At 56.8% G+C, this 66,327-nt stretch overlaps 6 protein-coding genes and 1 long non-coding RNA gene across 15 annotated transcripts; 3 read left to right on the top strand and 4 right to left on the bottom strand.

The window, feature by feature from the left end:
• Positions 1–1,118: 1,118 nt before the first annotated feature.
• Positions 1,119–13,529, top strand: SELENON (selenoprotein N). The gene is made up of 12 exons (XM_059868848.1): positions 1,119–1,261; positions 3,332–3,449; positions 4,436–4,566; positions 5,009–5,221; positions 5,923–6,047; positions 6,684–6,821; positions 7,617–7,698; positions 8,586–8,774; positions 9,742–9,847; positions 10,657–10,769; positions 11,402–11,503; positions 11,853–13,529. The coding sequence occupies exons 1-12, from the start codon at positions 1,148–1,150 to the stop codon at positions 12,021–12,023; spliced, it is 1,602 nt and encodes a 533-aa protein (XP_059724831.1). The 5' UTR covers positions 1,119–1,147; the 3' UTR covers positions 12,024–13,529.
• A 484-nt stretch (positions 13,530–14,013) lies between these two features.
• On the top strand, positions 14,014–19,326 carry MTFR1L (mitochondrial fission regulator 1 like). 2 transcript variants are annotated; one of them, XM_059868850.1, is made up of 7 exons: positions 14,014–14,120; positions 14,192–14,254; positions 15,591–15,695; positions 16,338–16,447; positions 16,917–17,128; positions 17,331–17,646; positions 18,414–19,326. In XM_059868850.1, exons 2-7 carry the CDS (start codon positions 14,240–14,242, stop codon positions 18,517–18,519), a joined length of 864 nt encoding a protein of 287 aa, XP_059724833.1. In that variant the 5' UTR covers positions 14,014–14,120; positions 14,192–14,239; the 3' UTR covers positions 18,520–19,326. The 2 variants fall into 2 exon arrangements, with proteins under 2 accessions (XP_059724833.1, XP_059724832.1); XM_059868849.1 differs by lacking the exons at positions 14,014–14,120; positions 14,192–14,254 and adding an exon at positions 14,676–15,182.
• A 347-nt stretch (positions 19,327–19,673) lies between these two features.
• On the bottom strand, positions 19,674–22,030 carry LOC132338892 (basic proline-rich protein-like). Its single transcript, XM_059868834.1, has 3 exons — positions 21,671–22,030; positions 20,935–21,058; positions 19,674–20,459 (listed from the first exon to the last, which is right to left on the bottom strand). The coding sequence occupies exons 1-3, from the start codon at positions 21,758–21,760 to the stop codon at positions 19,816–19,818; spliced, it is 858 nt and encodes a 285-aa protein (XP_059724817.1). The 5' UTR covers positions 21,761–22,030; the 3' UTR covers positions 19,674–19,815.
• A 618-nt stretch (positions 22,031–22,648) lies between these two features.
• Positions 22,649–25,788, bottom strand: PAQR7 (progestin and adipoQ receptor family member 7). Of its 7 annotated transcripts, none has more exons than XM_059868643.1 (3): positions 25,209–25,788; positions 25,047–25,114; positions 22,649–23,906 (listed from the first exon to the last, which is right to left on the bottom strand). In XM_059868643.1, exon 3 carries the CDS (start codon positions 23,865–23,867, stop codon positions 22,836–22,838), a length of 1,032 nt encoding a protein of 343 aa, XP_059724626.1. In that variant the 5' UTR covers positions 23,868–23,906; positions 25,047–25,114; positions 25,209–25,788; the 3' UTR covers positions 22,649–22,835. The 7 variants fall into 7 exon arrangements, with proteins under 7 accessions (XP_059724626.1, XP_059724625.1, XP_059724623.1 ...); XM_059868642.1 differs by having other exon boundaries at positions 25,181–25,788; XM_059868640.1 differs by having other exon boundaries at positions 25,174–25,788.
• A 1,801-nt stretch (positions 25,789–27,589) lies between these two features.
• On the bottom strand, positions 27,590–31,724 carry STMN1 (stathmin 1). Of its 2 annotated transcripts, none has more exons than XM_059868644.1 (5): positions 31,644–31,724; positions 30,124–30,194; positions 29,266–29,438; positions 28,378–28,569; positions 27,590–28,100 (listed from the first exon to the last, which is right to left on the bottom strand). In XM_059868644.1, the coding sequence occupies exons 2-5, from the start codon at positions 30,134–30,136 to the stop codon at positions 28,032–28,034; spliced, it is 447 nt and encodes a 148-aa protein (XP_059724627.1). In that variant the 5' UTR covers positions 30,137–30,194; positions 31,644–31,724; the 3' UTR covers positions 27,590–28,031. The 2 variants fall into 2 exon arrangements, with proteins under 2 accessions (XP_059724627.1, XP_059724628.1); XM_059868645.1 differs by lacking the exon at positions 31,644–31,724 and adding an exon at positions 31,459–31,477.
• Positions 31,725–43,133: 11,409 nt separating this feature from the next.
• PAFAH2 (platelet activating factor acetylhydrolase 2) lies at positions 43,134–53,108 on the bottom strand. Its single transcript, XM_059868784.1, has 10 exons — positions 53,025–53,108; positions 52,717–52,864; positions 52,290–52,385; positions 52,121–52,190; positions 45,690–45,804; positions 44,360–44,473; positions 43,986–44,077; positions 43,725–43,895; positions 43,466–43,614; positions 43,134–43,234 (listed from the first exon to the last, which is right to left on the bottom strand). Exons 1-10 carry the CDS (start codon positions 53,106–53,108, stop codon positions 43,140–43,142), a joined length of 1,134 nt encoding a protein of 377 aa, XP_059724767.1. The 3' UTR covers positions 43,134–43,139.
• On the top strand, positions 48,655–50,725 carry LOC132338862 (uncharacterized). The gene is made up of 3 exons (XR_009489552.1): positions 48,655–48,942; positions 49,118–49,261; positions 50,413–50,725. It is a non-coding gene; the product is annotated as an uncharacterized LOC132338862 (long non-coding RNA).
• Positions 53,109–66,327: the final 13,219 nt, after the last annotated feature.

Here is a 66,327-nt window from a genome sequence, read left to right on the forward strand (position 1 = left end):
CCTAAAACAAAAACGATTAGGCAGGCTTAGGGTACAGCAGAGCTTCAAAGGATTAAAGGCTGATGCTTCCTGCTACCCTCGGAGAGATCAAACACTCGGCGCTGGCCCTGCAGCAGAAATCTTCGATGGCTGTGGGGGGACTGGAGGAGGAGGATGTGGTGTAGGGAGGGGTTAAAATAATAAATTTGTGTGTCTAAATAATAAATTCGTGTGTCTTGGCCCAGCCACCGCTAAGGAACAATGTGACAGCAATGGGCGGCCGTGGAAGGACACTGAAAATAAATGGGAGGTTTAAAAGCTTGGGGTGGAAATGGCCCAAAATGTGACCCATGGTGGTAAAAATGACCCAAAATGTGGCATGGTGATAAAAATGACCCAAAATGTGGGGATGATGTTGGAGAAAGGAGGCTGAGCACCATCACCCCAGGGCTGCCAAGTCATTCCCATCCCCTAATTCCCATCCCTAGGGCTCAGACCTCAGCGGAATCAGTGCAAGGGAACCCAGCCATGCCTGCTCTGTTAATAAATACCCATTTGGGCCAGCTGGAACCGAGGAGAAGTGCAGGATACGGCTTTGGGGAGTGCAGAACAAGTTCAGGGTTTTGTTCTTTCTGGGAAAAGCTGAATTAAGGACAAAATGGGAATGCAGGGGATGGACACACACCCCTGTCTCCCATGGATAATAAAGTCCTTGGAGACAGAGGAGGAGGGGGCCCTCACAGAGCCCTCACAGCAGAGATGTTTCAGCCTAAAAAGCGCTTTTTCCTGAACAAGTGCCACTCATTTACCATTAAAACGTGGTTTTATCCTGACAAGTGCCGCTCAGTTAACACTAAAAAGAGCTTTTCCCTAACCGGGCGACAGGGCTTTAACACTAAAACACATTTTTTTCCTTTGCGGGTGTCGGTCGCTAACACTAACAGGATCTTTTCCCAGACGGACCGACGCCCATTTAACACTAAAACACACTTTTCTCTGACCGGGTGCCGTTGATTTAACACTACAAAGCCCCTTCCCGTGACGGAGCGGAGGTGATTTAACACCAAAAAGGTTTTTCTTCCCCGCGGGGCCCGCGGCCCCTCCTCGCCCGCCTGACGCCTCCCCCGGCCGGGCGGCCATGGCGGCTCCGCGGCGCGGGCCCGGCGCGATGGCGGGGCCGGGGCCCGGGCCGGCCCCTCCGCGCCTGGCGCTGGCCCTGGCGCTGCTGGCCGCGCTGGTGGCCGTCAAGTACTACCGGGACGCGGAGGCGGCGCGGCAGCAGGTACCGGGTACCGGGTACCGGGCAGCGGGCAGGGGCGGGGACGGGCCGGGCGGAGCGAGGGGGAATGGCGGGCGCGGCCGGGCCGGGCGGCGTGAGGGGAGGCGGCGGCACCGGGAGGGCAGCGGGGCTGAGGGGGACCTAACCCAGCTGAGGGGGCACCAGGCATCGATGGGGGCTGAGGGGGCACCAGGAGCCTGTGGGCACCGGGGCTGAGGGGGCACCAGACATCGATGGGGGCTGAGGGGCACCAGGAGCCTGTGGGCACCGGGGCTGAGGGGGCACCAGGCATCGATGGGGGCTGAGGGAGCACCAGGAGCCTGTGGGCACCGGGGCTGAGGGGGCTGCAGCGGGGCTGAGGGGGCACCAGGCATTGATGGGGGCTGAGAGGGCCATAGCCAGGCTGGAGTGACCACCTGGCATTGACAGGGGTTGAGGTGGCCATAGTCGGGCTGGGCTGACCACCAGGCATCCATTGCCAGGGTGATTAGGGTGGTCACAGCTGGACTAAGAGGAGCATAGGCATTGTGGCTAATGGGGCTGAGGTGGCCGTAGCCAGGCTGGAGTGACCGCCAGGCTTGGGATGGCCATTGGGGTTGAGGTGACCACCAGGCATCAGAGGCCGTGGGGGTTAAGGTGTCACTGGTGTTAGGGCACTGCCAGGCATCGGTGGCTGCTGTGGCTGAGGTGGCCACCAGGCATTGAGGGGGTTAAGGTGGACACAAGGCTGAGGTGACCAGCGGGCATCAGTGGGTGTTAAGGTGGACACCGGGTTGAGGGAGATGTGTCAGCACCTGCAGCCAGGTGCTCAGCAGAGCTGTTACCTGTTTCCAGAGCCCAGGATGCTCATCCCCATTCTTTCAGGGAATAAAAGCAGGTTAACTGGGGGCAGTCCACCGTGCATTGTCCCTGTGCACAAAAAACCATCTCCCTTCATTTTTTCATGTCCTTGGCCATGTCCTCATCCAGATCTTCGTTTTGAGTTCCAGTTTATTTCAGTCTCAGCCCTGGAAGTGCCCTGGAAGGCTCTTAAGTGCTTTTGTAGCTGCAGTTGATGGGAGCAAAGCCTTCCAGGCTGCATTAGTGCTGCTTCAGGCTGGCAGGCAACAGATGGAAAATAAACTGGCTCAGGAGCTCTGGGGATGGTGCTGCAGGCAATGGAGAGCAGGCACGGGTGAGCAGCAGAATGCAGAGTGTTTGTGCTCCCAGCTCCAGGCTTCTCCAGGGTGGCAGGGCAAGCTGCTGGATCCTGGGGCATGTGCCAAGGGCTGGCTGGCACTGAGGGCTTGGTCCTGCCTGCTCTGTGTCTCTCCCTCCTCTCACACCAACCTGGAGCTCTTGCTCTCCCTCCAAGTTGTCCCTTTCCCTTCAGACTGCGGAGTGGAAATGTCTGGAAGCTTCCAGAGCCCTTCTGGGGCTGCTCCAAGGGAAATATCACCTTGGTGAGCCCTGTGGGGGCTTGGCAGAGGGAGAAACTGAGGCACAGAGAAGCTGGGATCCTGTGGAAGATTCTAGAGAAGGCTGTGGGTTCTGTGACTCCCTGATGATGACTGAGGGAGCAGGGAGCTGAACTATTCCGTGAGCTCCAAGGATGGAGGTTTGGAGGGGCACTGACCAGAGCAGGGCAGTGATGCTGGAGTAGATCCCACCACGAGTGGAAGTTTCTGATTCCAAGGGCTCAGCTCACTCCCTCTGTGCTTTTGGAGTGTGGTACTCACATATTTGACTGCCTTTGTTTGAGTGCACATCAGTTTAACCCAGCAGCCACCGCCTCCAGGTGCTCCCAAGAGCTGCAGGTTTAGGAGTAACTAGCTGGAAAAAGTGGGGAATTTTCCTGGCCAAAGACACTGAACGTGAGCAAATGGTTCAGTTGGAATTACTCAGGCAGATGTAGGTTCAATATCCTCGTGCCAGCAGTTCTGGACACGTGTCACATAGCACCAAATCCTGCCAAGGGCCGTTAGTCTTTCCCCTGGATGTGCTGGGAAGAATGGAATTAACTCCAGAGGGGCCAGAGTGAATTCCTGCAGGAGGTTCCAATGAAATCTCTCTTGCCTCTTCTTCCCAAACCAGGAGCTGGCTCTGAAGTCCTTGGGGAGTGAGGGGCTGTTCCTCTTCTCCTCCCTGGACACCAACAAGGACCTGTACCTGAGCCCAGAGGAGTTCAAACCCATCGCTGAGAAGCTCACAGGTGGGTTCCTGTCTGCCTCCCTGCACAGAGCCAAACATAATGACCCCACAGCTTGAATTCACTGTTTTATTCACTGTATTGTTTTCTGGGTGCTGGTTTGGGTGTTATTTACATGAAGAGAGGCTGTGAAGCTTTCCATGTTGTTGGAAAGGCTTAAGCAGCAGACATCACTTTGACAAAGTGCAGTTTTTACAAGGTGGAGGATCCCGTTGCTGGACTAGCAAAGTACATAAGTTACTTTGTGTGGAGCTTAAAGGGGATTTGGGATGGGTGAATGCAGCAAATCCAGCACAGCCCAGGCCAGGCCAAAGGCATCAGTGAGGGCTCCATTCAGCTGGGGCAGCTCTCCTGGATGGCAGCTGTGGGAGATCATCTGGGGGCTGTGTCAGCACAGAGCAAGTGGCTCTGCTGGTGCCAGCCAGGGAGGAGTGGGGATGACAATGGACAGTGGGGACACAGACAGGGTTTGCTGTGCTCTCCTGGACTGGCTCCAGCATGTGCTGGGATTGCTCAGAAGGGCTGTGAGTCTGCCTGGCCTTTGCAGCCAGGGAAACAGGGAATCATGGAGTGGTTTGGGCTGGGAGGGACCTTGAAGCCCATCCAGTGCCACCCCTGCCATGGCAGGGACAGCTTCCACTGCCCCACGCTGCTCCAAGCTCCATCCAGCCTGGCCCTGGACACTTCCAGGGATCCAGGGGCAGCCACAGCTTCTGTGGGCACCCTGTGCCAGGGCCTGCCCACCCTCACAGGAAACAATTCCTTCTCAATGTCCAACCTAAACCCACCCCCTCCCACTTTAAAGCCATTGAGTTCATCCCCTTCCTCTTCCGTTTGTTGTGAGGATGGGTCTGAGTTCTGCTGTGTGGGGACAGCTGGGAGACTCCCAGTGCTCCTGGATTTGCCAGGATAAACGTGTGATCATTTCACAATTGCTTCAAAGGGGAGGGAGGGGAAGCAGCTGCTTGAATTCCTGTCCTTCTGTCCAGGGGTTGCTCCAGTCTCAGAATCTGAAGAGGAGGAGACGCCGGATCCAGACGGGGAGACTTTGTCCATCGTGGCCAAGTTCCAGCCCTTGCTCATGGAAACAATGACGAAGAGCAAGGATGGTTTCTTGGGAGTAGGTGTCCTGCAGGCCCCAGATTCTGGGATAAACACATCTGGGGGGCTGGGAACAGCACCAGGAATTCGCTGGGAGGGGACAGGGTCCTGCTGAATCCCGTGGGCTTTGCTGTGACAGGGACCTCACTGCCCCCCTCAGCTTTTCAGGGTTTCAGCACACTCAGCAGTGCCCTGCCCCAATAGAGCACCCTTCCTGGGGAGCTGGGAGCAGGAATAGAGCTGGCTCTGCTCAGCTGAGTGCAGCAGCACTGGGGTTACATGGCGTGTTCCCCTCTGCTCTGTTACTCACATTCTTGAAGGCTGACAGAAGTGTTTGGTGGGATAAGAAGAATTTGGGATGTGATATTACATTTTCCCCCCCTTTCCCAAAGCCTCCCTGCATCCATGACATCACACTGGGAGACTCCATTGTGGGCTCTGACAGCATCTTTTGTTCCCAGATTTCTCACGTGGCTCTGTCTGGGCTCAGGAACTGGACAGCCCCAGCAGCCCCTATGAGTGTCCTGCTTGCCAGGCAGTTCAAAGCCTTTCTCCCTCCCAAGGAAAATCTGGATCTTGGGGATCCCTGGTGGATAATTCCCAGTGAACTGAACATCTTCACTGGCTATCTCTCCAACAACAGGTTTTACCCTCCGCCTCCCAAGGGCAAAGAGGTGAGAGATGACACTCAGATTTTGTATGTGTATCCCTGGATTTTCTAGGGAAGCAGGAATTGTGCAGTGTATAACCAGGAGCACCTAAACTGGAGGCAAAACTGAGAGCAGGCAAAAGCTCTGTGTGTCTGTGACAGCAGATGAGGCTGACTCGAGTGACTTCATCTTGTTTGTTGATTGTGTGGGATTGGAGGATAGTTGTTCCCAGAGAGGGTTATTCAGAAAGGACTGGGATCATTCCTGGTGGAACAGTGGCCACGTGAGCCCTTAGGTGCCAGCTGGGACTCTGTGTGTGCTCAGCAGGTAAAGCCTGGCTGTGCATCCCCTCCCCTGCGTGCAGGCAGGTGCTGCTGGCATCAGTGCCTGCACTCCCACCCCTTCAAAGGCTGAAGCATTGGTGGAGGCAGCCTTGCACATCAGTTTGCTGTTGTGCCTGGGCTGATGGAAAGCTGCAGACCACGGGAATGGCACAGGAGCTGTGGAAGATGGATTTATTTGTGACAGCAGTGCCTTGCTTTGTCTCCTTGCTGTGTGATTGGGTCGGTCTCTGAGCTGGGTGTTAAATCACAGCCATTCTCTGGCCTTGCTGCTCAGGCGGGGGCTGCTTTGGAGCTGTGTGGAGGGACAGTTCTCAGTGCTGTCCTCAGTCCTCCTCCTGTGTGAGGAGCAGTTCTCATGCTGCTCTTGCCCTTTCCTGCCAGGTGATCATCCACAAGCTGCTGAGCATGTTCCACCCGCGGCCCTTCGTCAGGACGCGCTTCGCCCCGCAGGGAGCCGTGGCCTGCCTCCAGGCCAGCAGCAGCTTCTACTACACCGTAGCATTCCGGTGAGCCCCGGGGGCTGGGGACACCCCCGGGGGCTGGGGACACTCCCAGCCTGTCCCCTGGCCCAGGCAGGGTAGCAGCTGCTGGGAGCCCTGGCACAGGGCTCATGGCATGTGCAGAGTGTTCCCAAGGGACACCGGGTGGTGTGGCTGGGAGGGAGGTACAAGCTGAAGGTCACCAAGCCAGTGTCACTGTGTCCTCATGCAGGGCATCACCCTTGGACTACCCCTGGCTGAAAGGGGAGAATGTGGCTAGCAAGAATTTTGTTTGATTTAGGTTAATCAGACTGTCTTTCCAAGGGGGAGAATCCACAGAATTGTTTTGCTGGCAGTGTTACACACAGCTTTGATATGTCTGAGCAAGCTGGAGCAGGGGCTAAAGGGACCTTGTTCTGTCCTTGTGTTTCAAGGAATGATAAAGTATTTCATCCTTCCTGGCTGCCCAATTCCAGAAGGCATGGATGCTGGAGATGCTCCTGACCCAGGGCATCTGTTCCAGTCTTTCACCCTCTTCACTGTGTGACATGAAAAGCTTTTTAAGCTCTGCCTCTCCTGCCCAGTTTCAGGTGCCTGGAGACAGCTTTTCCCTGCTGTCACTGCAGTGCAGGATCCCAGCTGATGGCTCCTCTCTCCTTTCAGGATCCACGCTGAATTCCAGCTGAACGAGCCACCAAACTTCCCCTTCTGGTTTTCCCCGGGGCAGTTCACAGGTTACATTGTCCTGTCCAAGGACTCTTCCCACATCAGGGACTTCAGGCTCTTTGTTCCTAACAACAGGTACAGCTATTTCCCTCTCATTTCTGGGAAAATCTGAGAGATTTGAGCTCTGCAGTTGCCTGTAAATGCATTTCTGCATCACTGAGGATCCCTGAGCCATCCAGGGCTGATTCACACCCCAGTAACTGTCCCTTGGTGCTGGGAGGATGGGAGGGACAGGCAGGGTGTGGCAGGACTGGCAGTCCCGGTGCCTGGCTGCAGGCACTCAAGTTCAGCAAGGCCTGGTGCTCCTCCTCCAAACGATTTTTTGCTTGGAGTCTCAGAGGTTAAGGTTTTGTGTGCAGAGCTTTGCACCAGCTCATTCCTGCTCTCTGGCAAGGAGCTGGAAGTGTTTCAGGGGGAAGAAGCTTCAAATCTCTTTGCCCATGACAAGAGTGAAAATTCTATTACAACGTTACCCTGGCGACTCAACCCCAGTGGCTCTGTCAGCACATTTCTTACAGCCAGCAGCCACTTTGGGCTCTGCCAGCAGCCTTTTGCTTCCAAAAAAACACTTTTAAAAGTTCAGCAGGATCAGAATGTGCGAGCGAAGTGCTGGGAAGGAAGAGGGAGCAAAGACATCTCTCTTTCCTGTCATTTGACAGAGCTCAGAGGTGTTGAGTGTTTTTTCCAGAGTGCTGAGTGGGTGCCTGGGCCCTGCTCCAGCAGGATCTGGTGTTCCTGGGCTGCTGCAGGGAGCACAGAGATCTCCAGAGGCTCTGGGTCCAGTGCTGACCCTGCAGGAGGATGTTCCCATCAGTTTGGGGTTTCCCTTGCTCAGCTTTAGCCCGGGCTGACTGGTGGGTTCCCCTGCAGGTCCCTGAACGTGGACATGGAGTGGCTGTACGGGGCAAGCGAGAGCAGCAACATGGAAGTGGACATTGGATACCTGCCTCAGGTCTGTGCCCTCACCTGTGCAGCTTCTCCTCAGGGGTTTGTGCTGCCCCGGCCCTGAGCTGTGGAACCTCTGTGACCCCATTCCTTGGAGCTTTCCCTTGATCATTTCAGTACAACAGCACAATTTCCATTTATCTCTCTCTGTCCTCTGCAGCCCCCTTGGCAGCTCTTCTGATATTTTCCTTTTTCCCTCAGTGTGGGTTGAATCCTAAGCTTTTGGAGACTTTTTCCTTTTTTAAAACATTGCCTGACAGGTAGGAGGGAAGATGAGGAGCTGAACCCAGGCCCTGAGCCCAGAGCAGGGTATGAATAACTGTGGGTCTGGATTTAGAAAGTGCACGAGGTTGTTCCCCTTTTTTGTGGTAATCCCAGCTCTCGGGACAGGAAACATAAGGCAGAATTCTGAATGCCTGGATTCAACAGGCCCATGTTCTCCTAAACTAGAGTCATGATTATTTTTAATTGGCAGAAGTCAGGAAGGCAGATTTAGCAGAACATTTCAGCTGTACCAGAACCTGAACCACAGGGAAGCTCCTGGGCAGCTTTTCCTGCTGCTCCCTCTCGTGGCTTCCCAGGGCTGAGCTGGTGACAGAGCAAGAGCTTCCAATGAGCCCTGCTGATCCTAATGGCTGAAAGGATCTGGTGTCCCCCAGTCAGCAGACTGCACTGGGAAGGTGGGAACGTGGAGTCTGTGCATTTCCAGTCCAGAGAGTGCAGCCACACTGAGGGAAATGAAGTTCCTCTCCTGGTATTTCACTGGAAAAGTGCGGCTCCAGGCTGTAGGAGATCTTCCTGAGGAGCTGCACGGTGTTATTTTGGATCTGTGTCCTGCCCTGCAGAGGCAGGAGAGGGCTGAGAGCAGGTCCAAGCCAGCCTGTTCCCCTGCAGATGGAGCTGGAATCCACAGGGCCCTCGGTGCCCACCGTGATCCACGATGAGGATGGGAAGGTCCTGGCCAGCAGGGACCCCTCGGGGGAGCCCATCCAGTTTGTGTTTGAGGAGATCACCTGGCAGCAGGAGATCCCCTGGCAGGAGGCAGCCCACAGGCTGGAGGTGGCCATGTATCCATTTAAGAAGGTGAGGAAGGGGCTGGGCTCTCCTTGGCACATTGATTTGGGGCAGATTGTCCTCACTGAGCCATCCAGTGACCTGGAGGGCCAGCAGAGTCCAGAGGCCACAGGCTGAGCAGCATCCAGGGCACTGGGAGGGTGTCCCAGGGTGTTTGGGGACACACAGCAGCACAGGCAGGAGCAAATTCTCCATGTCAGGTGTCCCCAGGATGGTACTGTGGGTGTAGGCTCATCCTTCCTGCCTCTTATCAGTGGCTGCTGCTGTGATTTTGGAGCAGGCAGGTAATTGTGCTGCTTACAAATGGTTTTTCTCTGGCTTCACTTCCACAGCAGCCAAGTGCCTCTGGACCAAGCTTTCCTTATCAGCAGAGCACACACGATGTGCCTGTGCCTCTGCAGCCTGCAGCCAGACACAGATTTATAGCTCTGGGTGACCCAAACTATTTAACATGCCAGCAGGCTGTGGAGCAGATGGCTACTGCCTGTCACTGCTGCCTTGGCTGAAGGGACACGTTTTGGTGGCTGCCTCCTTGTGCCTGAGCTTACAAATGTCCCTTCAGGCTGCCAGGATGTTAATATCAGTTCTTTTCGTTGGAGTGATTGGAGCAGCTCTGTGCAGGCTCCCTCAGCCAGAGCTCGGGCTGTTTCAGGAGGTTTTGTAATAAATACCTCAAGGCCACATTTCCCAGCAGCTGAGGTGGGGTTGCAGACAGCCTGGCCACCCGGGTGCAGATGTTCTCTGCAGTGTGTGAGGTCAGGGCTCTGCAGGTGCCAGGGACAGAGGGACCACAGCCTCCCCAGGAGGTGTCCCCTCCCCTGGGGACACCACCACAGTTGTCACTCGTTTAAATCTGCAGGTCCTGCTGCAGACTGAGCTCTGTGTGTGTCCCCCCTGGGTCTGGCTCCTTCAGAGCTGCTCCTGTTGGAGCTGGGCTGTTGTGTGCCTGTCCCTCACGCTGTCCCTCTGCCCCCAGATCTCCTACCTGCCCTTCACAGAAGCCTTTGAGAGAGCACAAGCAGAGAAGAAGCTGGTGCACTCCATCCTGCTGTGGGGTGCCCTGGATGACCAGTCCTGCTGAGGTGAGGCTGGAGGGATGGGGCTCAGGGGGCTGGCCAGGGGCCAGCAGGAAACCTTGTGCCACTTGTTTGGGCTCTGGAGGTGCTGAACAGACAAAGGCTGGGAGTGGGAATCCCTGCTGGGAGCTGGGAGTGGGAATCCCTGCTGGGAGCTGGGAGTGGGAATCCCTGCTGGGAGCTGGGAGTGGGAATCCCTGCTGGCAGCTCAGCTGCCCAGGGGCAGCCCCAGCTCTGTCTGGGACAAGTTGTGAGTCAGGTGCCTTTGTCAAGGTGGAGACATGGCTCTGGTCTTTCCCCTTCCTCTCTCTCTGAGGAAGAGGCAGCATTGGCAGGCGCCAGGGACACTGCTCTGTGTGCCTTGTCCCTGGCACCTGCACAGGAGAGGCCAGAGCCAGGCCTGGCCTTGGGGCTCTCCTGCTGTGCAGCTTTTCACCCTCAGTGCCTCAGAGCTTCTGTGCCACGTTGGGCAGGAGGGATGGGTGGGAGGGGAAGGGTCTCTGGAGTCCTGTCTGCTCTGAAAAACCCTCAGCATTGGGCTGTGCTTGGCATGAGCAGCAAGTGGCACTCAGGGTGGCTGCCATGGCTCTCCTGGGCCTTCTGTGCCTGGCTTGGGCTCTGCTCTGCTGAGTGCTCTCTGCCAGCAGCACCTGTAGGGAACAAAAGCCATGGAAAGCTGCCAAAAATGGAGCAAAAAGACAGTGGGGAGGGCTGGGGGGACCAGAGTCAGCTGGCACTCAGCAGGTGGCATCGAGCGTGGTGACAGTGACCTGAGGAAACCACAGCAAAGCCTCCTGTGCCTCTTCCTGTGCCAGGTTCGGGGCGAACTCTCCGGGAGACCGTCCTGGAAAGTTCGCCCATCCTCGCCCTGCTCAACGAGAGCTTCATCAGCAGCTGGTCCCTGGTGAAGGAGCTGGAGGAGCTGCAGGTGAGGCTCACACTCTGCTGCAGTGCCAGGGGCAGGGGGAGCTCCCTCCTGTGCCAGGGGGGATCTTTGTTCCCAGCCCTCCCTATCCTCAGCTACTGCAGGGGCCAGGCAGACACCAGATGGAGGCAGGCTGAGAAGTGGCACTGTGACCCCCTTGGCTCTGTCCTGGTGCCAGGTTTAAAGCTAAAACAGATGATTCTCTGTGAGACAGCCCTGCTCAAGGTCTCTGGTGCCATCAACCAGCTGACTCCCCTGCAACCCGGGGGACAACCAAATAACCAAATAACTGTGTGAACCCTGGGGCTCCTGGCTGAGCCTTTCCCCAGCTCTGAGCCTGTGCTGTCAGCTGGGATCAGTCACAGAGCTGGAGACTGGGAAAGGCTGCCATCAGACTGTTGGTGTGCCTGTGATGAGGTGATTTTCTTGTCTGGGGAGAAAATCTGCAGCAGAAATGAGAGAGGGAGCCTGAAAGGGAATGGGAAAGCAGCCTGTGAGAAGGGTACCAGTGACCATTGCAGTGCAGAGCAGCTCTCTGCTCCCTCCCTCCTGCTCTCCTGTGTCCTGTGAGCTCTCCCATGCCATTCTGTCACTTCTGGGGTGTGCCAACGTGTGTTTTTGGTATCTCTCTGCAGAGCAACAGAGAGAATGAGTTCCACAGCAAACTGGCCAAGCTGCACCTGGAGAAATACAACTTCCCTGTGGAGATGATCATCTGCCTCCCCAACGGCACAGTGGTAAGGCTGGGCTCTTCCCATGGAGTCTGTTCTCTGCAGTCTCCCAGACCTGGGACTGCCCCTGAGCCTTTGTCCCTCCACCTAGAAAGCTGAAACAAATGTGTTTTAGTTCTTCATCTTCTTCTTAACCTCAGCAAAGGGTCAGCACCCCTGGGGGAAGATCACACATTCTTCTCTGACTGTGAAATTCAGACCCAAATTCTGGTTCCTGAATTAGCACTTGGAAATAATCAGATACTCTGTGGGAGCTGTTAGAGCCTTGTCTCCTCTGTGCTGGCTGCAGGCCAAGCAGGGGATGGGGAGTTGTTCTGACCCTTAGAAGTCTCCTCTCATCTGTTTTCTTTGCCAGATTCACCACATCAATGCCAACTATTTCCTGGACATTACTTCTATGAAGCCTGAAGATGTTGAAAGCAGCATCTTTAGTTTCTCAACCAATTTTGAAGACCCTTCAACTGCAACTTACCTCCAGTTCCTGAAGGAAGGGCTGCACAGAGCAAAACCATACCTGCAGCCCTAAACCCAGGCACCTGAATGCCCCCCTGAGATGGCCAAAGACTTCAGAGATCTATTTTGGTTACAGCAAATCCTCCTCATCCCCGTGGCAGGCGCTGGTGTTGAACTGCAGGCAGTCCCAGCTGGGGCTGTGCTCTGGATCTGGGTGTGAGCCTGAGTTCCAGTTCCCACAGCCTGCCCTCCTCACTTCAGGCACATTTCTACAGGAGTGCAAATACTTGAATCCATTCCCAGTGCCCCTGCCTGGGTGTGCACCCACCCTCATTCCTTTGCAGCTCCTGTTGAGCCTGGTGAAGCTGGTGCAAGCAGGGAGCAGCACTGCCATTGTGACCAAACACTCGTGCTGAGGACAGAGCCAGCAGCCCTGGGCAGCTCTGGACACTGACAGTGACAATCTGTGTGACAGGACTGTGGCAGCCCTGAGCTCCTGTGTCACCGGTGGCCTGGCTCAGGCAGGGTCTGTGCCCCGAGGGTGGCACGGGGACACCAGGAGTGGGCACCAGGGCATCAGAGGGGTCAGCTGAGGATCAGTCTGAGCCCCCAGGAGCTCCCCCAGGCTGTCCCACCCGTCCATCCCTCCCAGGGCTGCCTCCCCAACAGCTCTGGGAGCTTCTCCCTGTGTCCCCTTGGAGCTGGTGCTCTGTCCCTGTCTGCTTTGAGCTTCCAGGTTGTGCTGGGGGAGGAACCATCAAGTTCCCTCTGGGAGCTGCCCTGGGATCCTCACCTGGCTGAGGACTGGGCAGGTCTAAAAGCCAGTACAAAAAGGTATTTTCAGGAATTTTTTCCAAAGAGATTGTTCAGACATGAAGCCATTATCCCTTACCTGAAGCCACCCTGAGCCGCTGCTCCCACTCTGTGCCAATGCCTGGATACAGAATGAGCATCATTTTGTAATTTGGAGAAGGAAAGGTTAAGTGAAATGGGATTTAAGGCATGTTACTAACAGACATGTGAGGGGACAAAGCATCCTCAGTAGCTGCCTGCAGCCAGCCCTGGCTGGTGATGCTTTTTCTGCTCTCTGAAGCACAATTTTATTGGACCAAATCAAATTAAGGGAAAAAACTTTTTTTTTTTTTTTTTTTTTTTTTTCTGACCAGGTATTTTCAGTCCTGAGAGGAGCCTGGGGGTGGCAATTACCCTGTCCCCACCCTGCCCCAGCTGAACCAGTGGCACTTCACTAATTGCTCTAGTGAGATAGATTAATTAATGACCCCGGGACGTTTCTGTTGGCTTTGTAACTATGCATTAGCTCTGCACCTTCTCACAGCCCGGTGGGACGGGCTGGGTCTGGGCAGCATTGCAGAGTTCTGTCGGCCCTTGGGGCACTTCCATCCCTGCAGGGCTCAGCCTTTGGGATCCTCGTTCCCTCCGTGCGTTCTCTCGGGACCGGCTCCGCTGCCGCCCCTGCCGCGCCTGGTGACGCCCCGGCCCGAAAGCCGCGGCGGGCCCGGGCCGATGTCGGCCGGGAGGGGCGGCGGAGCGGCCGCGGTAAAACATCCGTGCATCGTCAGCTGGCTCCGCTCTCCTTCCTGCGCCGGGGCTGCGGGGGCGAGGGGCGAGCCGGGGCGCGCTGCCCTGCACCGGGGTGTCCCCAGTGTCCCTTGGCACCGGGGTGTCCCCTTGCACCGGGGTGTCCCCAATGTCCCTTGGCACCGGGGTGTCCCCTTGCAGCGGGGTGTCCCCTTGCAGCGGGGTGTCCCTTGGCACCGGGGTGTCCCCAGTATCCCTTCACACCGGGTTGTCCCCAATGTCCCTTTACACCGGGGTGTCCCCCTGCACCAGGATGTTCCCAGTGTCCCCTTTACACCAGGGTGTCCCTGCTGTCCCCGGGCTGTCCCTGTCCCCTCGCTGTCCCCGCTGTCCCCTGTCCGGGCTGTCCCCGGGCTGTCCCTGTCCCTGCTGTCCCCGGGCTGTCCCTGTCCCCGGGCTGTCCCTGCTGTCCCCGGGCTGTCCCTGCTGTCCCCGGGCTGTCCCTGTCCCGGCGCAGGCGCTGCGGCCCCGGAAGGCGCGGGGCGGGTCCCGGTTCTGGTTCCGGGCGATGGCGGCGGAGGGGCCGCGGCGGGCGCTGGCAGCGGGCCCGAGCTGCGCCGCCGGCCCGCAGGTACCGGGGCCGGGCTGGGCCGGGGGGCCGCGCCGGGCCGGGCCGTGCTGAGCCCCCGTTGTGTGTTGCAGTGAGCAGCGGAGCGGGTGCGATGAGCGGCCGGCGCTGAGCCAGCGGAGATGGACGCGGAGGCCGTGAGTGACACGGGCGGGACAGCGGGCACTGCCCCGACACCTCCTCCGAGCCCCGGGCACTGCCCTGGCACTGCCCCGACACCTCCTCCGAGCCCCGGGCACTGCCCCGACACTGCCCCTCCGAGCCCCGGGCACTGCCCCGACACCTCCTCCGAGCCCCGGGCACTGCCCCGACACCTCCTCCGAGCCCCGGGCACTGCCCTGGCACTGCCCCGGCACTGCCCCTCCGAGCCCCGGGCGCTGCACCAGAACCTTCCCCCGGCGCCGCTCCCCAGCAGCAGCTCTCGGGCACTGCCCCCGCCCCTGTCCCCAGGCAGAAAGAGATCTGTCCCCTCCCTGTCCCCAGGCAGAGATCTGTCCCCGGGCAGGGATCTGTCCCCTCCCTTCCCAGCCCCTGTCCCCGGGCAGGGATCTGTCCCCTCCCTTCCCAGCCCCTGTCCCCGGGCAGGGATCTGTCCCCTCCCTGCCACAGCCCAGAGGCTCGGTCTGAAGGGCTCATCAGGGATTTCAGGTGTGTCAGCATGGGGCAGTGCTCAGGCACAGCGCACAGAAGAGCTCCAGCAATAATTCGATTGTTGGGCGTGCTGTGGGCTCAGCTCTGTCACTGTGCTGTTCCCTGTGCAGGGCCTTGGCCGTTCCTGCCACGGGAGCTCTCGTGGGCAGAGCACTTCACCCTTTGGCTGCAGCTCAGAAGTGTCCTGGAGCTCTAAACCAGCTGCTCTGAGAACACTCTCCAGGGCTGCTCCTCGTGGCACTGGGCTGGGACAGGCACTGGATAGAACTGTCACTTGCTGCCACCCAAGCCATGCTCAGCCTTATCCCAGGTCAGCTGGGACCACTGGAGGTCACCTGGGCCAGCCCCTCCTGGAGCAGGTTCCTCAGCACCACGTGCAGTATCTCCAGGGAAGGAGACTCACAGCTGCCCTGGGTATTTAACAATGTTTGTGCTAAAGGTGGTGTGAAGGCAGGAGTGTCCCTTGAAAGACACTTTCTTTTGGTGTCATTTTCCTCCTGGGCCCTTGGTGTGTGGCTGTTTTCCTCCAATTTTGCCAATTTTCCTTTGTGGAAGTGCCTTTTGGCAGTGCCTGTTACTGAGTGCTTTCAGTTTTGAGTCCCACACCCAGGTCCAGAATGCCCCTGCACCTGCCAGGCTGTCACCTGTGCTCAGCTGAACACAGCTCTGGGAGATGGGGACCTCGCTTATCTCCAGGTTCTCAGTTACAAGTGAAGAGACAAGTCAGAGATCAGCCCCTGACAGCTGAGGAGAGTTTCCAGTTGAGGGAATTCCAGGGAGGGCCCGGGGTGAGGTGCTGACTGTGTGCTCTGGTCCCTGCAGACCATCCCCATCTGGCAGAACAAGCCCCATGGCTCAGCTCGCAGCGTGGTCAGGATGATCGGCTCCAACCTCCCCCTGAAGCCCTGTCCCAGGGCCACCTTCGAGGTGAGTGTCCCCTGCCTGGGGCAGCACAGGACACTGCCAGCAGGTGCTGCTTTGCCCCCCCACATCTGCAGAGTTGTAGCCACAAAACCTGCACTGCTACAGTGAAGTTTAAGTTGTTTCTTTTTTTTTTTTTTGTAATTTATTTTTTCTTTAATTCTGTTTTTGTAAAGTGATCGCTGGCAGCTTGGGGAAATCCCTGCTCAGGCAGTGTCTGAGCTGAGGGAGATGGAGAGGTGGAGCTGCTGCCCCAGGGTTTTGCTGTGTGACCTCCAAGGTGCCAGGTGCCCTCTGGGCCTGTGCCCAGGGTTTTGGAGTCCCTGACGTCACCCTTGGAGCTCAGGGCTGGCACTTGGAGTGGCAGAGGGTGGCACGTGGCCTTGGCAGCGCCTGGCCTGGATCAGGTGTCCCCTCCTGCCCCACTCACACAGCAAGAAGGAGCAGCAGCTGGCCCAGGGAAGCACAAGGGATTTATCTCCCAGCTCCAAAACCTCAACCAGTTGTGCAAACAAAGAGAAACTGCTGGAATTGCTGTTGTGTGTGTGCCTGACACAGCTGCCCACGGCCCAGGGGCTCTGGTAGCACAGCTGGGGCAGCTCCAGGAGAACAGACACCCTCTCCTCAGCAGCATTTCCCTCCTGCCAGGTTCTGCCAGGTGTCTCAGATCTGTATCTGGGCGATGTGCCCCCCGTGCCCACCCTGGCTGACATCGTGTGGATCGCAGCGGACGATGAGGAGACCTATGCCAGGGTCAGGTTGGTTTTCCTCTGCTGCTCTCGGGCACAGGGCTCAGGCCACACTCTGCTCACATGGCCACAACTTCAGTCCCCTCAGGGTCTCATGTGGTGCCTCTTGAAAGACATTTTTCCCCAGAGAGGGGAAAAAAAGAATGCAAAGTACCCAGAGAGGAATTCCATAAGAAGTGCCAGGAGCCTGTGCCGTGTCCTGTTCCACTCCCTGGTCTGTGCACAGGAACCTCTGCTCCAGGGGGTTCTGGCCAGGAAAGGGCTGAGCTCTCCCAGGACTGAAATGCCCTGGACACTTGCAGGGGTCCAGGGGCAGCAACAGTTTCCTGTGTTCCTTGTGCTGCAGAGAACACCTCTGCACCTCTGAGGGGCCACAGAGGCTTTGTTTGTTTCCTTGGAGGCTCTGCTGCCCTCAGGGGAGGCCAGGCTTTGTCACAGACAGGTCTGGCCTCGGTGGCTGACAGGTTTGTGTCCCCAGAAGTGACACTCGCCCGCTGAAGCACAAGTGGAAGCCGAGTCCCTTCACGGTGATCCAGAGAAACGCCTCGGTGCCCAACCTGAGGAAGCAGGAGGAGAAGCTGCTGGCCCTGAAGAAGCCTGGATTGCCAGCCCTGAGCAGGACCACGGAGCTGCAGGATGAGCTGAGCCACCTGCGGAGCCAGATCGCCAAGATCGTGGCTGCAGAGTCAGGTGGGGCCAGGTTCCTGCTGGGGCTGAGCCCTGGCTCCTGCAGGCCCCCTCTGGGCTGGTTCCCAGAGCTCCCTGGGTGGGGTGCTGGCTCTGGGGGCACCTCAGGAGCTGTGCTTGGATTTACATCCTGTTGTGCTGGTGAAAAGCTGTCCCACGTGGATTGCTGCGAGCTCATCCATCCCCCTCCTGTTTTCTGTTCCAGCCTCAGCCCAGCTGACCCCGGATCTGTTATCTCCAGGGAGCTCAAATGCCTCCTCTCCCGTCCACTGCTTTGGGCCCTCTTTCCAGTCCACCACGTCCTTCGTGATCAGCGACATCACGGAGGAGGAGGCGGAGCTGGAGAGCCCCGAGGCGCCCTCGGTGGCCGAGCTGCCCCCGCTCTGCTCCGCCCCCGAGGGCCGGCCCGAGCCCCGCGACCCCGACGAGGAGGACTCCGTGTCCCTCTCCAAGGCCAGCAGCTTTGCTGACATGATGGGAATTCTCAAAGACATTCATAGAATGAAGCAGAGCAAAGACTTGTGAGTGCTTCCTGAAATTCTGCTTTGGTTCTGTGTGGGATCCGTGCAGAGCCGGGGCTGGAGCTGCCCCCTGTCCTCCCCTCCTGGGGGAGATGAGAGCAGAGCTTGGCAACTCCTTCCTGGGGTTTTTGCCTTTCTGGGAGAGGAAATGATGGAGAATTTCCATGGGGGAAATACCTCCTTGGGGCAGAACTTGTAACACATTCCTGGGGTTTGTTGGGTTTTTTTCCTGGATAGGAAATAGTGCAGGGGAATTTAAACTGTTTAAATGTTTGGCCATTCCAGCTTGTTCACCTGACAGAAAAGCTGTGTTTGCCCAGGTGCAGGCCAGCCCTGTGTGTGTTGGCAGCTTTCAGGGCTGTCTTACCCAGCTCCCATCCTGGGAAGCTCAGCAGCTTTTCCAGCATGGAATATCCAGGGATTTAACACATGGAGCTTCTCAGCTTCTGTGGTTCTTCATCTGCCTGGACCTCTGCAGAGGTCCAGGCAGAGCTGTGAGGCAGGGATTTGGGTCCTGTCAGGGCTGAGTGCAGTGAGGATTCTGTCCTTTGTGCCCCTCAGGAGCCAGGCAGAGCTGTCAGGCAGGAGTTTGGGTCCTGTCAGGGCTGAGTGCAGTGAGTTTTGTGCTGGCTGCAGTGAGGATTCTGTCCTTTGTGCCCCTCAGGAGCCAGGCAGAGCTGTCAGTGAGGAGTTTGGGTCCTGTCAGGGCTGGCTGCAGTGAGTTTTGTGCTGGCTGCAGTGAGGATTCTGTCCTTTGTGCCCCTCAGGAGCCGCCCTTCCCTGAAGCAGGAGGACCCGGCCGTGCTCATTGCAGAGGTGCTCAGGAGGAAGTTTGCTCTCAAGGATGAAGACCTGGCCCTGAAGGAGAAGTGATGCTGCTGCCCTCAGCTCTGTCAGCAGTTTCTGCTCCCAAAAGCTCCTCCACAGTAGCTGCCTTCTCCCAAGGACGGAGCCTTTTGCCTCTTTTATTAATCATGGTTTGTGCACGGACACTTGGTCAGGAAATTGGATTTGATGTGTTTGCCATGTGTTGTTCTATTTAAGAAAATCCTTTTTAAGAAGATGGAAGCTCTTTCCCACCTGTGTTTTGGTGTTGGTGAGGATCTCCTGGAGTGCTGCTGGATTACCTGCACTTCCCTTAGGTCCCAGTTCAGCACTGAGCTGTAAGGACAGAACCAGTTCCCCTGCCCAGTCTGAACAGGACAAACCCCAGTTCTTTATCTGAGTGTGGCACAGAGCTGCTGAGAGCGAGCTCCTGGCTGCTGCCAGCTCTCCAGGGCTGTGGGATCATGCTGGGAAAAGGGATTTTATTTCCCCAAACCCCCCTGGCTCGGGTCTGAGGGATTTCCTGTGCCCTGGGTGTTCATTCTCTCACAGATCAGCCACAGTTGCATGACAGAATGGCCTTAATTTCCTGCCAGCAATTTACTGTCCCATTCCAGTCCCTGTGCCCCCAGCCTGTGTTTTATTTCACCTCCCCAGGGTCTGTTGATTGACCTGGCACCCATGCAAAGGGCCGAGCACCCCAGGCAGAGCAGGGCAGGAGCTTGGCCTTGGCTGTGGCTGCAGTTCCCCTCACTCAGAGCTCTCCCCAGCTCCACGCTCCCTGCAGTGCCCCCATGGCTGTATTTAAAATGTGATTTTTTTTTTTCCTTTCTATAAAATGGAGCCTTAATAAGACACTGGTGGTCTGTGGGGTTATTGTTGGGCTCAGGGTGGGGCTGCTGGGGGTGGAATCCCAAATATTCAGGTGCCAGAGGCTTTCTCCATCCTGGATGTCCTTGAATAATGAAATCATCATCCCCAGCCCAAAAACCAGAGAGGCTTCTGTGGCAGGGAGGGGGAAGATGTGAGAATGTCCAGTTTTAGGGAGAGCTCCTCCCCTGCTGGGGCAGCCCAGAGCCCCTGGGTGCTTGGTCACTGTCGTGTCCCCACAGGGCCCCTCTGCCCCAGGGTTTGGGGGTTTGTGGAGATGGAGCTGTCAGCAGTGCCTGCTCTGGGAACAGCACAGGGACACAGCCAAACCCTCAGAAACAAACTCCAACCTTTTATTTGGACTAAAGCAGCATCTCAGGGAACAGAGAGGGGCTGGGGGCTGCACCAAGGGGTTCCCCCCCCCTCTGTGAGCTCTGTGAGCAGCCCAGTGCTGCCAGAGCCAGGCTGGGTCACTCACCAGTGCTTAATGACCCTGTTCCCTTCCGAGTCCTGTGTGAACAGGGGCTCAGAGCCCAGCTCGGGGGGCTGCCTGGCCCTGGCCCTGGGGGGGCTGGGGGTGGCTCTGTGGGGGCTGGGGGTGGCTCTGGGGGGGCTGGGACTGGCCCTGTCCCCGTGGGCAGTGGCCCTGCTCCCCTGGCAGCCCTGGAGCTGCCTGCAGGGCCCCTCTGGGACCTGGCCCCACTCCCGCAGGGGCTGGGCTGGCCTCGGGCTCTGGGGAGGGCAGCAAACCCCCCTGGGAGCAGCCCCTGGCCCAGGGTTTGTGTCCCCAGCCCCAGCTCTGCTGCAGGGCTGTGCTCCCCTGCCCCCCGAGCCCGTTCCCCCAGGAGACAGCCAGGGTTTGTCCCTGCCCCAGCACCAGGAGGCCCCCCCAGCCCCAGGGGAGGCTTTGCTCTGCCTCTGAGGCTCCACGCTGAGCTCCAGGGGCTCCTGAGGTGTTTGCCCTGCCTGGGCTGCGCCCTGCAGCCCCTGCTCAGCCCCAGGGGGCTCCTGCAGCTGTGGCAAGGGCAGGATCTTCACGGGCCAGGCAGGCAGAGCAGCCCCCGAGTCCTCCCAGGGGCCGGGCCTGCGGTTCTCTTTGTTCTCTTTGTCTCCTCCATCTGCAAACGACAGGGAGTCGGTGAAAGCAGAGCCAGCTCCCGGGTGAGCCACCCCCACAGCATCCCTGCTGTCCCCTGTGTGTCCCCAGGGGCTGTCCCCAGCACTGCCACCACCCCAGGGATCCCTGCAGCTGCAGAGGCTGCCCTGGCACAGCCCCAGAGCTGCAGCTGCAGCCCAAAGGCACCAAAAAGCCCCAGAACTCCCCAGCTCTGCCCTGGCCTCACACAGGCATCAGGACCCACATTTCCCTCTGAAACCATTCCAGAGAAAATCCGTGGTTTACCTCTGAAACAATTTCATATAAAATCCAAGTTTTCCCTCTGAAACCATTCTATATAAAATCCAAGTTCCCAGGACCATCCAGCCCCTCCTCCCTGGGAGTTCCACCCCTTGCCCTCTGCCCCCCAAAATGCCTTTTCTGCCCAGCCAGGAGAGCAGAGCTGGGTTGGTGAGGCTGAGTCCCTGCCCAGGTACCTGGCCGGGGGCTGAAGAAGCTGAGGATGGAGCTCTGCCTGGGGATGGAGCTGCCAGGCTGTGGGAGCAGCACCGGGCTCTGCTTCCTCCCTGCAGCTCGGCTGGCTGCTCTGAGCGTGAGGGGCTGTGGGGAGAAACACGTGAAAAATATTAAAATAAAAATAAAACCAGCTCTGCCCCTCTCCCAGCGCTGTGGCACAGCTCCCGCCTTCATTATGCAGCATCATAACGCTGAATAAATCATTATCATTTGATAATAATTATTCATTATTAATAATTACCAAAGCATCAGTCATTTGGGCTGGAAATCCCAAATAACTGGGGGTGGAGATGTCCCAGGCCAAGCCCTGCCCAGGCAGGGTCACCTGGAGCAGGTGGCACAGGGACACGGCCAGGTGGGTTTGGGATGTCCCCACAGAGGGAGACTCCAGCCCTCCCTGGGCAGCTGTTCCAGGGCTCTGCCACCCTCACAGAGAGAAATTCTTCCTCAGGTTGAGGTAGAACTCGGTCTGTTTTATTTTACGGCCATGGCTCCTCGTCCTGTCCCTGAGCAGAGCCTGGCACCGTCCCCTGACAGCGCTTGGGGATATTTTATGGGTTCGGGGTCCCCTCTCAGCCTCCCCTGCCCGGGCGATGCTCAGGCCCCGAACGAGTCCCGGTGTTCAACGGCAGCGCCTCGGCCTGACCGGGGGTCCCGGGGCTGGCCCGACCCCCCCGGGTCCCCTCAGGGCCTCACCCGCGCCTGGCCCCGCTTCAGCTCCGCCGTGTCCAGCCACACCCCGCAGGCCTCGGCCGGGGCCGCGCCGCCCCCGCGCCGCCGCCTCATCCCGGGGCTGCCGGGGGCTCCCCGGGCCCGGGCCCGGTTCCGGTTTTCCCGGTTCCCGTTTCCCGGTTCCGGTTCCGGTTCCGGTTGTTCCCGGTTCCCGTTCCCGTTCCCCGGTTCCGGTTCCGGGATTTCCCGGTTCGCGTTTTCCCGCTCGCGCTGGCCCCGCCCCCAACGCGCACTCCGCACGCGCCGCACGCGCGCACGGACCAATGAGAGATGAGAGGAGGAGCCACATATGCCTCGCCCCAGGACGCACTGCGCATCCACAACTCACGGGGACGGGCCAATGGGAGATAAGGGGCAGTGCCATATGTGCTCCGCCCCTAAGAGGCACTGCGCACGCGCTCCCTGAAAGGATGGACCAATGGCAGAGAGGGGCGGTGCCATATATGCCCCTCCTCTAGTCCGCACTGCGCACGCGCCATCCGCAAGGACGGGCCAATGGGGCATGGGGGCGGAGCTGCATGTGGGATAAGACCACGCCCACACGGCCCCCCCTGCCCTATATAATGGGCGCTGGCGGTGGGGCCCACTCAGAGCAGCGGGAGCGGGGTCGGCGGGGTCTCCACTGCCACCTGTTCCCAGCCCTGACCCAGTGCTGGGGCCCCCCATCGCACCAACCCCTCCTCTCCGCTCGCTGCCAGGGCCAGGGCCGTGCCCTTGCTGCTCCCAGCGGGTAAAGGACAGCTCTGAACAACTCCCTCAGCCCTGCAGGAGGGGCCTGACGTGATATTAAATTAATTTGTCACCTTAGTGGCTTAAATAGCCTCCCCTTGGTCTGTTTCCATGGTTTAGAGTCCAACAGGGGCCAGATGGCCTCTCCTTATCGTGCTGGGAGAGCTGGCAGCCACCCAGAGCCTTCCCCAGCCCATCAGGTCACAATGACACTTTGTTCCAACTGTTTATTCTGAGCTGAACTTCATGAACCCTGTACCATTCTGTGAGCAAGCCGGAACTTAGGCTGGATTAAAAAAGCATTAAAAGCATCTCTCATTCCCTATAGAAAGCACTTGCTGAGTAACAGTTCCTGAAGCAGCATCTGGGGGCTTGGTGCTGGGTTTGGGCTGAGCTCACTTTACTCTTCCTTGAGGCCCAGCTTGTTCCTCACCCTGCGGGCCATGTAGGCGGCCGTGAGGACGGAGCAGGTGACGGTGAGCAGGAACAGGGCCGAGAAGTCATGAGCCAGGCCCTGCTGGAGGGAGGAGTAGATCTCCCTCCTGGACTCGTAGTCCAGCACCACGGCCTCGATCTGCGCCAGCGTGCAGAGCACCAGGAACACGTGGAAGATCTGGTGGCTCTGCCCCACGAAGTGGCACCTCCCGGGGAACCACTTCTCGGGGTAGGGATGGGAGAAGAAGAAGGCTCCCAGGAGGAAGAAGAGCACCTGGCACTTGTGGTAGAGCAGGGCGGGGTCGGGGCGCGCGGCCGTGCAGATGCGGTGCAGCACGGGGCTGATGTCCAGCAGGTAGGCCAGCCCCGAGGGCAGCTCCTGGCACAGGCGGCCGGGCAGCGAGCAGCGCGGGTGGAAGTGGAACTTGGCGTAGCAGGAACCGGCGCAGGACAGCCAGGCCAGCGCCGCCGCCAGCGGCAGGAAGAAGCCGCGCACGAGGCGGTGCCAGCCCGGCTCGATGGCGTAGTAGAAGTGGCTCAGGGCGCTGCCGTACTGGTACACGGCCACCCCCACGTAGTCCATGAAGAAGAAGCTGTAGTGCCAGAACTCGGACTTGGCCTGCAGCAGGTGGGCCAGGCTGCTGAAGGTCAGGTAGGTGATGGCGGCGGCCAGGATGATGAGCAGGGGCCGGGCGTGCGCGTCCTGCCCGAAGTCCACGCGCTGCCAGAGGTGCTGCAGGCGCAGCAGCAGCACCAGCGCGGCCGCCAGGTGCGACCACACGTTGACGGCCTCGTTGTGCTGCTGGAAGAGCGTGGAGAAGTAGTAGCGCCAGGTCTGGCGCACGGGCCGGTAGCCGACGTGGATGTAGGGCTTCCAGAACACCGGGGGCACCTCGGCGCTGCTCACCGTGCCCGGGGACAGCGGCCCCAGCAGCCCCGGCAGCTGCCTCACGCTGATGAAGAGCTGGCTCAGCTTCTCCAGCACCACCATGGCCATGGTCAGGCCAAACTCCGCGTCCTTGCTCTGCGAAATTACCTTTGGGAAGGAGAAAAAGTTTTGCTGAGGGGTTTAGGAGGGGTTTTAATGTAATTATCAACAAGTGGGGGGTGTTCAAATGCTCTGGTTGGGGTTTTCCCCATGGAGTCCCCAACAACAGTGACAAAAAGGAGGCTGGATGGAGATTTAGGAACCCCTGAGGTGCCTCTGCTGTGAGGGGAGCCCCGAGGACATGAGGCTGGGGTTTAATGACAATAATGAACACACCAGGACACATCAGTGCGTGGCTCACCCCCTTCCATGTATGGGAACAGCAAAACAAACCAAGCATCCCAAACAAACCTCCCCCTCTGTAAACTGTTTGCAGTCTCTGTCCTTACAAATACCAACAAGTAACAGAAGCTGCAGCTCCTGCGTCTGGAGTTTCACCTCCTTTTTTTAGCTCCTGATTTTCCAAGCAGCTTCCCACATCGTGGCCCGGTTGCACCACCAAAGTCCAGCAGCGCAATCTTTGTGAGCAGGAATTTCCATATTTACCTTTTTGGAAGCTGCTGTCCTTACCTAGGGAAAGGCAGCCCTGCCAGCTTGTTCGGCCTTCTCATAAAAACTTACTGAGATTCTTTACCTGCTCTTGCTCAGACAAGTCCTGAAGAAACCCTGGTTCACGTCCAGCTCCAGTGCTGATCTGTGCCTCAACCCCAGACAAGTGCCCTCATTTCAGGGACAGGAAAAGCTCTTCAAAGTTTGGGACCAGGAGGAGGTGGGGATGGGACTGTTTGTTTTAAAAAGCTCTGTAATTTCCTCATCAAAGTTAGGCTGTAACTTATTCCTGCCAGAATCCAAGGGGCACGGATGCAGAAAGAAAAACAAACCAGGCTCTTTGCTGCTCCATTTCCCTCCCAAGTGCCCTTTGCCCACCTGGCCGGGTTAGAGAGGCCCTGCTGGGGCAGCACCTCACCCCGGCCCGCCCAGCCCTCCCCGGCCCCTGGACCCTCCCGAAAAGCTGCCACCCTCTCGGGCTGCCAGGGGCACTTCACCCCGGGAACTTCCTCCTGCTCGGAACCGCCACAGCCCCGAGCGCTGCCACGGACAGAGGGCAAAAGCAGAACCTGCCAAGGTCGGCTCTTTTGACCTAAATTCCGCGGGCAGCTCGGAGCAAACACTGCCCGGAGAACTTGCCTGGGTGCCGGGGCTGCCGCTGCCTCCGGGCGCAGGGGAGGGGGCTCAGCTCTCAGCTCTCAGCTCTCCTCAGCTCTCAGCTCTCAGCTCACAGCTCACAGCTCACAGCTCACAGCTCACAGCTCACAGCTCACAGCTCTCAGCTCTCAGCTCTCAGCTCACAGCTCGACCCCGCCGCGGCTCCCAGAAGAGAAATTCCTGCGGGAAAGGCGGCCCGGGGAGATGCCGTGTCAGGAGCAGCCGGGGAAAGGGAGCGGTGTTTACTTCGGCTCCTCCAAAACTTGTCGGAGCAGGATTTCATTCGCCGAGCTCTTCCCAACTACGGAGCCTTGAGCAACGCTCCGTTATGAAGGGAGCGCATCCTGGAAATCCTTCATTGCCTCGTACTCCAAATAACAGCCTGCACCTCCGCAAAGCTGGCGGTAACGCTGCCTCGGCCGCCTGGCGTTTCCTCCGCAGCGTTTCCTCTGCCCAGCAGCATCCACCCCACCCGCTGGATTTTTCTGTGATGATAAAGACTCGCCCCCGGCTGTTTACATCGCTGTTTGCTCCCGCCACACAGCGGCACAGCCTCCCAAAGCCTCCGAAAGCACACGCAGCTTTCATTTTCCAACCACCACGGGGTTTCTCCAGCTCCGAGCAGCCCCCGATCCACCTGAGCCCCCGCAGGGCAGCAGCTCCAGCCCGGCCGAGCCTGGGCAGCCCGGGATGCTTCCCCCTCCCCTGGGATGGGGATGAGCCGGGCTTTGGTTCCCCTCCCATCGCGGAGCCCCCCGGGACCCCCGGCCCCGCCCCGGCCCCGCCGCCTCCTCCCGGCCGGGGGGCCCGGGGGTCGCGGCCCCGCAGCCCCCTGGAGCTGCTCCGAGCCGCTGCTCCTCCCTTCGCAGCCCCAACAGGCTCCGCATCCCTCCCTCGGCAGCCGGAAGAAGCTGGGATTATTATTATTATTATTATTATTATTATTATTATTATTATTTTAAGGAACCTGTTTCCAGCCCAGCTCTCCCCAGACGGACCCTGAGTTCTGTTTTCCTGCCCTGATCATTGCCCTCCCTTACCGTGCCCAGGTCACTGCCCTCCTCTCCCTCCCACCCCCCAGAATCCCCCCGGGGCACCCAGAGACCCCAGAGCCGGCCCTGCAGCCCCGGCTGAGCTCAGGCTCGGCAGACACGTGAAGCAGAAGGAAGAGGAGGGAACAGAAGGCCCGCGCCGAGCTCTGACAGCTCTGGCAAGCCTAAACCTCACATTTAGCATGGATTTGGGCTCCAGCACCATTTGGGGTTTGGCAGAGCTGCCATTCTCCTCCCCCACATTTGGAGAGAGGAGAAAAAACCCCACATGGCATTTGGGACACTCTTTCCTCAGCAGGTAACTGCATTAAAATAAAGATCTGAGGGGTTTGATTGCTGATTGTGCCTCATTTTGTACTCGGGAGCTGCTCCAGGGCTCCCTCCAGCCTCCATCATACCGTGCCAGGTGTTCAGCCTCTCTCCTGAGAGCACACACAAGCTTTGTCTCAAAGTTCAGCCCCGTTTTCCTGCCCTCCCCCTGCGGGGCAGACCCTGACCCCATTCTCAGGCACCTTCTGACCCCAGACCCTGACCCCATTTCTGGGCAGACCCTGACCCTATTGTCAGGCAGGCTCTGACCCCATTTCTGGGCAGACCCTGACCCCACACCCCACCAGGCCATGCCGAGGAGCTCCCGAGCCCAGCAGGGAGCAGCACAGCCTCTCCCTTACCTCCAAACCGGCTGGAAATCCCTCAGGGCCGGGAGCACTCCAGGGCTGTGTCCCACCGCTCCTCTCAGGGTAAGAACACCTCGGCAGAGCCCAGGGGGACACGGGAAAAGCTTCCCGAGCTGAGGCTCCTTCTCCACCACGCCCCACACCCCAGTCCCGTGGTCCACGACTCCCAGAGTCCCTTAAAAAAGACAATTCTCTACAGATTTTCCACTTTCAGGTGCTCTGGGTGTGGAGTTAAACTGAAAACAAACCTGGGAGCCAAGGCCAGATCAAGGATGGAGGAAGGAACGAGACCAGTGCCAGCAGTGTCACCTCCAAGGAGCTGTGGCACCCCAGGAGCTCTGCCAGGGTGTTTTTTGGGGAGGTTGGTGGTGCCTGTTCACAGCCCCAGGGCAGCCCAGCCACCTGTGGGTATCCTCAGGGGAAGGGTTTGGGGTACAACAGTGATTTTGTTCCAAATCCACCTAAAACTCATCTTTCTCCCTGAAGAAGGAACAAACGGAGCAGGCTGGGGGCAGGTGCTGCTCCACTCCAGCACAGAAATTATTCTTCTGCCCCTGAGCCCTTCCCCTCGGGGCAGCCCAGCAGGGTCCTGCTGTCCCCTGTGCCACCCGTGTCCCCCCCAGAGCCCTGGCCAACAAGGGCCGTTTGTTGGGATGGCCCAGCAGCACAAACCCTGGGACACAAACAGCCCCAGCAGAGGTGTCACACAAAGCCCTGATTGTCACAGCCCCAGGACAAAGCCAGGCTCTGGCCCTTTCCCTGCACCCAGCCCTGGCTCCTGAGCAAGGCAGGCAGATAACAGCACTGTGCAGCTTTATTGAGTCACTTGTTACAGCAGGATTTTAGCAGACTGGACAGTCAGAGAGATTTGTTTGAAGTGTAACAGATATTCAGCATGGAACAGTTACTAGAGATTCCTTGCACAAAGGTCTTACAGAGCTGATACAGTACTCGCCATCAACCCAGGAGCGAGTGCACTGGCGTAGAAAAGGATGCAACAAGAAGAAAAAGCTACACTGGAAAGACAACACTTTAGAAAAGTGACACATGGAAGGTCTCCCCTCTAGCCCCCAAAGCAAGTGTACAGTTTGGATCTAATCTTACAGTTCTACATCAGTTTCTAAGAAACGTAAAAAAAAAAATATATATATAACCGAACCAAAACCAAAGATAAAACCACTGGCCAGTACAGTCTTTGGATTTTTGGAGGAGGGGGAGAGTCAGTTTCCAGAACGGAGTCAGTCGGTCTCGGCCTCGCCGGGGTCTTTGCCTTCTTTGTTCTTTCGGACCTCTTCCACGTGCTTGTCCTGAAAAACAGCAGCAGGAGCTGTGAGCTCGGGGGCAGGGGGCTCCAGGGAAGGACCCCCACACCACCAAGGGGCACGGGGGGGTACAGAGGCTGCCCCAGCTCCACCCAGCCCTGGCACACAGCTGGAATTCCGCAGATTCCACAACCACACTGTGCCCCCACAGCCCTCCCCACCTGCTCAGGGCACCCTCCTCCTCTGGAGGCTTTTTGGGGGTTTTACCTACTTTTCCCAGCAGGGAGCAGGGACAGCTCCCTTGGCAGGGCTCCACACCCACCTTCTCCCGCAAGCGCTCCAGCTTGGCAGCCATTTGTGCCTCACGGTTCTCTTTGTTGGCTTCCATTTTGTGGGTCAGCTTCTCCTCTGCCATTTTGCTGAAGTTGTTGTTCTCCTCGATGGCTTTCTGCAGCACCTCCTTCTCGTGCTCCCGTTTCTCAGCCAGCTGCTTCAGCACCTCTGCCTCGTGGGACTGGCGGGACAGGGGCCAGGCTGTGAGGGAGCCCCAGGGGCCACCCCGGCCCCGCAGGACACTCGGGGTGCACACGCAGCTCCTGGGGCTGCCCACCCTCCCACAGGACCTGCACTTCACCCCCTCCTCCACCTGCAAAGCTCACTTCCTGGCATTACCTGCACATCTTGTTAAATGGGACTGTTCTGGGGAGGGAACGTGGATTTTTTGGTTTTTGATGTTAATATTGAAAGAACTTTCCTTGAAGATCCTCCCTTCTCAGAGTGGGGAATTGCTGAGATTCAGGTCAGGCTCACTTCAATCAAAGCCTCGCTACCCTCGAGGGCTCCAGGCTGCACCCCCAGCCACATCTTTCATCACTCAGACAATTTATTCCCCAACTTCTCATTACAGATTCACTGCTGCATTTTCTGGGAGAAAATTCATCTGTTCTGGTGTTAAAAGACAAGAAAAACAGCTTCTTCCTGAAAGAGCTGCCCCTCTCAGCTACGTTCCCTCCCAGTTTTTCTTCAGAATCTCTTTGGAACCAAAACCATGGTTTTGCTTCATAAGAGCCCCAGGGATTTCATTAATAAGTTCCATTAATATTCAATTTGCCGTAAAAAATCCCCACTTATCCCAAGAAACAAATGAAAAGAGAGCCCCAAACCCCCAGAACTGGTGGAGCAGAGCTCACTTCAACTGCTCCAGCTTTACCTTGCGTCTCTCCTCAGCTGCTTCCAACTTCTTCTGGATCTCCTCCAGGGACACATCCTTCTTCTTGGGAGGAGACAGAGGGAACTCTGCCACGGCCTCTTTGGAGCGGGGGCTGAGGATCAGCTCAAAGGCCTGCCCAGAGGCTCGCTTCTCCAGCTCCTTCACCTGGATGTCTGGGACACAGGGGAGAAAAGCCAGAAAAACGAGTATTTTGTGCAGCAACTGGCTCAGGTGACATTAAAAGCAGCCTTCCAAAATCCAGCACCACCAAGTTCCCTGAGGAAGGGCAGCCAAGACAGGAGTTTTGTTTTCAGCACAGCAATACTGCTCAAAAATGTGGAAATTTCCTTTGCAACCCTCCCTTGATCCTGCATCACCCAAGCACCTGCTGTTTTAATCTAGCCATCAACATCCCAAGTGGTGAAAACAAGTCCACTAGTTCAAATCAAAAATCATTCTCCCTCCAGTGACAACCTGAGGATGAATTTCCAGGCGGTTGCCTGCAACCTGAGAGAGCCAAGAAGGAAAAAAACCCAGTTTTTGGAGAAATGTGCAGGCAGGGCTCTCTCCCCAGCCCTGCAGGGTGTCAGCTGCACCCGCGTGGTCCCCGAGATGTCTCGGTGACAGCCAGCTCTGCCGAGGGAGCAGATGGCTGCAGGGAGCTGCAGCCCATCTGCTGCCAGACTCCTCTTTTGGGGTGTTTTCACAACCACCCAGCTTCAACAGCCTCGCCCAAGATGGGAGAAAAGCCGCTGACAGCAGCTTATTTCACTAGATTGGGGTTTTAAGTTATTCCTGAAGAAATTAGGAGGCAATAAAAAGAAGACACAACAGCATTTAGCACAGAATTCTACCTACCAGAAGTAGCCATGGCCAAGAAAATCAGACTTCAGAAGCCAAGCCTGGGAGAAGGTCAGTCAGGTGGGTTCCTAGGTAACAAAGAGATGTGCCTTTCAACAGCCAGCACAGGGATCCTGCTCCTTCTAATAAAAACTGCTGAACAGAATTAGAGCTGCTGAACAAAAGGCAGACAAGGTAGGTCACTGCAGTCAGTGATTCCAGGCATTTTGTGGATCTGAGGGACAGTGCTGGGAATACTGGAGAGGTTATGGAGTTACTGGCATTGCAGGATCCGTGTGATATTCGAGCATCTTCAATCTGTTTTATTCCACCTTAAGGTACCCGAACAAAGACCCCCGTATTACCATGGGGCTATGGGGATTTCACTGCTCTCACACATATAAAAGAGCTCGCTGAATAAAAAAATGACGCACCACAGGACAGCACAGCTAGGATTCCTGCCACTCCCGAAGGATCTGAAATGTGCGCAATCGAGCTCATTTAAAATTCGGTTTTAATTGCGCAGCTCAAGTCAGATGCTTCACACCGCGGCAGACAGCGAGGGCGTACACCGCCCAGGACACCTCGTGAAAACCGGGCGCCGTAAAAAAATGCCAGAAAGAGGTCTAGAAGCCGTTTAAAGAAAAATCAACAAAAAAGGGTTTTTTTTTGGGGGGGGGGGTCGAAGGGGCTCGGATCGGGGTCCGGGCGGGGCCGGGGCGCGGAGCGTGAACCGCGCGGCCCCTGCCCCGCCCCCCCCGCGCCCGCAGCCAATCCCCGCCGAGGCGCCAGCAGAGGCCCCGCCCCCGTCCCGCCCCCGCCCCTCCAACCGCACCGAATTCAAACCGCCGGGGAGAGCGCGCGCGCGCCCGCGCGAGGGGGCTCGAGGGAGGGGGCGGGGCCAGCGCTAACATCCGGGCACCTGCCGCCCCCCGCCTCAGGTGCGGGGCCGCCCCCCCCCGCCTCAGCCCCTCAGGGGCGAAGGGGACGGGGAGCGCTGGGCAGCGACACCGGGACAGGGGGCTCCAGCAGGGTCCCCCACGGCTCGATGGCGTCGGGGCGCGGCCGCCCGGATACCGCCCCTTCCCCACTAACAATGGCGGGGAGGGGAGGGGGCGCCGCTGCCGCGGGTAGGGCGTCGCCCCTCGCTCAGGGACAATAGCCACCCCCTTCCCCTCCGCGATCGGGGCGCGGGGGGGACAGGGACACATACGAGGAACACCCCCCCGCATTGTCTCCCTTCCCTTTGTCACCGTAACGCTCCAAAACCGGGCGGCGACGCGATGCCCGCGAGCGCGGACAAAAGTGACCCCCGCCCCGAACGCCCGAGAGCCCCGCGGAGCCCCCCCTCACCTTGACACCCACCCTGGGGACCCCTCCGCCGCCCGTATCAACGGAGCGCCGGACCCCCGTGAAGCACCGACACTTCCCCTCTCCTTCCTCCAGCCCTCTCGAGACGCGGAGGGTGCGGCGGTGGGGCCCCGCGGCCGCGGCCCGCCCGTGCCCGCTCCCCCGCGGCGGCCCCGCCGCGCACCCACCTGCCCGCGCCGCCGCTCCGGCCACACTCCGCTCGCGCCCGCCCCGCCGCGCACAAAAGCGCCAAACAAAGGCACGTGACCCGCCCCGCCCCGCCCCGATTGGCCGAGCCCGCCGGCACGTGCCGCCCGTCGGGGGGGCTGCGGGGGGCTCGCGCCCACCCCCCTCACCAACGCGCCCCCCCCAACCGAGCCCCCCCCGCCCCCGGTCGCGTGGGGCATGCCGGGAGTTGTAGTTCGCCCCCGGCGGGGGGCGGCGGCCCCCGCGCTCGGCCCGGGCCGGACCGGGGGTGCGGGGCCGAACCGCGACGCCCCCCGGCCCTTAGGGACCCTCCGGCCCCCAGAGCCCCGCGCTGGGATCCCGCTCCTGCCCCCGGAGCTGCAGGGATTCCCTTTGTGTCTGGTGGGGCGGACAGGGGTGTCAGGGCCTGTGCTGTGGTCAGGGGTGTCCGGCCCGACGGGGGGAATGGTCAGAGTGGAGCTCTGGCTGGAGTGAGCAGAGCCACGGCCACCTCACAGCCATGGCCACTCAGAGCCACAGCCACCTCATGGCCATGGTCATGTTAGATCCATGGCCACCCAGAGCCATGGTCATCACAAGATCATCGTCACCCCAGAGCCATGGTCACCTCATGGCCATGGTCACCTCATGGCCATGGTTCCCTCAGATCCATGGTCACCTCATGGCCATGGTTCCCTCAGATCCACGGTCACCTCATGGCCATGGTCACCTCATGGGCATGGTCACCTCATGGCCATGGTCACCTCAGATCCACGGTCACCTCATGGGCATGGTTCCCTCAGATCCATGGTCACCTCATGGGCATGGTTCCCTCAGATCCACGGTCACCTCATGGCCATGGTTCCCTCAGATCCACGGTCACCTCATGGCCATGGTCACCCCAGATTCATGGTCACCTCAGAGGCATGGCCACACATCTTCGTGCTGTGGCCACCTCAGAGCCATGGCCACTTGCCTTGAGCCCTCGGTCACCTCAGAGACATGGTCACCTAGGTGAGGGCACGGCCACCTCAGGGCCACCATAACTTCAGGGCTCTTGGTCATCACCAGGACGACCACCAAGTGCCTTCGGTCATCTCGGGGTCACGGCCACCACAGAGCCACCACACCGGCAGCGTCGGGGGGCCAGCCTCTCCTTTGGGGTGACACCAGTGTGCCCAAGGCCGTTTAGAACCATTCCCAGTTGTGCAGACCCCGTGGTACGGGCACGGTGGCTCCGCAGGGACCGTCCCCTCCCCAGGACACCCCTCAGTCCCACAGCTGCTCCCAACAAACTCTCTCCGTGCCCAGGTGTCCCTCACCAATCAGTCCCGTGGTGGTTCCCCTGCTCCGGCCACACCAAGAGTCGATCCACACAAAAGGCAGACGGACACACAGCACCATCCTCCACTGCAGCCTCCACACCCTCAATCCCAAAAAACCGATTTTCTGGGACCCCCCTCACCGAGCACCCTCCTAAACCCGAGGGTTTTGCACCAAAAAGCGAGGGCTCCTACCTTGAGGGAGGTTAATATTGTGACAGAAAGGCAGGGAGCTTTCAAAACAGAGAATATTTTAAACGCTGGCCCTGGTTTTTGCTGATCTGACGTCTATTTCCATGGAAACCACATCCAGCCGCCGAGCTGCTGGAACTGGGAGAGGCACGGTGGCCGTGGGCAGAGCCATTTTCCAGCCGTGTGCTGGAACCCTTTTTTGTTGGGGTCCCAGACCCCAAATCCAAAACCTGAAACCTGCTGGGGATCCTTGCTGGCAGCTCCAGCCCAGGGAAATCCCATCCCTGTCACTCCCAGCACACATGGAAAACACGGAGTGCTTGGGTGGAACGCTGTGGGGGACAAAGCAGCCCCTGCCACCAGGCCCTGTTGGACTTTATTTCAATTTATTCATCATTTATTAATTTAATAAACACTGTGGGGGACAAAGCAGCCCCTGCCACCAGGCCGTGTTGGACTTTAATTTATTAATTATGGCCCGTGCAGCCCAACAGTGGGGTGGAGGCTTTAATATTAATGCTTTCGAGGCAATCGATGAGCTTATCCTGGGATGATCCCTGGATTTCCCAGAGGAAATGAGGATTCCTGGGCTCGGGGTTTTTGGGATGTACCTGTGTGAGGGCCCTGATCAGTGCTCAGCCCCGGGAGGGGAGGAGGAAATTTCCTTTTTGGCCTTGGGAGGGAGGGATGCAGGCTGAGAGAAAGCTACGAGGCATGCCAGCACTTCCCAGATGATTTTCTGGGGGAAAAGAAAAAAGAAAAAAAAGAAAAAAAAAGGGCGGGGGGGGGGGGGAAGAAAGAAAGAAAAAGGGGGGAAAAAAGAAAGAAAAAAAAAGGAGAAAAAAAGGAAAAAAATTTAAAAAGAAGGAAAAAGAAGAAATAAAAAGAGGAAAAAAGGAAATAAAAGGAAAAGAAAAATAAATAAAAAAACTTTAAAATTTTTTTAAAAGACCAGTCTGTAGCTTACCTTCCTTTGCAGACTGGCTTAAAAGCCAAAAATATTTCCTTTGGGTAAGAACTCTCTTATGTAAGAGGAAACTTATTGACAGAGAGGATTTGGGATCTGCTCCCAGCTCTGGGATTTTCCATGCCCTATCTTTTGGGATGAGGCTCTTCCCCAGCCCCTTTAGAGCACCTGCCCCTGCTGGTTCTGCTCTAAACCAAAATCTCTGAGCTCTGCTGTGATACCCAGAGGAACCAGAGCTCCCAGCAGGTGGGAAGACACGGAGGCAATCTCATTTTTTGGCCTTGTTGCAAGAGTGGTTTTATTTTTGGAGCGTTTCATAAACCCCGTTTGTTTTTGTGGCATTTATTTCTGTCTGATCTCGAGGAGAATGGAGTGTATGAAAAGCTTTTATTTAATTTGCATTTGATTTGTGTTTATTGACACATTTACTGCGGTTCCAAACAGACTCTTCCCTCCTCAGCTTGTGGCTGGGGTAGTTTTTATCTACTGGATTCCTTATCACCAACAAATCTTTTTTATTTTTGTTTTAATTCCAGTTTTACCACTAAGAGAGCAGGCAGCAGTGGGAGAAGCATCCCCCAACACGTCACATTTAGCCCCAAAACAGGTTGGAGCAGAAAAACACCACTTCGAGCCCAGATGTACCATCAGAATGAGTTTCTGCCAGATGAATTTCTGCCTTTTGAGGAAAATAAAGGATCCCAGCAGGAGATATTCCCAGAGCAGCCAGGACAAAGGCTCTGTAAATCAGGAATATGAGCAGTGGCCCTGGAGAATCCGAGCTGCTGATGACAGCACCCACCCCAAACGTGTCCCTCAGTGCTCCAGGGGGGCTCAACCCCACCCAAAACCCACCCTGAGCCCCCTCAGCTCCACCCCAGCCCCCCTGCTCAGGGTGGGACCCCAAAATCCAGAGGAATCCTGCTGGGTGTGAATTTGGGCCGTGACGTGAGCAGATTTAGCCCAAAGATTAAAGCCTGTGCTCTGATGTGCTTATCAAAACACCCCACAAAGAGACTGACACAATTAGGTGACAACTCAGCCCACGGCAGCTCTTTTAACTTGCAAAAATATTTAATCTCCAATAGGAAAATGTGGTTTCTGGGTATTAAATTGCCAGCCTAAAGCACTGGTGCTGCTGGAGGGAGTGACAGCTTATTTGTTCATCAGAGGATGTTTCAGAGCACCTTGGTTGGTGATACTGGCAGGCTGGCAGCAGCCCTGAATTAGCAAAGTTCATTGGAAAATTGGAAATCCAGTGTGTTATCTGACCTGAGTGGGTCAGTTGGAGAGATTTAACAACCAGGGGGAAGCAGGATTTTAAAAGGAGCTCAGAGGTGGGGAAGGGCTACAAGATCTCTTCCAATCCACTCAATGATCTCACAGGTTTTTTCCCCAACCTTAAAAATCCTAGATCTTCAGATAAAAATGCATTTTAGTGCAAACACAGCCCAGGAGCCCACGGAACTGCAGAACAAACCAAGATTTTTAGGGAGTGCCTCCCTCACAATGAAAGCTTTTCCACAGGCAGGAAACGTTTAAGGTAATTGATATTTGTTTACTGGAGGTGTTTAGGCTGGTACTATATTTATGCTGAAAAACACCATTAAGAAAACGTTCCCTTCGGAATAAATTTGCACTTCCCAACGCGCTGTTGGAAATAATTGAATTTTTGCGGCTCAGACAGGTTGGGTTTTGGTTTTTTTTTTTTTTTTTTTGAGAAATTCACTCGAAATCTGTTAATTCCTGCCTTAAATGAGAGGAGGAAAAGCGCTGAGCACAGATGGCGACCACGCCTGCAGCGACAGGGACGGAAATATCAATTAATTGCTTTGATATTGGGGCAACAGAGCCCTGAAATGCCACGTTCAGCCACGGGACTGCAGTGCCTGGCACCCAGATCCTGAGGGCACGGGGCTGACAGGGCTCTGGGGCACAAGGAGAACGTCGGGTATTAATGGAATAAAGACAAAGGCAGGAGGAGCACTGCTTCCCTCCTAAAAAATACCCAAGCACTCCAAAAGAGTGACCCTGAAATGAGGGGTTGTCCCCACCAGCAGCTCCCTGCCCTGAACGCCCCTGCCTTTGAGCCAGCCTGGGCAGAATTCCCTTCCAGCTGCCCGTGGGTGTTTTCCATCCTTTAATTCCTGGGAAAAATGGGGTTTTACAGCCCCTGGCCCTGTAGGGGTCTTCAACATCTCCATCCCTGCAGGTGTGTTCAACATCTCCATCCCTGCAGGTGTACTCTGAACATCCCTGTCCCTGCAGGTGTGTTCAACATCTCCATCCCTGCAGGTGTGTTCTCCTGCCTAAATCCAGCACAGGTTGACATTCCCATTCCTGCAGGTTTGTTCTGAACATCCCCATCCCTGCAGGTGTGTTCTTGACATCCCCATCCCTGCAGGTGTTCCCAACATCTCCATCCCTGCAGGTGTGTTCTCCTGCCTCAAACCATCACAGATTGACACCCCCATCCCTGCAGGTGTATCCCCAACATCCCCATCCCTGCAGGTGTGTTCAACATCTCCATCCCTGCAGGTGTGTTCAACATCCCCATCCCTGCAGGTGTGTCCCCAACATCCCCATCCCTGCAGGTGTGTTCTTGACACCCCCATCCCTGCAGGTTTGTTCCCAGCATCCCCATCCCTGCAGGTTTATCCCCAACATCCCCATCCCTGCAGGTTTATCCCCAACATCCCCATTCCTGCAGGTTTATCCCTAACATCCCCATCCCTGCAGGTGTGTTCCCAACATCCCCATCCCTTCAGGTGTGTTCCCAGCATCCCCATCTCTGCAGGTGTGTTCTTGACGTCCCCATCCCTGCAGGTGTATCCCCAACATCCCCATCCCTGCAGGTGCGTTGTCCTGCTGGAGCCAGCAGAGCTCCCCGTGGGTGCTGCCCCCCACCCTCCCCGCGCCCCCAGACCCATTTGGGGAGCCCTCCCGGCCATCTCCTCTCTCCCAGGCACGCCCTGCCCCATTTCTGCGCCCTCCCGCCGCTCCCGCTCCGCAGCCGAGCCCGCAGATTCCCTGCGGTTTCCATGGGGAGCACGGAGCCCTCCTGCTATTCCGGGGAACATCTCAGCCGAAAATACCCGAGCTGTGAGCCCGGCAAGCACCAGGGGCCGGGCGGGAGAGCAGGACAGGGGCAGGGCTCGGGGGCTGAGCCTTTTGCACGCCCTGATCCCATGCCCAGAGTGCCAGGGCCAGCCCCTGCCCCTGGGATGCTGACAAGCACATGGAATAGCAATGCACAGAGGGGCCATGAAATATTCAACAGCCACAGAACATTCCAGCACAGTGGGTCTGTGAAAATGGAGTGGGGGGGAGCTGCAGAAAAGCTGGGTATAGCACTAATTATTCCCCAGCTCCTAATTAGTTGCTTGAATTTAAAATATGGATTGGGCTCCACCAGCAGCTCAGCCAGCCCTTTGTGCTATTAATACTTCCCTGGCGTGACATGGTTAAAAATACTCCCACCCTGTCAAGACAAAATGTGGCTTGGAAGTGTCACGAGGGGAGGAGTGGAGGGATGGAAATCCTCTTAAAGGAGTACCACTGCCCCAGTATCAAATAAACAGAATGAATGGGCTTGTGACAGCCCCACAAAGAGCAAATGTGGGAATAACTCTCAGTGCAGAGCTCCTGGGCCACCCGAAATCAGAGCAGTTCCCCTGGCACAGCCAGTGCACAGCCTAATGGGAGCAGTGATTTGTTTTCCAGGGGCTCTCCTGCCTGGGGAACAGCTGGGTGTGCAGCCCTCAGCTGCCTGGGTGCTGCAGCCTGAAGTTCTGGCCAAAGGGCAGAAATCTGAGGTGCCCACCCCTCCTCACACCCAGGAATGCAGGAGAGCCCAGAGCAGCAGCCAGAGCTGATTTTTCCATGGAATAACTGTAGGTATTTATGGGTGGGATCCACCAGACACCGGGGCCCTCTTCCCACAGGATTTGGGAGCCAAGGAAACCAGTCTGGGGTTTTTTTTGATTTTTGGACTTCAGTCTGGATCTGTTTCCACTTTTCAGATCCTCTCAGGACGAGGTGTGGCTCCCCTCCTGTCTGCACTGACAATTCCAAAGGGGTTAATTGCTGCTCCCTGCCCCTGGAATCTCAGCAATACCAGCACAGAAACAATTCCTGCACTTCACATTTGCCCCGTGCTTTCTCATCCCTTTTTTCCCCCACCAATTTGAGCCCGTGGTAGATCAATACATAAATTAAAGGACAAAAGAACCTGACACATCCACTGTGGCTGGGAGAACAGACCAAGCCAGAGTTTCTGCTGGAAAAACATCCATCTTTTATACAAGAAACCAGCAATCTGCTGCTCCATGCCAAAAGCAACACCCTCAGAGGCACCCTCGTGTGATGGGCAACACAAGGGCTTTGTTTTAATTAAATTAAAAATAAATGATCCCCCAAAACCAGCCCCCAGCCAAGGCTTTGTGTGGTGAATGTTGACAGGAGGGGGTGAGACAGCCTGAACGGGTCTGGGGGCTCTGGAGTCCCTCAGGGAGGGCTGGTGGCAGTCTCAGCACCACGTTCTGGGGTGAAAATATGAACTAAAGGGTTAAAAAGGAGGATTTGGGGTCTCCTGCTCAGCCAGCTCCCCACTTTCCTCTGGGAGGGAAGGCAGGAGCATCCACAGGCTGAGCTCAGCCATCCTCCCTACCATGGGGGAAAGCTGGAGCCCACCCAAAATGCATCATCTCCATCTGTCTCAGGGGCTTTTTCAGAGCACAGCCTCCTCACACGGCCCCTTCTCTGCCTCAGTTTCCCTCCTCAGCCCTTTCCCCCCTGTTTATTCAGGAATCAGCCCTGGGGTAACAAGAGGTGGCTCCAGCCCAAAACGGGGCTGAGGGAGAACTGCTGGAAAGATGAATTGTGCCCCAAAACCCCCTTGGTGCTGCTGGCTGAGGGCACAGGAGCCCTGCTGGGCTGTGGGGGTGAATTTTGGGGGGCAGGGAGTGGGAGAGCCCTGAGCCTGCAGCTCGGAGCTGCTGCAGACCCTGAGGGTCTGTCCTGCCCCAGCTCCCAGCGTGGGAGGAACTCGGGAAGATTTAAATGTGGAGCTGAATCCCTCGTGACTGGGAGCAGGCAGGCTCCTCAGCTCAGGGATGAGATGATAAAAATTCACTTCAGAGAGCAGGAAACTCGGTTTTCCTCTGCCATCTCACCCAGGGCAATGCTGTGATTTTTTTCCAGTGGAAAAAACCCAGCGTGGGAGGGAGTGAATCCCCACCAGCCAAAGGGATTTAGGGAATTCTGCTCCAGGTGCTGCTGCCTGGGGTTGGGGCAGCACTGCACCTGTGTCAGGCTGGTCCCTGGGCTGGACACTGAGCCCCAGAGCTCCCACTGGGCTCAGCTGGGAGGGCCCTGCACCTCCACAGGCTGCTGGGAATTCAAGCCTCACTGTTTTCCTTAAAAACACGAGAAAAAGGGAAAAGAAAAAATGCCCAACAAAAGCCACGAGAGCTGTACGGTAATTACAAGGAGGTTTACCACGAGTCTGGATTTGCATTAATTAAATCAACAGGGGAGCTCCAATTGAGCAAATGAGGTGTTCTGTAGATGGCAGCGAGGCTGGAGCTGGGATTTGGGTTTGCTCAGGGCCGTGCCTGGGAAGGGGCTCCCCGGAGGAGCAGGGGGCTCTGGGCTCTGAGGAGCTGTGCTGACACCCTGCATTTCACATCTCAGGGGTTGGCTTTGGTGGGAGAGCTCAGAGGAGCCCTGGGGAAGAGGAATGTGTCCATTCATGCCCCAGCCATGCTGCAGGCACAGCTGTGAGGGGAATATCAATGGGCAGCAGCGTTTGTTTCGTTTGGGGCTGGGGTTTTTTTTAATTTTTAAAGCCCTGAGTTAGAGTATGGGAGCAGGGCTGGAGTGCTTGGCTGGAAGGGAGCCCTGGGGGCTGCCATCCTGCAGCTGGGGGCTCCCAGGGCTGACCCCCAAAGGAACAGGGCTGGTGTTTCCTCCCCACATCCCTGAGAAACAAAATCCCTCTGGGTTTGGGGCTGTAACACCCCGGAGTTCACATTCAAACCCCAACTGAGCTGGTGCAGGGGGCAGATCACACCCTGGGATAACCTTTAATCCTGCCTTGTGCCACAAAACCTGCCAGGGTGGCTCGGGCAGCCTGCAGCAGCCCAGGACACCCCGAGGGAATGACCCCAGGTCCAGCAGAGCAAGCCCAGCCCCTCCCTCAGCCATCCCCAGGCCCAGCAGAGCAGCTTGGGCTGGGCCAGGGTTAATTTCAGTGCAAGGGCCAGGCTGGGGCAGTGTTTGGGTTCGTGCTGACCGCAGGGTTGGTAACACAAAGATGTTTTGTTGTGTCTGAGCAGCCTTTGAACAGTGCCAAGGCCTTCCCTGCTCCTGTGTCACCCCCGGGGAGCAGGCTGGGGGTGCACGGGGAGCTGGGAGGGGACACAGCTGGGACAGGTGACCCCGACTGACCCCAGGGATGTCCCAGACCGTGCTCAGGATAGAAACCAGGAGGAAGAAGGAGGAAGGGGGGAACAGTGGGAGTGATGGGTTTGTCTTCCCAGCTCACCTTTGGGAGTGGCTGAGCCCCTGGGAATGAATTCCTGTCCATGGGAAGGGGGGAATGAATTCCTGGGAATGAATTCCTGCCCATGGGAAGGGGGGAATGAATTCCTGGGAATGAATTCCTGCCCATGGGAAGGGGGGAATGAATTCCTGGGGGTGAATTCCTGGGGTTGAATCCCTGCCCATGGAAAAGGGAGAATTAATTCCTAGGGGTGAATCCCTGCCCATGAGAAGAGGGGAATGAAATCCTGGGAGTGAATTCCTGGGGATGAATCCCTGCCCATGAGAAGAGGGGAATGAAATCTTGGGAATGAATCCCTGGGAATGAATTCCTGCCTTCCCCTTGCTTGCACACACAGCTTTTCCTTTCCCCATCAAACCGCCTCTGTCTCAGCCCACAGGTTTCCTGGGCTGTGTGGCTCCCTCCCCATCCCTGCGTGGGGCTGGCGCTGGAGCATTCCAGGGAATCCTTCCCGGTGAGCTCCGCCGGGGTCGGTGCCGCATCCTCCCGGCTGGAACGGAGCACAGAGAGCTCGGGAGGAGCCGGCTCCGGGCTGGGTTTCCGAGCCGGTGAGTGAGGAGGATGCTCCTGCACACCCCACAGAACACGGAGAGCAGGGTCCCTGCCCTGCCCAAGCGCCCCCGGCGCTTTTTTCATCTCTTTTCTGGCAGAATTTCTCTTCAGAGAAAACCCGCTGTGGTGGTGGCAGCTCTGGAGGGGGAGCAGAGGGATGCGGGGCCGGACAGGGGGATCCTGCCTGCTCCCCACGGGGACGGGCAGGAGCTCCCCGGGAGCCGAAGGGTTAACGGCAGAGCCCTCCGAGCGGAGTCGGGGGCCGCCAGCCCCTCCCGAACGCCTTTACATAAGAGCCCTGCAGAATTCCCAGCCTGTGCCGGCAGGAAAATGGGATTTGGTTCTGCAGCCGCTGCCTCTCCCTGCTCGGCCGGGACCTGCCGGGCTCTGCGCGTCCCCCCGGCTCAGCAGCACCGTTTGTCACACACAGAGACCTTGACTGTCCCCCGGGCACCCCAGCCAGCCCTGTCCCTGCCACGCCCCGGCCTGAGCCCAGGGCTAGGAGCGCTGCTTTGGGTGTAAAACCCTGGGAAATTCATTTCTGGGAGGCTTAAAAGTGGCAGAATCCCGTGGGTTTGTTCACGTGAGTCCTTTGTGTGTCACTGGGGAGCGGAGGAGACATTGAATGGATGTCGTGTCGGGATGTCCCCTGTGCCGGGGGATGTCCCCTGTGCCGGGGGATGTCCCCTGTGCCGTGCCCCCGAGCATCCCCAGCGCCAGGCTCGTCCTCCCCGCAGTGCCAGGCAGGTGGGGACGCTGCAGTGACAGTGACACCAATAACTCCGGCACTGGCGCTGCTTCCCATCCCCTGCTCCCCCGGGAAGGGGCTCTGCTGGCTCTGTCCCCGCTGTCGCCTGCAGCTCCTCCCCGGGATGGCAGGGACGGAGCCGCCACCGCGGTGTCCCCCGGGAGGGCGGCGGGGACAATGGGGACAGGCGCAGCGGCTGCTCCCGCTCCTCTCCCCGCCCGGTATAAATCCCTGCAGCTCCAGCCCTTCCTCGGGACGGCTGAGGATCAGAGCCCTCTCCAAAAGCACCCCTGACATCCCCGGTGCGGCCCGGGATGTGCTGCAGGTGCTTCCAAAGCTTTATTGTCGCTGCCAGCGCGTCCCTGGTGGCAGCAGTGTCGCACGGCCAGGCTGGGATGCTTCCTTTCCACCCCCGATCCCATCCCATCCCATCCCATCCCCAAATCCATCCCATCCCATCCCCATCCCCATCCCATTCCCACCCCCATCCCCATCCCATCCCCAAATCCATCCCCATCCCATTCCCATCCCCAAACCCATCCCCAAACCCATCCCATCCCCATCCCATCCCCATCCCACCCCCATCCCCATCCCCATCCCCATCCCATCCCCAAATCCATCCCCATCCCATCCCCATCCCCAAACCCATCCCATCCCCATCCCCATCCCCATCCCACAGCTCTGAGGGCTGCTCAGAGACTCCTCCTTCCTTCCTCCCTCCCTTCCTTCCAGCTCGAAGCCATCCTCCTTCCTTCCCCCTGCAGAGTTCGGGCGTGCACTCTGCCATCTGCACGGCTTTGCAGGACAATTATGGGATTTTCCTTACCCTTGTGCTTGAGCCCTGATGCTGCATCTCTCTCAGCCGTAGCTGAACCTCCCCCAACCCACAGTGAAGCTGGGGATGGTCTCTAAAGGCCCCCCCAACCCACCCCCCCCCCGTGGTTTTATTGCTCTGCACAGCCCACTCGGTTTTTATCCCTGGGGATTTTATTCCCTCAGTGCAGGCACGAGCAGGGAGGGCTCTGCTGGCACTGAGCACTGTCCCCAGGTCCTGCTCTCCTCAGGGCTCCTCCTGCCCTTCCTGGCTCCTCCATTCCGGGCAAGGAGGAGTCACTTTGCCATTCCCCAGCTCCAGCAGTGCCCTGGGAGCAGCTACAGGTGAGAGCATCCAAAGGGCACATCCGGAGCCACCGAGTCCCCAACACCTTCCAGGAGCTCGTCCCACTGTCCAAACTGCTCCTGCAGCTCTGCACGGGGCACAGGGGATGGCAGGGTTACCACAGCCTCCCCTCCAGGTGACAGGGCCACCACAGCCTCCTCTCCAGGTGACAGGGTTACCACAGCCCCTCCAGGAGGCACCGAGGGGCAGCCACTGCACCCTGTGCCTTGGCAAGAACCAGCTCCCAGCCCCAGAGCCCCCCCAGCCCAGGAGCTGCCCACCCCCCACGCCCCCCCTGTTCCCCCAGCCCGGGCCATACTGAGGTGCCTCTGCAGGAAGGCCAGAGCTGCCTGGCTGGTGATGGCCAGAGCCCTGCGGGGCTCCAGGGTGCCCCTCCTGCCGAAGATGAGGCTGAAGAGCTTCCCAGGGAGGAAGGCAAAGTCGGTCTGGTCCTCGTGCACGGTTCCCCTGCCAGGGGAGGGATGTGCATCAGGGGGACATGCAGCAGGACCCAGAGGTTTTCCTGCTGGGGCACCCACGGGTGCTCCCTGCAGCGGGGGGTGCCTCCCCTGGCTCACAGCACGGTCACAATCCTCGTCTGGCTGTTTCTGGAGCTCAGCCTCTTCATTTTGGCAGCGCTCTCCGGAGTCTGGAACTTCTCAGTGTTGATGAAGAGCACGGGACTGGGCACCTCCGGGTACAGCAGGTTCTCCAGAGGGAACATCCAGGCATCCAGAGCCACGGCACACCTGGAGCAGGACAGGCACCACCATGGCTCCCCTTCCCACCAGGATGAGCCCCGTGTCCCCAGAGCCTCCGCAGTCCCTGCCACGCCTCACCTGAAGCTGGGCTCCTTCACCAAGGCCAGCACTGCTGTCACCCCCCTGAAGGAATGGCCCATGACGGCCACCTTGGTCAGATCAAGGTTGTCCTGCAAAAGGGAGAGGGCTGAGGGCCTGAGCCCAAACCTCACGGCTGCAGGTCTCTGATTAGGGGAGAAAAAGCCAAGGGAAGGCCAGCAGAGTCCCCCTGGAAGGGGGGAGTGCCGTGTCCCACCGCTGCTGTGAGGGGCTGGGGCTGCCCACAGCAAGGAGGTGCCCAGGGGCGGGAGGCTGGGGCTCTGCACAGACCCCTCTTGTGCCAGCAGGAAAAGCCTCAGGCAGCCAGGAGCGATCCTGGGGCACCCAGGGCCCCCCCAGGCCGAGCCTGGTACCTTCAGCACGGAGAGATCCCAGTCCTGGGGGAGGATGCTGGGGGCAGATCTGCCACTGGCGATGCCCTGGAAGAGCCGCAGCGCCCGCACGCACTCCTGTGCTCTCTGGTGAACCTGGAACCATCAGCCCTTCCCGGGTGAGCCCAGCTCCTCCAACCCACAAATCGGGGTCACACTTTCCCCCCAGTGCCCCCCCAGGCCCGTTCCTCCAGTGCTTCTCCCCTGAACTGAACAAACACCAAACCTCGGCGCTGCGGCTCCCGCGGGATACAGCGTGTTTATTGGGGTGGGGTCTTTTGGGGTTTGCTCTTAATTCAGTTAATCTGGCAGCAGAGAGCTGGAAATGACCTAAAGTCTCTGCTCTGGGGAGAAAGCAGAGGAGGGAGAGCCCGGGATCCTCACCAGCTGTCCCTCACAGGAGGACAAACCACCACAGGGACCCCAGAGCCCCTAACCCAGGAGCAAACCTGGGTGTCCCCTGAAACCCAGCTCAGGGGCACCACCCCGGAGCATCCTAAAATCCAAAATGATTCAGGGAGAGGATGCCCTGACTTGGAGCCACTTTGAGGCCACGTCCTTGGCTGCCCTAAGGACACCAGTGCTGCTGTCTGTGCACATTTAAGGTGACAAGTGACAAAGAACTCCAATGAAAACCTCTCTCCTGCTCCCTGAAACACAGAAAATGCCATAATGGAGATTGACCTGGCAATTATTTCCTTCTATTATAATTTCTTTCTCTTTCTCCCTTACCATTTGTGCTCGTGGGTTCAGGAGAAGTGTTTCCCTTTTCTGTGCAATGTGCCATGAGGCAGAGCACACACAAAAATAACAGGCTGGGAGGTGATTTAAGGCTGCCAAAAGCACCTCCGTTCCTAGAGAGCTTTTCCACAACTAATCTTCACTTGCTGCTGTCCTTTTAAATGAGGCAGAAACAAACAGAGGGGGGGAACTTGGCTCAGCAGGAAACCTTCCTGCTCCCCAGCAAGCAGCTGTCCGGGATAATCCCAGAGAGACAAAAATCCGAGTGGGAACAAACCCAGCAGCTGGTGCAGAGCTGGGCTGGGCACAGAGTCCTGCTCTCCCCAGGGCGTGGGGGACATTATGCAGGGCCATAGCAAAGCCCAGCCTGGCTCCTGCTGGACAGACCGACCCCAGGAAACAGACAGAAACAGGCTGAGCAGATTTTTCTCATCTCTGAGGAGAAAGCTCAGCCCCAGCACCGTGGCAATGCAGGATTGGGAAGAGCATCCCCAGGGATGCAGGGCCAGCCTGGCTTGCAGGAAGAATTCCAGCCCTCCCCTCTGCCCACCCTGAAGCCCCAGCCTGGTACCTGCTTGTTTCTGAAATAAAACTCCTTCTGCCCTTGGGGCACCCGCTGGAAGGGGATCCACTCCTCTGTCCCAGCCTCTGCCGGGCAGAAATAGGTGGTGGCAGCAGAGTGGTCCCTGTGGGGCAGGACAGAAGGGGACACCTGTAGGCGAGACTGGGGGTAGCACGGTCGGGACGGATGGAGACGAGAGATCTCTGAAGCCAGGTCGTGGAACTTGCGGTTTATTGCAAAGGGCGTGGGTACAGGGCCCTGCTGGGAGCTGCCAGCTGCAGCTCAGAGCAGGCCCGAGAGAAGAGAAAGGATGAGAAGGTAATAACGTAAAAAGGCAAGAGCTAAGAGCATAGAAAAGTAAGAGCGCAAGAGTAAAAGCAAGAGCCCAAGAGCAAAAGCAAGAGCATAAGAGAGTGAAGTTCCCGTTACAATGCAATATATCATCTTCTGTGTTGAATATTCTGATTCTCACTAACCAATCTAGTACAGCATACAAATCCTATAGCATTTACATACAGCCTATAAGAATCACTACATTACCATATTGTGCTACATTTTAAACTCTAAAAACTACTCTTCAGACCCCTTCTGCCAAGCTGGCAGGATTTGCTCAGACTCTTGGACCTGCCTGCTTGCAGAGGGTCTTGTATCATCAAAAGGGGATTACCTTCAGCCGGCCACACTATTGTTTTCTTCTTGTTCAGTAACTAAGGGATGTCAAAGCTTGCTTTCATTTCAATCTCGCTTATAGTTTCTATATTCTCAAAATCTTTTGCCAGGCAATCATATTTGTAAGGCTTTCTTGTTTCATCTTCCCCAACATCTCCCCCGTTCTGATGAACAACTAAAATATTTGATACTGTCTTACTCGTAATTTTTTGCACACACTGAAGTATACAGGTTACTGCTACTAAAACTACAATTATTACTATTAGAATAATCAAGCCTATTTTACAGAGTTCCTTTAGCCAAGGTGCAAAGCTCCAACCATCAAACAAACTGTCTAACCAAGATGGGTCATCTACTGTGATTTTGTTAGCTAAATCTTTTAGGTTTTGTAGCTGTTTATGAATGGAAACAGAATGGTCAGATAAGTTCATACAACACAATCCTTCAAAATCTTCACAACCAAGCCCATGTGCTAGTAAAAGAAAATCAATGGCAGCTCTGTTTTGTAAAGTGGCATGTCTGACCGCTTCTTCATCTGTCAACAAGTCACTGATTGCAGTAGAGGTGGCATTTACTTCTTTGCTGAGCCAGCACCCTAACTTGTTTAATTGTGTCAATGCAGCTGAGGAACCCCACTGCGGTAGAAAAATGCTTGCAACAATTGATTTTCCAGAGTTCCAAGGGTGAAAATCACTATCACAGTTGTTTTCATATTGATGTCCCCAGGAGGACCTAATCTTTCTGCTTTTCTTTTTGACTACCTCTTTGACACTGGGAGCAATTATTGTAAGTTGTCCCAAGGCACAAGGGCCACCATCTATTTTTGAGGGTATACCTTGCCAGGCTCTGTCTCCACAGATGAGCCAGATTCCTCTAGGGAATCGAATTGGCAGTTTGTTAAAACGATCTGCTTGAGGTTCATCATATGTAAGAAGCTTAGTTTGATTACACCAAGAAGTCATATTGCTATAAGCTGGGTGATAAGGGGTAACGTTTAAATGAGGGCCGTCTTCTCCTAGGAAATGAAAGAAGTAACAGGTATCCATAGTTAATGAGCCTAGGATTTCTAGCTCTTGAAGGTCAGATTTATCAACTTTAGAATTATCAATATAAGTTTGGTGTTTCTGGCTGGGAGTTGGAGATACATGATGATCATCATATGGCCAATATTTCTCAAAAGTAACATTATCAAAACCTTCTGGGAAAGGTACTCCAACTAAACAGGTTGAAAAAGGTTTGTCAGGGCTTGTGTCAGATAGACAGATGGTATCAGAGCTTGCAGAGTTGGCTAAGGCAACCCAGACATTCGTCTTTGGTTGATTTACAGGTAAAGCTTCTGCTTGTGCTGCCTGTGCAGCTGCTCGCACTGTTTGAGCTGTAAGAGCTTTTTCAATTTTTTCTCCTAGAGTTTTTCCAAGTTCATTTGCCTGGATAGTTGCCACTTGCTGTGGACTCCCAATTTTGTTACAGGCATCAATCATTTCAGGCACTGTGGGTTTTTCTTTTCCTAGGGCTTTGATAACTCTTTTACATTCTGCATTGGCATTATTTTCAACAATGTCCCGTATCATTATTGGGTGAGCTATATCATCACCGCATTGCCTTTCTGCTGCTTGGATTACCCGGTCCACAAATGTGGTAAATGGTTCAGACAACTCTTGGCTAATCAGATTATAGGCTTTTTCAAAACTTCCTGCAGGCTGAATTTGCAAAAAGGCTCTGCGAGCCATCTTTTTAATGTCATCTAACGCTGTTTTGGGTAAATTCACTTGATTATCATTCTGATCATCAGGAGGGTCACCAGTCAGCTTAGACATGACAAGGGTACGAAGGTCTGCATCAGAACTTTGTCTATAAGCGGCTAGTACCCCTGTAAGCAGTCTTTTCCATTTGAGTTCCCACAGCATATATTGTGAGTCTGTGAGAATTATGCTAGCGAGATTTTTACAGTCATTTGGTGTGAGTGTATGTCCTTCCAGGGTACTTTTCAGTAGTTGCTTAAAATATGGGGAGCAGATACCACTATCCCTTATTGCTTTTCGCAATTCTTTTATCTCATGAGGTGGGATAGCCACCCATGTTCTAGACCACCAGCTTGCTGGCTGAATAGCACAGGCATAGCTAAAGGATTTAGACTTTCTTCTTTGCAAATCTGGCGTCTGACTTCATGCCAGTCTGTTAGTTGAAAATTATCAAAAGATTTTTGTGAGTTTTCTAATTTTTGGATTAATGCTAGCGGATTTTCAGGGTTTAGAGTCTCATTTTGCATTGAGAAATCTGTCCCAAGCACTGGGGGGACTTGGGAACAGTTCTTTTTCGAAATTCTTTTGTGTTGGGATCAGAGGGTTGACATTTGCAGGGGCAAAATAATTTTCTGTCTGTTCTGGATTTATTAAAGCAGCTGTCATATTCCACCCTCCCCCTCCTCGTTGCACGGTTTGTGTGCATGGATGTGGCTGTGCGGACGAATCGTGATACAAGGTAGTCCCACTCGGTGCTGGGAGAGTGGAAGGAGAATACGCAGTTGGGTGTTCGAGGAGATGCGGTCGTGATTCGGTGCTGCTTTGGTCGGCTGCGGGATGCGGCGGCGGAGGTGCAGGAGGTGGCAGCGGAGGCATATTAGGCATCGGTTGTGCAGGGTTGCGCGCTGCGGAGGGATCTGTCAGTGATGTGGCTGTGGCCGCGTCCTCAAGGTCCGGCAGAGGGAGCGACGCGGAAGGATACAAGCAAGGCGCTGCAGCGACAGTCGGCTGTGGTGCCGTGTGTAGATCCGGCGGGGGCGGGGCCGTGGAGATGGAACTGTTGAGTGTGGCTGATCCCGGAAGCAGCGCTGTGGTTGGATGAGGCGGCGCGGAGTGATATTGGTGGTGCGGCGGTTGTAGCAACTGCGCATGCGTGCGTTGCGTCACTAGGTCAGCGTGGGGAGTCATGATGGCGGTGGCGGGCGGGCCGGGGAGTGCGGGAGGTGGCAGAGCGGCGGAAACGGGAGACAGGGCTGCAGCTGCGGTCGTGGAAGGGAACGATGGGCCGTCAGTGGTTGCAGTAGGCGGCGGAGCCGCGCCATGCAGTAGCTCGGAAGCGGGAGGCTGCGGTGGGGAAGGCACGGCTTGGCCCGGGGCCGCGGTGGCGAGCGGCGGCGGCAGGAGCGGGAAGGCGGCCACGGGCGGCGGCGGGGCAGCCTCGTCAGCGGGCGATGATCCCGGGGTGGCGGGAGGCAGGAGGAGCGGCATGGAGGCGGCGGGAATCTGCTGCGGGGGGGGGGGGGCATGGCGAGCGGTGGGCTAGTCGGTGGCTGGACCGCGGCATGCATCCGCTGGGAGCTCGTAAGCTGGGCTGGGGTGGCTGCCGCCCCGGCGGGCAGGAGCGCCGCTGACGGGAGGCTGGGCTGCAGCGGCGGCAGGCACGGGAGGGGCTGCAGCCACCGGTTTAGCCGCCGCGGCGCCGGTCCGGGATGGCTTGCGGGGCGGCTTGCGGGACTGGGGCGCCCCGGTCCCAGCGCAAGCGGCGCTGCGCTGGGACTGGGGGATTGCGCCGAAACGCCGGCAGGGACGGGGTCAGCCATAGGCGTCTGCTCTGCCGCGGGGACCGTGGGCAGCTCGGGGTGTGCTGCATGCGCTTGAACGGCAGGATAGGGGGGCAGGGGTCCCGCGGTAACGTGCAGAAGGGGCGCTGGGGACGGCAGCGCGGCCGCGGCGGAGGCGGACGGGGCTTGGACCACCACCGGCGCTGGGTTGGCAGGGGCGAGGGGGACTTGGGGGGCGGGAGGAGCGGCTGTACTCGCAGGTAGCTGGGGGGAAGCGGCGGGCCCAGCGGGGCCAGGGAGGGCTGGGGCCGCGGTGACGCTGGGGGGCGGGGCCGCGAGGATGGCGAAACCGGGGGCGGGGACCGCGGTAGCCGGGACCAACGGGATGGCAAAGGCGGGGACGGCGGGAGCGGTGGGAGGGGCTGGGTGGGCGGGTGTTGGAACCGCGAGGGCGGGGGGCGGGGAGGCAGGGGTGAGCAAGACCGCGGGTACCGGAGCCGAAGGGTCCGACGGGGAGGTGGGGGTCGTGTCCTGTTCTAGACTCGCGGCGGCAAGGGGCGGACTCTCAGCGGGACCAGAGCTTGGCGGGGCGACTGCTGCGGGCATCCCCCGTGCAGCAAACAGCTCAACCAGCGCCCTGCAAGCTGGGACTAGCTCTGTGGCAGCTATATCTCGGCGGGAAATACTATTAAAGAGCTTAATTCTAACTGTGTCTCAAAAGTCTCTGGTAAAGACGGCTGAACGGTCAGCATTTGGGAAATTAATTAAAGTCTATTCTAAGAGGTTTTTTAACTCTTGTTTCGGTAATTGACTTGGCATAGAACTCAATAAATGCTTTAGTTGCTTATAGAGATCTCTATCGTGGGCAGAGTGAGTTTGTCTCATTATTAGACTAGTGTGTTACTAACTTCGATGTCGCAGAAGCAGTGTCTTCAATCAGAGCTCCGTCACGGGGGCCTGGTCAGGCACTCCAGTCGGGACTCAGGACGCTGCGTTCAGGACTTTCTTCAGAGTTCCGGTTTTAAGCGTTGCTTGGCAACGACTTTCCGTGCTCGGGACCTTGCAGGTAGGTCTGCACTCACAGCTCCAGTGCGGGCGGTGCTTTGCCGCGCTCGCCTGAGCTCGCTACTCGTGGTAGAGTCCCTCTTTAGAGCTCCGGTTAGTGCTGCTCAGCAACGTCTTTGTGCTCGAGGGATGTCACGGCAAACTTCTTCAAAGAGCTCTAGGTAGCTGCTGTGCGGCAGCGGCCACTCGTGCTCGAGGACTGCTAGGCAATTTCCTCCGAGAGCTCCAGGTAATCGCTACGTAGTAACGACTCCCCGTGCTCGAGGTTTGCCTCGGCAAAATTTAAGAGCTCCGGCTTTCACGCTGCGCAGCAACGGTACGCCGTGCTCACGGTACCTTTAAGGCGGCTATAACTGGTCATTAGTTACCGTGCATGGAGAAGTCTCTTACAGGTGGAAAAGCTGAACTGGCCTTTCGAACACATCTGGGCGCCAATCTGTAGGCGAGACTGGGGGTAGCACGGTCGGGACGGATGGAGACGAGAGATCTCTGAAGCCAGGTGGTGGAACTTGCGGTTTATTGCAAAGGGCGTGGGTACAGGGCCCTGCTGGGAGCTGCCAGCTGCAGCTCGGAGCAGGCCCGAGAAAAGAGAAAGGATGAGAAGGTAATAATGTAAAAAGGCAAGAGCTAAGAGCATAGAAAAGTAAGAGCGCAAGATTAAAAGCAAGAGAACAAGAGCAAAAGCAAGAGCATAAGAGAGTGAAGTTCCCGTTACAATGCAATATATCATCTTCTGTGTTGAATATTCTGATTCTCACTAACCAATCTAGTACAGCATACAAATCCTATAGCATTTACATACAGCCTATAAGAATCACTACATTACCATATTGTGCTACATTTTAAACTCTAAAAACTACTCTTCGGACCCCTTCTGCCAAGCTGGCAGGATTTGCTCAGACCCTTGGACCTGCCTGCTTGCAGAGGGTCTTGTATCATCAAAAGGGGATTACCTTCAGCCAGCCACACCATTGTTTTCCTCTTGTTCAGTAACTAAGGGATGTCAAAGCTTGCTTTCATTTCAATCTCGCTTATAGTTTCTATATTCTCAAAATCTTTTGCCAGGCAATCATATTTGTAAGGCTTTCTTGTTTCCTCTTCCCCAACAGACACCAGCAGTTCCCCCTGGGGCACCGTGTCCCACCAGCCCCAGCACAAACTTGGTGGGGACCTGGGCACACACCTGTGCTCCAGAGCTGCCACCACGAAGCCCCAGGACGCCAGCTCTGTGCAGATTGATGAGTACAAGGTCCCGCAAGGGAGATGGGAGCAGGGGGCTCAGGGCAGGTCTGAGTGGGGCCAGGGAGGGTCCCCACATCCCCATCCCAGCCCTGCTCAGGGCTCAGGTTACCGAAAGGCTCCCAGGCCATGGGAGAAGATGATCAGGGGGTACCCACTGCTGCGGGGCTTGAGGGGCCCATTCCAGCTGACAGGAACTCTGCAGGAGCCTGCAGGAGGAGAAACCCCCAGGAACGGGGAGGGGGACATGGGCAGTGGGTGCCACAGGTCTGAACAGGATGGGGACATGGGCAGTGGGTGCCACAGGTCTGAACAGGATGGGGACATGGGCAGTGAGTGCCACAGGTCTGAACAGGATGGGGACACAGGCAGTGAGTGCCACAGGTCTGAACAGGATGGGGACAGGGGCAGTGGGTTCCACAGGTCCCTGCTCTGCCCAGCTCTGCCTGCAGCACCCACCCAGGCACAGGGCGGGGGGATTGAACCCCACGAGGGGTCCCTGAGGAGCCCCCAGGGTGGGGATGGGGTGTCCCCCCTCACCGATGGCGATGCCGAGCAGGGCGGAGCACCAGCGGCGACCCAGGGTGACATCGGCCAGCCCCCCGCAGTACTTGGGGTGCGGGACCCAGAACGGCTCCGTGGCCCCCACCCGGGGCAGGCATGGGTAGAACAGGCGGAGGAAGAGCCCCTGAGGGAGACAAGGAACGGGGACACGGAGGGGACGGCACAGAGCGGGGTGGCCGTGTCCAAAACCAGCTGGCTGCAGCCACCTTGCTCTGCAGGGAAGCCTGTCCCTGTGCCCATCCTCATCCCTGTGCCCATCCCCATCCCTGTGCCCATCCCCGTACCTGCCGTGTGTGGCCCACCATGACATCCGTGCAGACCACCTGGTGTGGTCCCTGCCCGGGGGGCAGCGCCAGCATCCCCCCCATGCTGCCGAGCCTGGGCAGAGACACGGGGTCAGTGACTGTCCCCCGCCCCAGGGACCCCAACCCGCTCCCTCCTCCCTTCCCCACCCTTCTCCCATCGCCCAGAGCCCCCCCAGCGACCACAAGTTCCACCCCCTCCCAGGGTACAGCCCCTGGGGGCTGCTCAGGGATGACCCCCCCCGTTCATCCTCCGGGACTGGGATCGCTGAGGGTGCTGTCCCCCCGCGGGAAAAGGGGCTGGGGCACAGGGGTCAGTGCGGGGCTGGCACCGCGGCAGGACGGGAGCCGCACTGCGCAGTACTGCCGAACTACAGCTTCCACCGGGCCTCTCCGTGCCACAGGCCCTGGAACACAAACAACGGCCATTTTCCCAGGTAAGCAAAAGTCACCACCTCAGTTTCATGGTGTCAGTTTGCAGGAGGCACTTGGCACTCTCAAACCAGCCTGACTTGGCACTGGTGCCAGCTTTCCTCTGGGAGGCATCCTGCGCAATATGGATTTTTAGGAGCCAGCCGGCCTCTCCGTGCCACAGGCCCTGGAACACAAACAACGGCCATTTTCCCAGGTAAGCAAAAGTCACCACCTCAGTTTCATGGTGTCACTTTGCAGGAGGCACTTGGCACTCTCAAACCAGCCTGACTTGGCACTGGTGCCAGCTTTCCTCTGGGAGGCATCCTGCGCAATATGGATTTTTAGGAGCCAGCCGGACTCTCCGGGCGACACGCCCTGGAACACAAACAACGGCCATTTTCCCAGGGAAGCAAAAGTCACCACCTCAGTTTCATGGTGTCAGTTTGCAGGAGGTACTTGGCACTCTCAAACCAGCCTGACTTGGCACTGGTGCCAGCTTTCCTCTGGCAGGCATCCTGCGCAATATGGATTTTTAGGAGCCAGACGGCCTCTCCGGGCCACAGGCCCTGGAACACAAACAACGGCCATTTTCCCAGGTAAGCAAAAGTCACCACCTCAGTTTCATGGTGTCAGTTTGCAGGAGGTACTTGGCACTCTCAAACCAGCCTGACTTGGCACTGGTGCCAGCTTTCCTCTGGGAGGCATCCTGCGCAATATGGATTTTTTTGAGCCAGCGGGTCTCTCCGGGCCACCTGCCCTGGAACACAAACAACGGCCATTTTCCCAGGTAAGCAAAAGTCACCACCTCAGTTTCATGGTGTCAGTTTGCAGGAGGTACTTGGCACTCTCAAACCAGCCTGACTTGGCACTGGTGCCAGCTTTCCTCTGGGAGGCATCCTGCGCAATATGGATTTTTAGGAGCCAGCCGGCCTCTCCGGGCCACAGGCCCTGGAACACAAACAACGGCCATTTTCCCAGGTAAGCAAAAGTCACCACCTCAGTTTCATGGTGTCAGTTTGCAGGAGGTACTTGGCACTCTCAAACCAGCCTGACTTGGCACTGGTGCCAGCTTTCCTCTGGGAGGCATCCTGCGCAATATGGATTTTTAGGTGCCAGCAGGCCTCTCCGGGCCACACGCCCTGGAACACAAACAACGGCCATTTTCCCAGGTAAGCAAAAGTCACCACCTCAGTTTCATGGTGTCAGTTTGCAGGAGGTACTTGGCACTCTCAAACCAGCCTGACTTGGCACTGGTGCCAGCTTTCCTCTGGGAGGCATCCTGCGCAATATGGATTTTTTGGTACCAGCCGACCGATCCGCGCCCCAGGTTCCTGGAACACAAACAACAGCCATTTTCCCAGGTAAGCAAAAGTCACCACCTCAGTTTCATGGTGTCAGTTTGCAGGAGGCACTTGGCACTCTCAAACCAGCCTGACTTGGCACTGGTGCCAGCTTTCCTCTGGGAGGCATCCTGCGCAATATGGATTTTTTGGTGCCAGCCGGCCACTCCGGGCCACACGCCCTGGAACACAACGGCCATTTTCCCAGGTAAGCAAAAGTCACCACCTCAGTTTCATGGTGTCAGTTTGCAGGAGGTACTTGGCACTCTCAAACCAGCCTGACTTGGCACTGGTGCCAGCTTTCCTCTGGGAGGCATCCTGCGCAATATGGATTTTTAGGAGCCAGCCGGCCTCTCCGGGCCACAGGCCCTGGAACACAAACAACGGCCATTTTCCCAGGTAAGCAAAAGTCACCACCTCAGTTTCATGGTGTCAGTTTGCAGGAGGTACTTGGCACTCTCAAACCAGCCTGACTTGGCACTGGTGCCAGCTTTCCTCTGGGAGGCATCCTGCGCAATATGGATTTTTTGGTGCCAGCCGGCCTCTCCGGGCGACACGCCCTGGAACACAAACAACGGCCATTTTCCCAGGTAAGCAAAAGTCACCACCTCAGTTTCATGGTGTCACTTTGCAGGAGGTACTTGGCACTCTCAAACCAGCCTGACTTGGCACTGGTGCCAGCTTTCCTCTGGCAGGCATCCTGCGCAATATGGATTTTTAGGAGCCAGACGGCCTCTCCGGGCCACAGGCCCTGGAACACAAACAACGGCCATTTTCCCAGGTAAGCAAAAGTCACCACCTCAGTTTCATGGTGTCAGTTTGCCGGAGGTACTTGGCACTCTCAAACCAGCCTGACTTGGCACTGGTGCCAGCTTTCCTCTGGGAGGCATCCTGCGCAATATGGATTTTTAGGTGCCAGCCGGCCTCTCCGGGCCACACGCCCTGGAACACAAACAACGGCCATTTTCCCAGGTAAGCAAAAGTCACCACCTCAGTTTCATGGTGTCAGTTTGCAGGAGGTACTTGGCACTCTCAAACCAGCCTGACTTGGCACTGGTGCCAGCTTTCCTCTGGGAGGCATCCTGCGCAATATGGATTTTTTGGTACCAGCCGACCGATCCGCGCCCCAGGTTCCTGGAACACAAACAACAGCCATTTTCCCAGGTAAGCAAAAGTCACCACCTCAGTTTCATGGTGTCAGTTTGCAGGAGGTACTTGGCACTCTCAAACCAGCCTGACTTGGCACTGGTGCCAGCTTTCCTCTGGGAGGCATCCTGCGCAATATGGATTTTTAGGAGCCAGCCGGCCTCTCCGGGCGACACGCCCTGGTACACAAACAACGGCCATTTTCCCAGGTAAGCAAAAGTCACCACCTCAGTTTCATGGTGTCAGTTTGCAGGAGGTACTTGGCACTCTCAAACCAGCCTGACTTGGCACTGGTGCCAGCTTTCCTCTGGGAGGCATCCTGCGCAATATGGATTTTTTGGTACCAGCCGGCCTCTTCTGCTACACGCCGTGGAACACAAACAACGGCCATTTTCCCAGGGAAGCAAAAGTCACCACCTCAGTTTCATGGTGTCAGTTTGCAGGAGGTACTTGGCACTCTCAAACCAGCCTGACTTGGTACTGGTGCCAGCTTTCCTCTGGGAGGCATCCTGCGCAATATGGATTTTTTGGTGCCAGCCGGCCTCTCCGGGCGACACGCCCTGGAACACAAACAACAGCCATTTTCCCAGGTAAGCAAAAGTCACCACCTCAGTTTCATGGTGTCAGTTTGCAGGAGGTACTTGGCACTCTCAAACCAGCCTGACTTGGCACTGGTGCCAGCTTTCCTCTGGGAGGCATCCTGAGCAATATGGATTTTTTGGTACCAGCCGGCCTCTCCGGGCCACACGCCGTGGAACACAAACAACGGCCATTTTCCCAGGTAAGCAAAAGTCACCACCTCAGTTTCATGGTGTCAGTTTGCAGGAGGTACTTGGCACTCTCAAACCAGCCTGACTTGGCACTGGTGCCAGCTTTCCTCTGGGAGGCATCCTGCGCAATATGGATTTTTAGGAGCCAGCCGGCCTCTCCGGGCGACACGCCCTGGAACACAAACAACGGCCATTTTCCCAGGTAAGCAAAAGTCACCACCTCAGTTTCATGGTGTCAGTTTGCAGGAGGTACTTGGCACTCTCAAACCAGCCTGACTTGGCACTGGTGCCAGCTTTCCTCTGGGAGGCATCCTGCGCAATATGGTTTTAAGGAGCCAGCCGGCCACTCCGGACCACAGGCCGTGGAACACAAACAACGGCCATTTTCCCACGTAAGCAAAAGTCACCACCTCAGTTTCATGGTGTCAATTTGTAGAAGGTACTTGGCACTCTCAAACCAGCCTGACTTGGCACTGGTGCCAGCTTTCCTCTGGGAGGCATCCTGCGCAATATGGATTTTTTTGTGCCAGCCGGCCTCGCTGGGCGACATGCCCTGGAACACAAACAACGGCCATTTTCCCAGGTAAGCAAAAGTCACCACCTCACTTTCATGGTGTCAGTTTGCAGGAGGTACTTGGCACTCTCAAACCAGCCTGACTTGGCACTGGTGCCAGCTTGCCTCTGGGAGGCATCCTGCGCAATATGGATTTTTAGGAGCCAGCCGGCCTCTCCGGGCCACAGGCCCTGGAACACAAACAACGGCCATTTTCCCAGGTAAGCAAAAGTCACCACCTCAGTTTCATGGTGTCAGTTTGCAGGAGGTACTTGGCACTCTCAAACCAGCCTGACTTGGCACTGGTGCCAGCTTTCCTCTGGGAGGCATCCTGCGCAATATGGATTTTTAAGAGCCAGCCGGTCTCTCCGGGCCACCTGCCCTGGAACACAAACAACGGCCATTTTCCCAGGTAAGCAAAAGTCACCACCTCAGTTTCATGGTGTCAGTTTGCAGGAGGTACTTGGCACTCTCAAACCAGCCTGACTTGGCACTGGTGCCAGCTTTCCTCTGGGAGGCATCCTGCGCAATATGGATTTTTAGGAGCCAGCCGGCCTCTCCGGGCCACAGGCCCTGGAACACAAACAACGGCCATTTTCCCAGGTAAGCAAAAGTCACCACCTCAGTTTCATGGTGTCAGTTTGCAGGAGGTACTTGGCACTCTCAAACCAGCCTGACTTGGCACTGGTGCCAGCTTTCCTCTGGGAGGCATCCTGCGCAATATGGATTTTTAGGTGCCAGCCGGCCTCTCCGGGCCACACGCCCTGGAACACAAACAACGGCCATTTTCCCAGGTAAGCAAAAGTCACCACCTCAGTTTCATGGTGTCAGTTTGCAGGAGGTACTTGGCACTCTCAAACCAGCCTGACTTGGCACTGGTGCCAGCTTTCCTCTGGGAGGCATCCTGCGCAATATGGATTTTTTGGTACCAGCCGACCGATCCGCGCCCCAGGTTCCTGGAACACAAACAACAGCCATTTTCCCAGGTAAGCAAAAGTCACCACCTCAGTTTCATGGTGTCAGTTTGCAGGAGGTACTTGGCACTCTCAAACCAGCCTGACTTGGCACTGGTGCCAGCTTTCCTCTGGGAGGCATCCTGCGCAATATGGATTTTTAGGAGCCAGCCGGCCTCTCCGGGCGACACGCCCTGGAACACAAACAACGGCCATTTTCCCAGGTAAGCAAAAGTCACCACCTCAGTTTCATGGTGTCAGTTTGCAGGAGGTACTTGGCACTCTCAAACCAGCCTGACTTGGCACTGGTGCCAGCTTTCCTCTGGGAGGCATCCTGCGCAATATGGTTTTAAGGAGCCAGCCGGCCACTCCGGACCACAGGCCGTGGAACACAAACAACGGCCATTTTCCCACGTAAGCAAAAGTCACCACCTCAGTTTCATGGTGTCAATTTGTAGAAGGTACTTGGCACTCTCAAACCAGCCTGACTTGGCACTGGTGCCAGCTTTCCTCTGGGAGGCATCCTGCGCAATATGGATTTTTAGGAGCCAGCCGGCCTCTCCGGGCCACCTGCCCTGGACCACAAACAACGGCCATTTTCCCAGGTAAGCAAAAGTCACCACCTCAGTTTCATGGTGTCAGTTTGCAGGAGGTACTTGGCACTCTCAAACCAGCCTGACATGGCAGTGGTGCCAGCTTTCCTCTGGGAGGCATCCTGCGCAATATGGATTTTTAGGAGCCAGCCGGCCTCTCCGGGCCACAGGCCCTGGAACACAAACAACGGCCATTTTCCCAGGTAAGCAAAAGTCACCACCTCAGTTTCATGGTGTCAGTTTGCAGGAGGTACTTGGCACTCTCAAACCAGCCTGACTTGGCACTGGTGCCAGCTTTCCTCTGGGAGGCATCCTGCGCAATATGGATTTTTAGGAGCCAGCCGGCCTCTCCGGGCGACACGCCCTGGAACACAAACAACGGCCATTTTCCCAGGTAAGCAAAAGTCACCACCTCAGTTTCATGGTGTCAGTTTGCAGGAGGTACTTGGCACTCTCAAACCAGCCTGACTTGGCACTGGTGCCAGCTTTCCTCTGGGAGGCATCCTGCGCAATATGGATTTTTTGGTACCAGCCGGCCTCTTCTGCTACACGCCGTGGAACACAAACAACGGCCATTTTCCCAGGGAAGCAAAAGTCACCACCTCAGTTTCATGGTGTCAGTTTGCAGGAGGTACTTGGCACTCTCAAACCAGCCTGACTTGGTACTGGTGCCAGCTTTCCTCTGGGAGGCATCCTGCGCAATATGGATTTTTTGGTGCCAGCCGGCCTCTCCGGGCGACACGCCCTGGAACACAAACAACAGCCATTTTCCCAGGTAAGCAAAAGTCACCACCTCAGTTTCATGGTGTCAGTTTGCAGGAGGTACTTGGCACTCTCAAACCAGCCTGACTTGGCACTGGTGCCAGCTTTCCTCTGGGAGGCATCCTGAGCAATATGGATTTTTTGGTACCAGCCGGCCTCTCCGGGCCACACGCCGTGGAACACAAACAACGGCCATTTTCCCAGGTAAGCAAAAGTCACCACCTCAGTTTCATGGTGTCAGTTTGCAGGAGGTACTTGGCACTCTCAAACCAGCCTGACTTGGCACTGGTGCCAGCTTTCCTCTGGGAGGCATCCTGCGCAATATGGATTTTTAGGAGCCAGCCGGCCTCTCCGGGCGACACGCCCTGGAACACAAACAACGGCCATTTTCCCAGGTAAGCAAAAGTCACCACCTCAGTTTCATGGTGTCAGTTTGCAGGAGGTACTTGGCACTCTCAAACCAGCCTGACTTGGCACTGGTGCCAGCTTTCCTCTGGGAGGCATCCTGCGCAATATGGTTTTAAGGAGCCAGCCGGCCTCTCCGGGCCACAGGCCGTGGAACACAAACAACGGCCATTTTCCCACGTAAGCAAAAGTCACCACCTCAGTTTCATGGTGTCAATTTGTAGAAGGTACTTGGCACTCTCAAACCAGCCTGACTTGGCACTGGTGCCAGCTTTCCTCTGGGAGGCATCCTGCGCAATATGGATTTTTTTGTGCCAGCCGGCCTCGCTGGGCGACATGCCCTGGAACACAAACAACGGCCATTTTCCCAGGTAAGCAAAAGTCACCACCTCACTTTCATGGTGTCAGTTTGCAGGAGGTACTTGGCACTCTCAAACCAGCCTGACTTGGCACTGGTGCCAGCTTTCCTCTGGGAGGCATCCTGCGCAATATGGATTTTTAGGAGCCAGCCGGCCTCTCCGGGCCACCTGCCCTGGACCACAAACAACGGCCATTTTCCCAGGTAAGCAAAAGTCACCACCTCAGTTTCATGGTGTCAGTTTGCAGGAGGTACTTGGCACTCTCAAACCAGCCTGACTTGGCACTGGTGCCAGCTTTCCTCTGGGAGGCATCCTGCGCGATATGGATTTTTTGGTACCAGCCGGCCTCTCCGGGCGACACGCCCTGGAACACAAACTAGGGCCATTTTCCCAGGTAAGCAAAAGTCACCACCTCAGTTTCATGGTGTCAGTTTGCAGGAGGTACTTGGCACTCTCAAACCAGCCTGACTTGGCACTGGTGCCAGCTTTCCTCTGGGAGGCATCCTGCGCAATATGGATTTTTTGGTGCCAGCGTGCCTCTCCAGGCCACAGGGCCTGGAACACAAACAACGGCCATTTTCCCAGGTAAGCAAAAGTCACCACCTCAGTTTCATGGTGTCAGTTTGCAGGAGGTACTTGGCACTCTCAAACCAGCCTGACTTGGCACTGGTGACAGCTTTCCTCTGAGAATCATCCTGCGCAATATGGATTTTTTGGTGCCAGCCGGCCTCTCCGGGCCACAGGCCCTGGAACACAACGGCCATTTTCCCAGGTAAGCAAAAGTCACCACCTCAGTTTCATGGTGTCAGTTTGCAGGAGGTACTTGGCACTCTCAAACCAGCCTGACTTGGAACTGGTGCCAGCTTTCCTTTGGGAGGCATCCTGCGCAATATGGATTTTTTGGTGCCAGCCGGCCTCTCCGGGCCACAGGCCCTGGAACACAAACAACGGCAATTTTCCCAGGTAAGCAAAAGTCACCACCTCAGTTTCATGGTGTCAGTTTGCAGGAGGTACTTGGCACTCTCAAACCAGCCTGACTTGGCACTGGTGCCAGCTTTCCTCTGGGAGGCATCCTGCGCAATATGGATTTTTAGGAGCCAGCCGGCCTCTCCGGGCCACAGGCCCTGGAACACAAACAACGGCCATTTTCCCAGGTAAGCAAAAGTCACCACCTCACTTTCATGGTGTCAGTTTGCAGGAGGCACTTGGCACTCTCAAACCAGCCTGACTTGGCACTGGTGCCAGCTTTCCTCTGGGAGGCATCCTGCGCAATATGGATTTTTTGGTATCAGCCGGCCTCTCCCTGCGACACGCCCTGAAGCACAAACAACGGCCATTTTCCCAGGTAAGCAAAAGTCACCACCTCAGTTTCATGGTGTCAGTTTGCAGGAGGTACTTGGCACTCTCAAACCAGCCTGACTTGGCACTGGTGCCAGCTTTCCTCTGGGAGGCATCCTGCGCAATATGGATTTTTAGGAGCCAGCCGGCCTCTCCGGGCCACAGGCCCTGGAACACAAACAACAGCCATTTTCCCAGGTAAGCAAAAGTCACCACCTCAGTTTCATGGTGTCAGTTTGCAGGAGGTACTTGGCACTCTCAAACCAGCCTGACTTGGCACTGGTGCCAGCTTTCCTCTGGGAGGCATCCTGCGCAATATGGATTTTTAGGAGCCAGCCGGCCTCTCCAGACCCCAGGCCCTGGAACACAAACAACAGCCATTTTCCCAGGTAAGCAAAAGTCACCACCTCAGTTTCATGGTGTCAATTTGTAGAAGGTACTTGGCACTCTCAAAGCAGCCTGACTTGGCACTGGTGCCAGCTTTCCTCTGGGAGGCATCCTGCGCAATATGGATTTTTTGGTGCCAGCCGGCCTCGCTGGGCGACATGCCCTGGAACACAAACAACGGCCATTTTCCCAGGTAAGCAAAAGTCACCACCTCACTTTCATGGTGTCAGTTTGCAGGAGGTACTTGGCACTCTCAAACCAGCCTGACTTGGCACTGGTGCCAGCTTTCCTCTGGGAGGCATCCTGCGCAATATGGATTTTTTGGTGCCAGCCGGCCTCGCTGGGCGACATGCCCTGGAACACAAACAACGGCCATTTTCCCAGGTAAGCAAAAGTCACCACCTCACTTTCATGGTGTCAGTTTGCAGGAGGTACTTGGCACTCTCAAACCAGCTTGACTTGGCACTGGTGCCAGCTTTCCTCTGGGAGGCATCCTGCGCAATATGGATTTTTAGGAGCCAGCCGGCCTCTCCAGACCACAGGCCCTGGAACACAAACAACAGCCATTTTCCCAGGTAAGCAAAAGTCACCACCTCAGTTTCATGGTGTCAGTTTGTAGAAGGTACTTGGCACTCTCAAAGCAGCCTGACTTGGCACTGGTGCCAGCTTTCCTCTGGGAGGCATCCTGCGCAATATGGATTTTTTGGTGCCAGCCGGCCTCGCTGGGCGACATGCCCTGGAACACAAACAACGGCCATTTTCCCAGGTAAGCACAAGTCACCACCTCACTTTCATGGTGTCAGTTTGCAGGAGGCACTTGGCACTCTCAAACCAGCCTGACTTGGCACTGGTGCCAGCTTTCCTCTGGGAGGCATCCTGCGCAATATGGATTTTTTGGTACCAGCCGGCCTCTCCGGGCGACACGCCCTGGAACACAAACAACGGCCATTTTCCCAGGTAAGCAAAAGTCACCACCTCAGTTTCATGGTGTCAGTTTGCAGGAGGCACTTGGCACTCTCAAACCAGCCTGACTTGGCACTGGTGCCAGCTTTCCTCTGGGAGGCATCCTGCGCAATATGGATTTTTAGGAGCCAGCCGGCCTCTCCGGGCCACCTGCCCTGGACCACAAACAACGGCCATTTTCCCAGGTAAGCAAAAGTCACCACCTCAGTTTCATGGTGTCAGTTTGCAGGAGGTACTTGGCACTCTCAAACCAGCCTGACATGGCAGTGGTGCCAGCTTTCCTCTGGGAGGCATCCTGCGCAATATGGATTTTTAGGAGCCAGCCGGCCTCTCCAGACCACAGGCCCTGGAACACAAACAACGGCCATTTTCCCAGGTAAGCAAAAGTCACCACCTCAGTTTCATGGTGTCAGTTTGCAGGAGGTACTTGGCACTCTCAAAGCAGCCTGACTTGGCACTGGTGCCAGCTTTCCTCTGGGAGGCATCCTGCGCAATATGGATTTTTTGGTGCCAGCCGGCCTCGCTGGGCGACAGGCCCTGGAACACAAACAACGGCAATTTTCCCAGGTAAGCACAAGTCACCACCTCACTTTCATGGTGTCAGTTTGCAGGAGGCACTTGGCACTCTCAAACCAGCCTGACTTGGCACTGGTGCCAGCTTTCCTCTGGGAGGCATCCTGCGCAATATGGATTTTTTGGTACCAGCCGGCCTCTCCGGGCGACACGCCCTAGAACACAAACAACGGCCATTTTCCCAGGGAAGCAAAAGTCACCACCTCAGTTTCATGGTGTCAGTTTGCAGGAGGCACTTGGCACTCTCAAACCAGCCTGACTTGGCACTGGTGCCAGCTTTCCTCTGGGAGGCATCCTGCGCAATATGGATTTTTAGGAGCCAGCCGGCCTCTCCGGGCCACCTGCCCTGGACCACAAACAACGGCCATTTTCCCAGGTAAGCAAAAGTCACCACCTCAGTTTCATGGTGTCAGTTTGCAGGAGGTACTTGGCACTCTCAAACCAGCCTGACATGGCAGTGGTGCCAGCTTTCCTCTGGGAGGCATCCTGCGCAATATGGATTTTTAGGAGCCAGCCGGCCTCTCCCTGCGACACGCCCTGAAGCACAAACAACGGCCATTTTCCCAGGTAAGCAAAAGTCACCACCTCAGTTTCATGGTGTCAGTTTGCAGGAGGTACTTGGCACTCTCAAACCAGCCTGACTTGGCACTGGTGCCAGCTTTCCTCTGGGAGGCATCCTGCGCAATATGGATTTTTTGGTACCAGCCGGCCTCTCCGGGCGACACGCCCTGGAACACAAACAACGGCCATTTTCCCAGGTAAGCAAAAGTCACCACCTCAGTTTCATGGTGTCATTTTGCAGGAGGTACTTGGCACTCTCAAACCAGCCTGACTTGGCACTGGTGCCAGCTTTCCTCTGGGAGGCATCCTGCGCAATATGGATTTTTAGGAGCCAGCCGGCCTCTCCGGGCCACAGGCCCTGGAACACAAACAACGGCCATTTTCCCAGGTAAGCAAAAGTCACCACCTCCGTTTCATGGTGTCAGTTTGCAGGAGGTACTTGGCACTCTCAAACCAGCCTGACTTGGCACTGGTGCCAGCTTTCCTCTGGGAGGCATCCTGCGCAATATGGATTTTTAGGAGCCAGCCGGCCTCTCCGGGCGACACGCCCTGGAACACAAACAACGGCCATTTTCCCAGGTAAGCAAAAGTCACCACCTCAGTTTCATGGTGTCAGTTTGCAGGAGGTACTTGGCACTCTCAAACCAGCCTGACTTGGCACTGGTGCCAGCTTTCCTCTGGGAGGCATCCTGCGCAATATGGATTTTTTGGTACCAGCCGGCCTCTCCTGCTACACGCCGTGGAACACAAACAACGGCCATTTTCCCAGGTAAGCAAAAGTCACCACCTCAGTTTCATGGTGTCAGTTTGCAGGATGTACTTGGCACTCTCAAACCAGCCTGACTTGGCACTGGTGCCAGCTTTCCTCTGGGAGGCATCCTGCGTGATATGGATTTTTAGGAGCCAGCCGGACTCTCCGGGCCGCAGGCCCTGGAACACAAACAACAGCCATTTTCCCAGGTAAGCAAAAGTCACCACCTCAGTTTCATGGTGTCAGTTTGCAGGAGGTACTTGGCACTCTCAAACCAGCCTGACTTGGCACTGGTGCCAGCTTTCCTCTGGGAGGCATCCTGCGCAATATGGATTTTTTGGTACCAGCCGGCCTCTCCGGGTGACACGCCGTGGAACACAAACAACGGCCATTTTCCCAGGTGAGCAAAAGTCACCACCTCAGTTTCATGGTGTCAGTTTGCAGGATGGTACTTGGCACTCTCAAACCAGCCTGACTTGGCACTGGTGCCAGCTTTCCTCTGGGAGGCATCCTGCGCAATATGGATTTTTAGGAGCCAGCCGGCCTCTCCGGGCCACCTGCCCTGGAACACAAACAACGGCCATTTTCCCAGGTAAGCAAAAGTCACCACCTCAGTTTCATGGTGTCAGTTTGCAGGAGGAACTTGGCACTCTCAAACCAGCCTGACTTGGCACTGGTGCCAGCTTTCCTCTGGGAGGCATCCTGCGCGATATGGATTTTTAGGAGCCAGCCGGCCTCTCCGGGCCACAGGCCCTGGAACACAAACAACGGCCATTTTCCCAGGTAAGCAAAAGTCACCACCTCAGTTTCATGGTGTCAGTTTGCAGGAGGTACTTGGCACTCTCAAACCAGCCTGACTTGGCACTGGTGCCAGCTTTCCTCTGGGAGGCATCCTGCGCAATATGGATTTTTTGGTGCCAGCCGGCCTCTCCGGGCGACACGCCCTGGAACACAAACAACGGCCATTTTCCCAGGTAAGCAAAAGTTACCACCTCAGTTTCATGGTGTCAGTTTGCAGGAGGTACTTGGCACTCTCAAACCAGCCTGATTTGGCACTGGTGCCAGCTTTCCTCTGGGAGGCATCCTGCGCAATATGGATTTTTTGGTGCCAGCCGGCCTCTCCGGGCGACACGCCCTGGAACACAAACAACGGCCATTTTCCCAGGTAAGAAAAAGTTACCACCTCAGTTTCATGGTGTCAGTTTGCAGGAGGTACTTGGCACTCTCAAACCAGCCTGATTTGGCACTGGTGCCAGCTTTCCTCTGGGAGGCATCCTGCGCAATATGGATTTTTAGGAGCCAGCCGGCCTCTCCATGCCACATGCCCTGGAACACAAACAACAGCCATTTTCCCAGGTAAGCAAAAGTCACCACCTCAGTTTCATGGTGTCAGTTTGCAGGAGGTACTTGGCACTCT

This window comes from Haemorhous mexicanus, chromosome 27, assembly GCF_027477595.1.
Source record: "Haemorhous mexicanus isolate bHaeMex1 chromosome 27, bHaeMex1.pri, whole genome shotgun sequence".
NCBI classification, from domain to species: domain Eukaryota; kingdom Metazoa; phylum Chordata; class Aves; order Passeriformes; family Fringillidae; genus Haemorhous; species Haemorhous mexicanus.

What these genes read in the sequence shown, in the direction of transcription:
- MTFR1L (XM_059868849.1), top strand. Translation starts at nt 15,060, where the DNA reads ATGCTCAGCCTTATCCCAGGTCAGCTGGGACCACTGGAGGTCACCTGG. An exon ending in GTCCCAGGGCCACCTTCGAG is followed by an intron (nt 15,696 to 16,337) that starts GTGAGTGTCCCC and finishes CCCTCCTGCCAG; the next exon opens with GTTCTGCCAGGTGTCTCAGA. An exon ending in ATGAAGCAGAGCAAAGACTT is followed by an intron (nt 17,647 to 18,413) that starts GTGAGTGCTTCC and finishes TGTGCCCCTCAG; the next exon opens with GAGCCGCCCTTCCCTGAAGC.
- LOC132338892 (XM_059868834.1), bottom strand. Translation starts at nt 21,760, where the DNA reads ATGAGGCGGCGGCGCGGGGGCGGCGCGGCCCCGGCCGAGGCCTGCGGG. An exon ending in TGAAGCGGGGCCAGGCGCGG is followed by an intron (nt 21,059 to 21,670) that starts GTGAGGCCCTGA and finishes TTCTCCCCACAG; the next exon opens with CCCCTCACGCTCAGAGCAGC. An exon ending in CTTCTTCAGCCCCCGGCCAG is followed by an intron (nt 20,460 to 20,934) that starts GTACCTGGGCAG and finishes TGTCGTTTGCAG; the next exon opens with ATGGAGGAGACAAAGAGAAC.
- PAQR7 (XM_059868643.1), bottom strand. Translation starts at nt 23,867, where the DNA reads ATGGCCATGGTGGTGCTGGAGAAGCTGAGCCAGCTCTTCATCAGCGTG.
- STMN1 (XM_059868644.1), bottom strand. An exon ending in CAGCTGAGGAGAGACGCAAG is followed by an intron (nt 28,570 to 29,265) that starts GTAAAGCTGGAG and finishes CTGTCCCGCCAG; the next exon opens with TCCCACGAGGCAGAGGTGCT. An exon ending in TGGAGCGCTTGCGGGAGAAG is followed by an intron (nt 28,101 to 28,377) that starts GTGGGTGTGGAG and finishes GCTGTTTTTCAG; the next exon opens with GACAAGCACGTGGAAGAGGT.
- PAFAH2 (XM_059868784.1), bottom strand. Translation starts at nt 53,108, where the DNA reads ATGGGGGGGATGCTGGCGCTGCCCCCCGGGCAGGGACCACACCAGGTG. An exon ending in CCTGCTCGGCATCGCCATCG is followed by an intron (nt 52,386 to 52,716) that starts GTGAGGGGGGAC and finishes CTCCTCCTGCAG; the next exon opens with GCTCCTGCAGAGTTCCTGTC. An exon ending in GTGGCAGCTCTGGAGCACAG is followed by an intron (nt 45,805 to 52,120) that starts GTGTGTGCCCAG and finishes CCTGCCCCACAG; the next exon opens with GGACCACTCTGCTGCCACCA.